This window comes from Leucoraja erinacea, chromosome 27, assembly GCF_028641065.1.
Source record: "Leucoraja erinacea ecotype New England chromosome 27, Leri_hhj_1, whole genome shotgun sequence".
Classification (NCBI taxonomy): Eukaryota; Metazoa; Chordata; class Chondrichthyes; order Rajiformes; family Rajidae; genus Leucoraja; species Leucoraja erinaceus.
The window spans coordinates 10,427,207-10,488,154 of NC_073403.1; the positions used below are offsets into that span (position 1 = coordinate 10,427,207).

At 42.8% G+C, this 60,948-nt stretch overlaps 1 protein-coding gene across 1 annotated transcript; it reads right to left on the reverse strand.

Annotated features, from left to right (window-relative positions):
• Nucleotides 1-33,105: 33,105 nt before the first annotated feature.
• dhx58 (DEXH (Asp-Glu-X-His) box polypeptide 58) lies at nucleotides 33,106-59,480 on the reverse strand. Its single transcript, XM_055657007.1, has 13 exons — nucleotides 59,180-59,480; nucleotides 55,576-55,759; nucleotides 50,826-51,030; nucleotides 49,673-49,863; nucleotides 46,923-47,039; nucleotides 43,835-43,961; nucleotides 42,139-42,330; nucleotides 40,674-40,927; nucleotides 39,218-39,367; nucleotides 38,794-38,955; nucleotides 36,703-36,893; nucleotides 35,257-35,350; nucleotides 33,106-33,853 (listed from the first exon to the last, which is right to left on the reverse strand). The coding sequence occupies exons 2-13, from the start codon at nucleotides 55,750-55,752 to the stop codon at nucleotides 33,677-33,679; spliced, it is 2,037 nt and encodes a 678-aa protein (XP_055512982.1). The 5' UTR covers nucleotides 55,753-55,759; nucleotides 59,180-59,480; the 3' UTR covers nucleotides 33,106-33,676.
• Nucleotides 59,481-60,948: the final 1,468 nt, after the last annotated feature.

Genomic DNA, 60,948 nt, shown 5'->3' on the forward strand with positions numbered 1-60,948 from the left:
TTCTGATATAAACAGAAAGAAAGAGAATTGCATAACGTTGGAGAATTTAATAGCGAGTCGATAAGACTGCAGAAGGCCCAGATGTAAAATATGTTGCCCCTCAAGCTTGCATGGGGCCTCGTTGTGACAGTGCAGGAGCCCATAGGCAGATCGATCAGAGCTGAGGAAGTTATGCATGCCTGGGTGTTAAGTGCTCAGCTGTGCAGAGTAAATATTATGCAATGCGCCCCTGGAGAAGGTTTCCACCAGATCAGAAGATGACATATTGAAGTCATCGCCTGGAGCTCCAATTAAAGGTTATGCCTTTGTTTTTTGACAAATGTAGGCACTTTTGGTGAAAGCAGAATGCATCACAGTTGCCCCTAAACTGTACGACTTGCTGTGGCACGTCAGGATCAACTGTATCTTGAGCGCCAAGGATGGGCCAAGGATGAACAACAGACTTTCTCCCCTCAAGAATTTTCATAACTTGATCTGGTATCAACGGTGGCATTGCCTCATTTATTCTTTTAATTCCATGTTTATATTTTATTAAAGATGACACCATATAATGGCAAGGCTACAGCAGTCAGCAAGGAAACGATTTGGTGAACATAGAACAGCACAGCACGGTGGCACAGCAGTAGAGTTGCTGCCTTACAGCAAATGCAGCTCAGGAGACCCGGGTTTGATCCCGACTATAGGTGCTGTCTATACATAGTTTGTACGTTCTCCCAGTGACCTGTGTGGGTTTTCTCCGAGATCTTCAGTTCACTCCCACACACCAAATACGTACGGGTTTGTAGGTTCATTGGTTTGGTAAATGTAAAAATTGTCCCTAGTGGGTGTAGGATAGTGTTTATGTGCGGGGATCGCTGGTCAGCGCGGACCTGGTGGGCCGAAGGGCCTGTTTCCGTGCTGTATCTCCAAACTAAACTAAACACAGGAACGGGCTATTTGGCCCCGTGTTTGAGCCAAACATGATGCCAAGTAAACTAATCTCATCTACCTGCACATGATTCATATCCCTCCATTTCCTACACTTCCATGCGCCAATCTAAAAGCCTTTTAAGTGTCACTATTGTATCAGCCTCCATCACCAATGGACCCCTACTGCACTCCACAAAAAAAAAAAACCTACCCTGCACATCTCCATTCAACTTCTCCCTTTCAATGTTAGCTATCCCCTCTAGCGTTGGACAGTTCCACACTGGGGGAAAAAGGTTTTGACTGTCCATCTATCTCATAATTTTTTAATATACAACTATAATGATTCCCTCATTCCCCGTGTCCCCTGATATGGAAACCTGGGTGGGAGCCATGCTATGGGAACGCCATGAAACGTGGCGACAACAGTTATTATCGTGCTTCACTCAAGAAAATCAATTTCTATTACATAGCACTGTAAAAAGCATTACGTTAACGAATTTACTGGCATGTCAGTTCCAACTTCAGCGTTAAGCATTTTAATAGCCAGACACAAAATAATGCTGACTCAGGAGCTCAGCACTCCAGTCACATTTTTCAGGCTATTTGTTTATACGGGAATTGTGGTTTGACAGATGGACACTCCAGAATGCAAACAAAAAGCTCGCTCTGCACAAAGCACGGGAGTGTGGGTGGACCACGTCCCACTGGCCTTTCAATAGGAAGCAGTGCAGCATTGAGAACACAGGTCACACTCAAACTGCAGATAATTTTGTTGAAGCACTTCAGTGAATCTGCTATAAATACCCTATCTGGTGCTTTGTACATCGGGAGCGCTAACAACTCGCACCACCTTGAAATCACTCTCACCCAGAGGTTGATATCGGAAAAGGACAGGAGCTCTTAAAGATAGGAGTCAGGGGATAAGGGAGAAGGCAGGAATGGGGTACTGATTGTGGATGATCAGCCATGATCACATTGAATGGCGGTGCTGGCTCGAAGGGCCGAAAGGCCTACTCCTGCACCTATTGTCTACACTGTGATTTGTTCCGATTTTAATATTATGTTCCACACCGTCACTTCCTGCAAATCATCGAGTGAGAGAGCATAGACGATTCTCTGTCATACTGCAAAGCTTACATGCATTCAAGTGCTCCAATTGAAACGAGCGAGTGTTCTCTATGTGACCTCTCACTCACCTCCAGTTTGCTCATTCAGTCACAAGATTACTCGTCTTTTCTTACGTTATCAGGGCTGCCGTGCTCATCGTTTTTTTTTTTTTTTTTTTTTAAAAACCTGTTCATTGAGCCATCATGACCAATCTTTGTCCTTGAGAACATTGAAATCAACACTCGCTGCGTTTCTGTCCACTCAGTCTTTCCAGAATCATGAAAACAAGGGCACTGAAACTGATCTCAATGTTTTCTTCCTTTTGGACTCCTCTTGAATTTGAGATCCAATGGCAAGGTGGGTGCAGTTCAAGCTCTTCAGCTGCCCTCTAATACTTTACATCAGTCCATTATTCCGACTGCTCAGAGTTTTTTAACTCCGATTGGACTTCATACTGCTGTCTACGCAACCCCACTTGCCTCACTCCCATCAGCCGCCTTGGCTTCACAGACTCAGATTCAAATCTGACCTTAATAATAATAATAATAAATTTTATTTATGGGCGCCTTTCAAGAGTCTCAAGGAGACCTTACAAAAATTTAGCAGGTAGAGGAAAAACATGCAAGGGGAATGAAATAAATAGTAGAGACATGACTAGCACACAAAGTAAATACAGAATTCAATACAAAACACAGTACGAGGCAATTAATGCACAGATGAAAAGGGACGGCACGTGGGGCTGTCAGTGTTGAGTTTGTATGGTTTTAGTTTTGGTGTACTGAGGTGCAGTGCAAATTTTTTGTTTCGTGCTATCAAGTCACGAAACACTGTACATGATTACAATCGAACCATCCACAGTGTGCAGATGTTTTGTTGAGATGGCACAAGTTTCTTCTGGGTTCTCCAGTTTTCTCCCACGTCACAAAGATGTGGTTTGTAGGTTAATTGACCTCTGTAGAATTGTAAAAAATCACTTCTAGTGTGTAGGAAGTGCATCAGAAGGTGCGAACGGGTGAATGATGGGCAGCATGGACTTGGCAGGCCGAAGGGCCTATTTCCATGCTATCTCTCCAAACTAAACTACATATTCCGTGACATAAAACAGGGATTCAGTGGCATCAAGAGCAATGAATCTTTGGCCTTACTGAAAACAATTGACCCATGACTGAAACAGCTGGCATACTACACAGTAATCACTTTGGGACTCATTTTACAATTTATATACAATTTCTAGACCTATACACCTCAGATCTTCAAAGTATTTCTTCTGTAAAAAAAAAAAATTCAAAGAAGGAGACATGCTGCAGGATAACATGGGAAACTGAGGAGTGGCCTGGGCTTGAGGGAGTTTATATCTGAAAAAAGACACAAGGTGCTGGAGTGTTTCAGCTGGTTACTTTGACCCACCGAGTTACTCCAGCACTTAGTGCCCTTTTTCATAAACCAACACCTGCAGTTCCTCGTTTCTAGAGTTTATAGCGGCGACCATCAGGTGGTAAACAGCCAAACGGAGTTGGTTACACCTGTTCACCTCATTGCGAGTTTAACAGATGGTGAATCTTTTACAGGTCTAGGTATGGGCAAAGGAGTTGGAGATATAATTGCTCCAATTATTTAGGTTACTGGTGAGATCCCATCTGAATAGTTCCAGAAAGTCAGTTGTACAGGTCCTTCAGTTTCCCATCCACACCAACCATACTATCATTTATACGATTTGAATCCTCCTCGCACTCCCATCGACTCTCCCCAGAATATACAACCCACTTAAAACAATTTACAGCGGCCCATTAACCTACCAAATCGCACACATCTGTGATGTGGGAGGAAACTGGTGATCCAAGGAGAACATACAAACTCCAAAGGCAGCAGAGATCAGGATTGAACCTGGGTCACTGGAGTGGAGGCAGCAGCTCTGCTGCCCATTCTGTAGAGGTTTGGTCCATCAACTTAAATCTTCTTCCTCTTCCGAGTCCATCTTGTTACAAATATTGTCCTTGTTACAAAAACGACGCAAGTTTCCGGCAACAATCAGTGGGAGCCATCATTTGTCACAATAGATGATGGTGGTAGCAGAATTAGTTCAGGATACTTCCAGTTTCCAGCCCCACGAAGTGGGCGCTTCTGCTATGGGGCCATCAAATTTGCAAATGTAGCAAATGATCACCAGATTGATTCCTAGAACGGTGCATTTTTTCATTTGAGGAGGGTTTAGTGTAGTTATACTGCACCAGAACGGGCCCTTCAGCCCACAGCAACCAGCACACCCCATACACGAGCACTAGCCTACACACCAAGGACTATTTACAATTTTACCAAAACCAATTAACCGATAAAACCTGTACATCATTAGCGTGGGAGGAAACCAGAGCACTCGGAGAAACCCCATGGTCATAGGGAGAACATACAAACTCCATACCGACAGCACCCGCATTGACCAAGATTAATCCGGAGAAAAGCCTCCCAATGTTCCAGCAGCCACAGCACAAGGATTTCAGTGTCCAAAAGTGTAAAACTGGGAATATAGTGTTCTGTTCATGCCACTTTTACAGAAAGTAAGCCACTGATCAGCAAGTGTGGTGAAATATTCCACAATACCTTTGGACCAAGTTTGAAATCTTCATGATTTGCTGCCATTGATAATTCTTGCAGTCTACAACCAATCCCAATTTCAAAAAGTGGGTGTCCAAAATTTAGGGCTCTGTGGTATCAGTCATGACACCAGATCAGCAGCGGAAATGCTAGCACACACACACTGCAAGCTGAACTCACCTGATGGCCTTTATTTCCAAAGACAAACAAGACCATCTAGAATCACTCCTGCCTCTCCCCCCTTCTGGCTGGGCACCTGGGTTTAGAAGGACGTGGATCAAATTAAGTGGCCCAATGACCATTAATTGGATCCAGGTGTGGCTTATTTTCCTGTGGCCAGGATCAAAGGAAGACCCTAAAAGGAAGGGAGGGAGGGAGGAAGGAAGGGAGGAAGGAAGGAAGATAGATAGATAGATAGATAGATAGATAGATAGATAGATAGATAGATAGATGCTGGAGAAAGTCAGCGGGTGAGACAGCACCTATGGAGTGAAAGAAATAGGCAATGTTTCGGGTCGAAACCCTTCTTCAGACCCTAACAGGGATGTGCCATCACAGCTCCTCAGAAATCCCTGGGGCAATGTTGCATTGCAGCCATGGTAGATTTATTCAGAATTGGTGAAAGTTTGCAAACATTTAACTTCCTAACCCAGCCATTTGGCAGTCGACTTTCAGTAGTACAGCAAAGCGTACTAAGAATCATAGTGAGTCATGGAGAGATATGGTACAGAGACAGGCCTTTTGGCCCATTGAATCTGTGCTATCTGTCCTGCACCCACATTTACACCAATCCCAGTCTTATCTCCCCCATCAACTGCACCACCCCTTGCAGATTCTACAATTCACCTCCGTAGTGGTGATTTACAGTGGCCAATTAACCTACCACATTTTGAGACATATCAGGACAATGCAGCACCCAGAAATCAACGCTGTCATGGGAAAAACATACAAACTCTGCACAGACAGCACTGCAAGTCAGGATTGAACATGGGGCACAGCAACAGCTAGCCAGTTGCTCTACTAATTGCACCGTGCCACCCCATTGAATTGAAATGAATTGAAGAATCAGTTTATGACTGACAACAGTCCATACACTTTGTGATGAACCTGAATTTTGGCAGGGAATAATAATCTTCCTGAACAATTTCTTGAAGACAGCCATGGAAAAGGTTGGGATAAATTTGCCCTTTTTCAGGTTCAAGCAGTTTTCAAAAGCAGCAGTCCATATTTCTTTCAATTGACGGCTTATCTGGAATCATTAATTTTGACAATGGAATCCCCAAATTCTCACTTCCATTGAGTGATCTTGTAAGATTCTTGCAAGCAGCAATAGCACAAAACACGAAAAGCACTCAGCCCCATGAAAAGGTGGTCCGGTGAGTTTATACCAGTTTAATTTACATGGTGGGGAGGTCTGGATTTGAGTATATGTCCACCATCTTGGGGTCTGAATCTGAACCTTGTGTCAACTCAATTGGAAGTCTGGATTTAATTCTGTATTTCTTCTTCTGTAAATCAACTACCTTTATTCATAGAAAACTACCACAGGAAATCTTGCAAAAAACAGGCCCTCCACACAAATTGGTTACATATGTGCAGTTGAGTCACTGCAATCAAACATAGAGTCTGTTATTTTTTGAACACACCATAGGTTGTGCCTTTCTGCCTTATGCATAGTATTCAAAGAAGATTTGTCCAGAAAGTTGTACCATAACTATCCTCCAGAGCTCTTTTGCATGGATTGTATGCCCATTCGGCCCCTCGGGCCAACACCGCCATTCAATATGATCATGGCTGATCATCCAGAATCAGTACCCCGTTCCTGCTTTCTCCCCATACCCCTTGACTCCGTTAGCCCTAAGAGCTACATCCAACTCTCTCTTAAATATATCCAGTTATTTGGCTTCCATTGCCTTCTGTGGCAGAGAATTCGACAGATTCACAACTCTTTGGGTGAAAAAGTATTTCCTCATTTCAGTCCTAAATGGCCTACCCCTTATTCTTAAACTATGAGCCCTGGTCCTGGACTTCCCCCAAAATCGGTAACATTTTTCCTGCATCTAGTCTGTCCAATCCCTTAATAATTTTATATGTTTCTATAAGATCCCCTCAAGCCAATTAACCGACAAACCCGCACGTCTTGGGAGTGTGGGAGGAAACCGGAGCACCCGGGGGAAACCCACGCGGTCACGAGGAGAACGTACAAACTCCGTACAGACAGCACCCATAGTCAGGATCCAACATGGGTCACAATATTTAATATGTAAAAAAGAATATGTGATTCTGTTCCATTCTGTTTGTTTGGTTGTTTGTTTGTTTGTCTTTTTGCACAAAGTCCGCGAGCATTGCCACTTTTCATTTCACTGCACATCTCGTATGTGTATGTGACGAATAAACTTGACTTGACTTGACTTGGTGCTGTGAGGCAGCAACTCTAACGCTGAGCCGCAGTGCCGCCACTAGTTCTATGTTCTCCCACTGTCTCGTCCATGCCCTGCACACCTGGGGCAACTTGCAGAGGCTAATTAACCTTTCAAACCCGCAGTTCTTCATCATGTGGGAGGAATCCGGAGCACCTGGAGGAAATTTTGACGCCTATTATTTGACTCACTTTGTTTATTGGCCACTAAAATGTTACCACTAATCGATTGCTGCACTCTGGCATTACTTCCTGAAGAGATCTTTGTCTTTACGACCAGTCTGAGTAAACAAAATCCCATCATTGTGCAAATTTACTTTTTTAGTGCATCAGTTCATCCATCAGGATAAACACTGAAGCGATATTGAGAATTCAGATTGGTTGGGAGCAATTACTGTAGCTCCAGAGCAAGGGATAAAAAGAGTCAAATTCAAGGTCCTAAGCTCTCCTAGCAATTGAAGTCTCATCAGAAAGTGTAAGCTGTATGTGGAAGTTAATTGAAGCTGAAAATCTGGTTACTAGCCTATAAACCTCTGCTGGATCAGCTGCTGAGTTTATGTTTTTTAGTTTAGAGATACAGCACAGAAACGGGCCCTTCGTCCAGAGTCCACGCCAACCAGCGATCCCCGTATGCTAACACTATCCTACACATGCTAGGGACAACTTACAATTTTACCAAGCCAATTAGCCTACAAACCAGTACGTCTTTGGAGTGCGGGAGGAAAGCAGAGCTCCCGGAGAAAACCCACGGAGGTCACAGTGAGAACGTACAAACCCCGTACAGACAGCATTCGTAATCAGGATCGAACCTGGGTCTCTGGCACTGTAAGGCAGCAGGTCTACCGCTGCACCATCGTGCCGCCCTCTCAGATCGCTGGATTCAGAGTCCAGAGTGCAAACCATCACATATAATAAATTACATTAGATAATCATTTGTTTTTAAACTTGCAGGGAGATATTCTTGAATTGATTAAAAGAAGCAGCCTGGAAACAGGCCCTTCAGACTACCGAGTCCATGCCAACCATTAATCATTCATTCCAACTCGTTCTATGTTATCCCAAAGATAGACACAACGTGCTGGGACAACTCAGAAAACCAGGCAGCATCTCTGGAGAAAAGGGACAGGTGATGTTTCTGGTCAGAACCCTTCTATAAGACTTTGGTGAGACCGCATTCAGAATATTATGTTCAGTTCTGGGCACCATGTTATAGGAAAGATATTTGTCAAGCTTGACAGGGTTCAGAAAAGATTTACGAGGATGTTGCCAGGACTAGAGGGTGTGAGCTATAGGTAGAGGTTGAGTATGCTGGGTCTCTATTCCATGGAGCGTAGGAGGATGCGGGGAGATCTTATAGAAGTATACAAAATCATGAGAGGAATAGATCGGGTAGATGCACAGACTCTTTTACCCAGAACAGGGGAATTGAAGACCAGAGGTCATAGGTTCAAGGTGAAGGGGAAAAAACGTAATAGGAATTCGAGGGGTAACTTTTTCACACAGAGGTGGTGGGTGTATGGAACAAGCTGCCAGCTAAGATAGTTGAGGCTGGGACTAACCTATCATTTAAGAAACAGTTGGACAGGTAAATGGATAGGACAGGTTTGGAGAGTTATGGACCAAGCACAGGCAAGTGGGACTTGGGTAGCTGGGACATGTTGGCCGGTGTGGGCAAGTTGGGCCGAAGGGCCTGTTTCCACACTGTATCACTCTATGACTCTAATAATATCTGGACTCGAAGGGTTATGAAAGCCAGGATTACATGTGTTCCTTAGAATTTATCTAGGGTGTGATTTGATTGAAGTTGACAAGATATTAGGGTGAAGTATAAAGGTAGAAGGGAGAGAACTGGGACGAGGCTGGAGAGACCACAAATTAGAGTCATTCATTTCAGTAGTGAACTTAAAGCTAGACATCTGAAGCATTCTTCTGCAAACGATAATTCATGTTAAGTCAATAGTTAATTTTAAATCTGAAAGATCATTGTTAATCAATGCAAGGATATGGCAACATACGGATAATTTATGAGACATATTCTCAGGGACTAGAATTATTATTCTGCTGACCTGACTTTGAATCCCACTAGGACAAATGGGGAATTTAAATTCAAGTAATTACATTGATCATGGAAATATAATGGCACAAAACAGGAAGTGTTGGAAATACTCAGCAATTCAAGCAGCATCTGTGGAGAAGGAGCAGAGTTAATAATAAAGGGCGATCACCTTTCACCAGGACGAGGAAATGTTAGTAAACAAGGATATTTAATACCACATAGAAGAGAAGGCCCTGTCCCACTTACGTGTCCTTGGCGCTCAAGTTATGCAACCTAGTCGTCGCGTTGAGGTGCACGGGCATTGTGTGGCCACGCGGGGCCTGTCCCACTGAGAAGCACGGAGGGGTATGGAGTTGTGCGCGGTATCGAGCGGCGCTCCGAAATTTTGTAGCGAACAAAATCTTTGGACGATACCGGCCTGTCGCGTAACTGACGGCCAAAGTGGGACAGGCTTAAGATCCTGGCACGGCGCAACGTCTCACCTCCAACAGCAGCAGAAGCAGGGAAATGATAGTTGAACTCAGCCTGGGGCTCACGGCCATCGTGGTCCGGATCCGCCCCCACTTCTACTCCCAGAGCGGGGCCAAGAAAATTGAACATAGTCACAAAATGCTGGAGTAACTCAGCGGGACCGGCAGCATCTCTGGAGAGAAGGAATAGATGACGTTCCGGGTCAAGACCATTCTTTTCAGACTGAAGAAGGGTCTCGACCCAAAACATCACCCATTGCTTCTCACCAGAGATGCTGCCTGTCCTGCTGAGTTACTCAGCATTTTGTGTCCATCTTCAAATGATGTCACGCGCTCCAAACCAAAGATACTAGACGGCTGTGTGGACGCATGAAGTCGCTCGCGACCTTCGCGGGACCGTCGAGTAATTAGCGTGCCAAGGACACGTTAGTGGGACAGGGGCTAGAGGAATAGTTGGGAGAACAAAGGGAATGTGTGATACAGTGGTGAACAAGAGAGACTAAACGACACAAGTGGTGGTGGAACCGTCTGAGAGAGGGCAGTGAAACTTTGGTACCTGTTGCGTTCGAGTCAACAAAAAGCCACTTGCATCAAGGTGCGCCTGTTATCTCTGCCCATGTTAGTACAACTGATGGGCATGAGGACAAGCAAATGATATCACTCACAGACCCTTGGTGCAGTGACCCTGAGATCCAGCAAGAGAATAGCAGCATTACAGTGCGGCGACCATGAAAATACAGGCGTTCAGTGGGATACAGAACACCTGAGATGTATTGCATTTGGATCTTTCATATAGACGACCAGACCTTAGACTTTACTTTAGAGATACAGCGCGGAAACAGGCCCTTCGGCCCACCGAGTTCACGCCGACCTACACTAGCTCTATCCTACCCACCAGGGACAATTTACAATTTTACTGAAGCCAATTAACCTGCAAAAACCTGTACATCTCTGTAGTGTGGGAGGAAGCCAGAGCAGCCAGAGAAAACCCACGTGGTCACAGGGAGAACATTGAACAGGGAGAACTTTGGGAGAACAGGGAGAACTTTGTACAGACTGCACCCGCAATCAGGATGGAACCTGGGCCTCAGGCACTCTAAGATGCCGACCTACCCCAATGTAATATTGCCAAAACTTAAAGATGAAACTGATACCTATGTGACATGCTTTGCCAAAGGCATCTGAACGGGTTTGATTTAATACCATCTCTAACATACAACCCCAGTGAATAACTAGGCCTACTGACACAAGCCCTCCAATATTAATCTTTCTACAGTTGGATTGTAGTTCATCTGTGCATGGCCCACACAGTGGAAATTGATTACCCAAATGATCAAAATCAGATCAGACAATTGAAAGAATTGTAAATACCTCTTAAACAGTGCACAGAGCAGGACAGCGACTGTGCATGTGTAAAAAAGTTACAAACCTGCACTCTGCAGCTGTTCGCACTCCTCCTTACAATGATCTTTAAACCTTTTGACTATGGACAACTTTCTGAATATTTTACCCCCAACTGCCCATTCCAAAAGGCCCTACACTTCCTTAGACAACTTCCATAAAGGACAACAAAAAACAGATACAAAACTCTGTGGCCTGCCAGGATCACAGGCCCCTGGACAATTCTTCACGACAACAGAGAGAGAAATCATGAAACATGCTCAAATGGGGTCAACCTTTGGGCCACACATTGCAGGAGATAATCAGCAACAACGATGTTCTAGGCTTAGAAACATAGAAACATAGAAATTAGGTGCAGGAGTAGGCCATTCGGCCCTTCGAGCCTGCACCGCCATTTAATATGATCATGGCTGATCATCCAACTCAGTATCCCGTACCTGCCTTCTCTCCATACCCTCTGATCCCCTTGGCCACAAGGGCCACATCTAACTCCCTCTTAAATATAGCCAATGAACGGGCCTCAACTACCCTCTGTGGCAGAGAGTTCCAGAGATTCACCACTCTCTGTGTGAAAAAGTTCTCCTCATCTCGGTTTTAAAGGATTTCCCCCTTATCCTTAAGCTGTGACCCCTTGTCCTGGACTTCCCCAACATCGGGAACAATCTTCCTGCATTTAGCCTGTCCAACCCCTTAAGAATTTTGTAAGTTTCTATAAGATCCCCTCTCAATCTCCTAAATTCTAGAGAGTATAAACCAAGTCTATCCAGTCTTTCTTCATAAGACAGTCCTGACATCCCAGGAATCAGTCTGGTGAACCTTCTCTGCACTCCCTCTATGGCAATAATGTCCTTCCTCAGATTTGGAGACCAAAACTGCACGCAATACTCCAGGTGTGGTCTCACCAAAACCCTATACAACTGCAGTAGAACCTCCCTGCTCCTATACTCAAATCCTCTTGCTATGAAAGCCAACATGCCATTTGCTTTCTTTACTTGGTGATGATTTCCTGCAGATGTATCATTGAATAAACCGGACCAAAATGAATAACACCAACCCATTAAAGGACATCTTGGCCTCTTGTAGACTTTGGATTTGGTTGCTATCTTTGAATCTGAAGGAGGATCCTGACCAGGAACATCACGTATCCATTTCCTCCAGAGATGCTGCCTGACCATTGAGTTATTTGAGATAAGTGTAGTTTATTGTCACGTGTACCGAGGTACAGTGTATGCTAACCAGTCAGTGGAAAGACAATACGTGATTACAATCGAGCCATCCACAGCGTACAGATACATGATTAAGGGAATAACATTTAATGCAAGATAAAGTCCAATAAACTCGGATTAAAGATATGAGGTAGAAAGTAGCTCAGGACTACACTCTTGTAGTTGGTCGGATGGTTCGGTTGCCTGGTAACAACTACACCAATTACTCCAGCACTTTGTGTTTTTGCATTTTGGATTTTATTGCTTGACTATTGGTAACAATTGTAAAACACAATTGTTAAACCTCTCTAGGCTTTTATTCTAGAATTCCTTTCCGAAACTAAACTCTATATCCTGCTTTGTGTAGGAAGGAACTGCAGATGCTGGTTTAAACCGAAGATAGACACAAATAGCTGGAGTAACTCAGCGGGACAGGCAGCATCTCTGGAGAGACGGAATGGGTGACAATTTGTCCGAAGAAGGGTCTCGACCCAAAACGTCACCCATTCCTTCTCTCCTTCTCTGCCTGTCCCGCTGAGTTACTCCAGCATTTTGAGTCTACCTATATCCTGCTTTCCCCTCTCAAGATGCTTCTTATATTTTACTCCTTCACTCGCAGTTTGGACATTTGCCTCAAGCAGCCGAGGTCAAGCTGTGATTGATGCTGCTCCTGTGAAGTGCCTTGAGATATTTTGCCATGTTAAAGGCACTGTGTCAGGGCAAGTTGCTGATGTGGTCCTAACAGTCACTGGTGGAACTCCTTGGCCCAGAGCCCAGATCTGAACTGGTGAACTCAGCTAAAATGTGGGCACCTCAGAGCAATAAAAGCCGCCAGTTGCAAATGGGCTTAGAATGATTTAAAATGACTGTGTGACAGAAACTGCTTCCAGCGAGCAGTCATTTACTCCTCCCATTCAGGGGTACAGATAGCCAAGTACATTTTATGTAATTCAGCAGTATATTACAATTTATGTAATTATTTGCATAATTTATTCAGCTGCGCGAGCTGCGACTAATTTCCTGCATTCGAAATGGTCCAGTTAATGCTCAAAAAATGTTTATATTTTAATAAATTGCATTTGTTGAAAATCTAAATTGCTACCTCCTTAAATCACTGCTACTGTATTTTAACCTGGGCAGCAATCTCCCGCCGGTAATTAATAGGAAAGACAGAATCCCCACAGGCAACAGACTGGGCACCTTCACTGACACCAGGACCCCATTCCTCCATTAACTCCCCAATGCTGATATTGCGTATCTTTCATAACATGATCCTAACTAGGCATTTCTCATGGGATAAAGAGTCTTTGTATGTACTCTTGAGTCAAAGAATCATACAGTAGAGAAATAGGCCCTTCGGCCCACCATGTCAGGGACTTTCATATGAAGAAAGACTGGATAGACTCAGTTTGTACTCGCTAGAATTTAGAAGATTGAGGGGGGATCTTATAGAAACTTTCAAAATTCTTAAGGGGTTGGACAGGCTAGATGCAGGAAGATTGTTCCTGACGTTGGGGAAGTCCAGAACAAGGGGTCACAGTTTAAGGATAAGGGGGAAATCTTTTAGGACCGAGATGAGAAAAACATTTTTCACACAGAGAGTGGTGAATCTCTGGAATTCTCTGCCACAGAAGGTAGTTGAGGCCAGTTCATTGGCTATATTTAAGAGGGAGTTAGATGTGGCCCTTGTGGCTAAAGGGATCAGGGGGTATGGAGAGAAGGCAGGTCCAGGATACTGAGTTGGATGATCAGCCATGATCATATTGAATGGCGGTGCAGGCTCGAAGGGCCGAATGGCCTACTCCTGCACCTAATTTCTATGTTTCTATGTTTCTATGTCCATGCAAGCCTTCGTACCTATCTGTACTCAGCCCATTTACCAGCACTTACTCTGTGATCTTCTACATTGTGGCAATTCAAATGCTCATTTAGATACTTCTTAAATGTTCAGACAATACCTGGTTCCACCATCCATATATAGAGTTCATTTTCAATTCCAACCACACACTGGGCAAAAGAAAATCTTCAACAAATCACCTCTGAACCTCCCGCCCCTTGCTCTAAGCCTTTGCTCTCTGCTATTAAGCCACACTATACTGGGGAAGGGTTTCCTATCATCTGCCCTGTCCCTTATAAATGATTGTATACCTCCATCAGATACCCCTCAGCCTCCTTTGCCCCAAGGAAAACAAACACAGCCTAACCAGTCTTTCCTTAACACTGAAATGCTCCATCCCAGGCAACATGGCTGTGAATCTCCTCTGCACCCTCTCCATTGGAATCACATCCTTCCAATAGAAGGCAACCAGGATTACAGGTGTGGCCTCACCATTGTCAACTAGCTGGGGCTTCACCCTAGAGTACAGTGTGCGGAGGCCCACCACATCTTCCCATGGTCTATCTGTCATCCAATCACTCCAATACCGGTTGATAATCTTTCTTCCACGGTCGCCTATGATGACAAAATCGGCGCCAGTTTCTTTCCAGATTAGCTCAGCATAGGATGATAGGGCGGCACAGTGGCACAGTGGTAGAGTTGCTGCCTTACAGCGCCAGATACCTGGGCTCGATCCTGACTACAGGTGCTGTCTGTATGGAGTGGGTATGTTCTCCCTGTGTCGCATGGGTTTTGGCTGGGTGCTCTGGTTCCCTCCCATACTCCAAGACTCCACATTTGTAAGGTAATTGACTTGGTAAAATTGTAAATTGTTTTCCAGTGTGCATAGTGTTAGTGTGCGGGGATTGGTGGTCGGCGCGGACTTGGTGGGCCTAAGGGCCTGTTTCCACACTGTATCTCTAACCTAAACAAACTGGGGTAGGAGCTTGCAACCTTCACGTGGTCCGCCCTGTTTCAACCTGGCGTGCACAATCAAATAAGATCAAATAGAACACGTTATCCTACAACTTTAGGCTGTGCATGCCATATACAAGAAGAAGTCCTAAAAAACTATAACACCAGACTCCGATACCTTGAGCACAAACTGGCGTTCAAACCTCCAGCATTTGACAACGTCCAATCCATCCAATCGCCAACTGCTTAAGTATTTGTGAAGCTGGACGATGTTTTTAAAGTTTACATCCTCCACTCGCCCATGACCTCCAAAGTTCATCCCTCTCACTGCTTAGCTTTGAGCTGTGGAGCAAGTTATCTGCTCAGAAGTAAAACCAATTCTCCATAAAGATGTAGGATCTGATGAAATGCTTTCTGTAAGTATTATTGTCTTTGTATTGATATAGCAATAAAATAGGTTTTATCAGCTAATATTGTTTGTGTAATGTAGAATAAGGGATATTCAATGGTAGATATTTAGCTCAAAGTTTGTCAGAGTGTGTGATTTATTTCCTCCTTGTGAGTTCTCCTGACTATGCTAACCTATGATTATAAATACGCCAGTGGTACAGACTAGTATATATATATATATATTAGATTTTAATTTCAATAGCTTTTTATTTTATTCCACCATGGGAACTGGAACTAATTTTCCGGGCTCCACCAAAGCCCCTGGGCAATCCCAGAATAGTAATGTCAAATTGCTCATTGAATTTTCTATTTTACACCTTGTTCACACCCCAGAATTAAGTAGGTTTTGAAACTGGTTGCATGGGAAGGCAGAGAGACAGGGAGTGCCCTGTTGCCTCAGCTGGTGTCCTTCTAATGTCGACAATATCATCAGTGCATGTCGTCCAATGTTAAGCTCCAGTTCCTGAGAGTTATATTAATGTTAATTTGAAAGGAGAGTAAGGCAGGTTACAGGGCAATATTGATCAGCTGGAAGGTTGAAAGGAAAAAATGGCACATTTAACAACCCTGATAAGTGCATGGTGAGGTCCAATCATGGTAGGACATACACCATGAATGATAGAACACTGGCGAGTACCTAGGAACAGATAGAGTCATAGAGTGATACAGTGTGGAAACAGGCCCAACTTGCCCATACCGACCAACATGTCCCATCTTCACTAGTCCCACCTGCCTGCGTTTGACCCATATCCCTCGAAGTCTGTCCTATCCATGTACCTGTCTAATTGCTGGATCTTGGTGTACAAGACCATGGATCTCCAAATGCGGCAGAGAGGTAGAGAAGGTGTTGAAGAATGCATATGGGCCCTGGCCTTCATGAACAACTGTTGTAAAACTTCCATTGGGTTATACCTGAAATTTTCTGAGCGGTTTTGGAAGCTACACTACTTTAAAAATATTACTGCACTGGGAAAGCTGCAGAGATTTAGCAAGATATTGCCTGGGGCAGAACATTTCAGTAATGAGCAGGGAATGGACAGGCTGGGCTTGTGTTCCTTGGAGCCGAGGAGGCTGACAAGGGCACCTGATAGAGCTACATACAATTAAGAGGAGTATAGATAGGTGGGTAGTGAGAGACCTTTGATCGTTTCCTCATAATGGAGATATCTAAAACCAGGGAGTATAGGTTTAAGGTGAAGGATAAGAGAGTTGATGGGAACCAGAGTTGCAAACTGAAACACTCTGAGCTGGTGGTAGACCAGGTGTGAGACTGAGGCACAATGATAAGGACAGTTGCAAGTTCATTCATGGAGAAATGCATTAGTCCTTGAATATACTGAACAAAGACCATCTGTGACCTTGGGATAGATCATTTGAAAAATGTGTGCCTCAGAGTAACAAGCAAGAACAGTCTACAACTTAAATGAAATAGAACTGAGAAGGCTGTGCACCCCTCACATCAATGAGAAGATATGTATCTGGGGGGGATAGGATAAATTATTTTGAAAGGGGTTATAAATTGGGCAAAGTGTAACCTGTGTCATACTTTGCAAAATCAAATTCTTTTATTTGGATTTTTGGAGATGGTGATCGAAATCCGTTACTGATAGGAAAACCTACTGGTAGTTTGCTTGAAACATCAGGAAAGATCACCTGTGTCCACCCAAATTATTCAGTTGCCTGATAGCAGCGGGGGGAGATTCTGGAGCTGTGCGTTTTCACACTTGCCCGATGGGAGAGGGGAGAATAGGGAGTGCAACTTGTCCTCGATTATGCTGGCTTGCTGAAGGGATTGCCAGGACCTTCTACACAGTCAACCGACGATGATAAAGAACGCTTGCTTCCAAAGCTGAAGACTGCAATTGCTGATATTAAGAGAGGTGCGCAGAGTACATTAAGTAGGCTAAAGTCTCATTAAGATAGCTTACTGGGAGATGTAATCAGGCCTTGTTAAACATTCATCAATATCACCAAGGGTAATTTATAGACTCGGGTAATTTGCTTCTAAAATTTGAGCACTAAGCAATGAATTGGAGCTGCCTGTACAGTGAAGTTCACCACTCAATGTACAAAATAGAAATTGATGCCCTCAATTTCATTCCACATAAGCTCTCCCAATCTGCTGTCGTTCTGTGCGGTTCACATGTAACCTGTTCTTTTTGGGTTAAATTCAGATTATATAGACGTTTAAGCAGATTGAACAACGCTGTCTAGTGCCCAGAGGAAATGTCCATGAAATGAAAGGCCAAGAGTAGTGGATAATCCTGGTAATCCAGCAATGGAAAAGTGGATCACTGTATTGTATTCGGGGAAACTCACTCAATGCCACCAATGTGTAGGAAGATTTAATCCGAAGATAGACACAAAAAGCTGGAGTAACTCAGCGGGCCAGGCAGCATTTCTGGAGAAAAGGAATGGGTGACGTTTTGGGTCGCGATCCTTCTTCAGACTGGGGAGTGACCCAGGTGCTGCCAATGTGGGTATCGACCTGCTTCACCAACAACCCCTTGCTTCCTACCTCACATGGACGGCTTTGTTGATGCAAGAATGAGTGTTCGCTAAATTCTTGAAATTGAACGATTGAAATATACAGCATGGAATATACCCTCTGGCCCACTGAGTTCTACGTTATCCAACTTTTGCATCCACTCCCTACATACTAGGCGCAATTTACATAGGCCAATTAACCTACAAACCCCCAAGTCTTAGGGATGAACCACGCGGTCACAGAGAGATCATGCAAACTCCAAACGGACAGCATTCGAGGTCAGGGTCGAACCCAGGTCTCTGGCTCTGGGAGGCAGCAGCTCTACCGGCTGCCGCCCTAATTAATGACACTGAGTTCAGCGCCCATGCATTTGGTGATTAACACAAAAAGCAGAGGATAAACTTTGCTCTGCGGAAGCTCCTTTGCTCTCTGCTGAAGAAGCAAAGGAGGCCTTGGCTTCATCGTTCACATGAGAGATGACATCTTCAGCTTTCCTTTGCGTTGTCAACACTGATCAAAAGTCAGAGCCATGTGGAATCAGAGCAAGGCCAACCAGCTACGCCAGTACAACAATAGTTGGGGAATTAAATCTCCCACTTGGAAGAAACAAATTGATTTACTCAATTGAATTAACTCAATGCAGAGTCATGCAACTCCTTTGATATTAAAAATGTAGGAGACAGCTGAAAACATTAATTCTTGTCAATCAAAGGGAAAAAAATAAATAAATAATATGTTATGACTTGCATTCCCTTTCAAAAATCAATCCCCCTCTCTCTCTCTCTCTCTCTCTGAGGAACTATTGCACTGAAAATATTGTCATAATCTCCACAAGGAAAATATACAATGAAACATGAATAATCCAAACAGATGATTTTTCATTAAGCCTATCAATTAATTGACTTTTGAAATGTGCTGTGCTCATTGAATCTGACAGATTGACATCATTCATCTTAATGGGCTCTGACCCATTGAACATTGGCAAATGGTGCCATCTTTCTGTGATAGCCATTACGGGCAGGGTGCAGCTCATTACCTCACGATTGAAATGCCATCTGAATGCCCTGTTGCTCTATGAAGCAAAGTTAGACCCTTGGAAATGTTGGTTTGGTTGTGACTGTGACTGAAGGTGATTAGGATGAGACTGGATAGAATAACCACAGGCCGCGGGAAGCCGTTTTATTTTAACCTGTTCTCCACAGCAGAGACTTTGCAAGTTATGAGGACGGTATGAAAATTCATGACAGAAGTCAAGTGTGTGGACACGGAACATTAATGATTCGCCTCGCTTTCTATAAAAAGCCATCCAAGCTCCCAGAGGAAGGAAGTTTGCAGCTGTTGCTTTCTTGTCACAGTCGGAGGAAAATTGTGACATCTGTAGGGAAAGAAGAAGCAGATTCCGAGGCATCCCACTGGCCTGGCAATTGATGTCTGTTGCCTGTGAAAGAAAGCTCGCCATACCTGCATTACATCAGCAGATCAATGCTGAGGGATCAAGTCTGACCTATTTAAAAAACTAGCATGGGAGAAAGCAGGCAGTGCCTTGATGCAACAGAGTCATCTATCACAATCCTGCAACGCAGGGGGTTTTGCCTCTAATGTACATCCTTAGCTCCCCTCCCCCCCCCTCCCCCTCCCTGCCCACATAGGCTACGCAGAGTCCACTTGACATTTTTCACTGTTCTGCCTTTTTAAAATGTCCTACTTTGCTGTTTCTGTCCTCTCCACAACCCAGAAGGTGGGGCACGGTGGCGCAGTGGTAGAGTTGCTGCCTTTCAGCGCCAGAGACCTGCGATTGATCCTGACTATGGGTGCTGTCAGTACAGAGTTTGTACGTTCACCCGGTGGGTTTTCTCTGGGATCTCCGGTTTTCCCCCACACTTCAGACATACAGGTTTATAGGTTAATTGGCTTGGTATATTTGTAAACGTGTGAAGGATAGTGCAAAGGTGCAGGGGTCACTTGTCGGCGCAAACTCGGTGGGCCGAAGTACATGTTTCCGCGCTGAATCTCGCAATTGTCCGTGAAGATATATTCGTCCGAGGATTAAAGAGACCGCCAGGAAAACTGCTCTGGGCTTCTGTCACCTGCCGGATATTTGGCATCAAAATCTTTCTCTTTCTAACTCTGCCACAGTTCTCCTCAGCTAGGCGAGAGACTGCTGCACTGATATGCCTCCTGGATCACTCCATTGTTGCTTAGGCTGTGTTACTCAAAACACACCTGTTTAGATTAGCATACCCGACATAACTTCCACCATGTTCACCCTGATTTTAATGACTTAAAATGTTTTGTGTATTTTTTTGTTTTTTTGTTTTTTGTTTTACATCAACTTGATTTTAATATTGATAAATGTATTGTGATTTTATGTCCTGTAAGGTGTCCTTGGGTGTCCAGGAAGGCGCCAGCAAATAAAATGCATTATTATTATTATTATTATTATTATTACGGGGCAGCCTTGAATGACAAGATCACAAGATGGCACCCAAGCCAGGCGGTTCACTGCGTGCTGGTCCCAGAAGTGGATCTACAATCACTCATTAAAATCGCTCCACTCTTGTAAACCTCTTCTCCAACAGCAGATTCTATTTATCCTGCATCTGTACACTATGGAAGGCTTGATTGTAATCACGTGTAGTCTTTTCACTGACTGGTTAGCTTGCAAAAAAAAAAGCTTTTCACTGTACCTTGCTACACGTGGCACTAAACTAAACTAAACTAAACTAAACTAAACTGGTTGGTTCAGATTCAGAGACACAGAGGGACTTCCTCATTCATCCGAAATAACAGCTCGGCAGTTTGGCTGTTGCACAACACAACTGTTTCTCTGCTAACCCTCGGAGTTCAAACACCATTTCCAGTGACCCAGTCCAGTTATTGGTCACTTCCCAGGTAAATAATCCATCCTCCTCAAATTAAAACCTTTAAAATGCCCGAAAGGACACAAAGTGCTGAAGTAACTCAACAGGTCAGGCAGCATCTTCTGGAGAACATGCATAGGTGTAGTTTCAGGTCGGGACTCTTCTTCAGACTGATTCGAGAGCTCCCTTCAGAGAGAGAAGGAGAACCTCTTCAAAATCGGCATACCTTCGGGAGATTTCATGGTGGAGCAGTCAAAATGTAGAAACGAGGTGATGGTTTGCAGATGATGGTTTACACAAAAGGGCACCAAATGCTGGGGTAATTCAGCTGGTCAGGCAGCACCTCTGGGGAACACGGGTAGGTGAAGTTTCGGGTCGGGACCCTTCTTCAGACTGATTGGAATGCCGAACCCGTTTTCTTTACCATTGTCCCACATTCCACACAACACATAGGTTCACATCCAGGGTCTCACTGCAGTCATGAAAATATGTGCAACTCATCATTGTTTCAGTTACAAACAGAGACTTTAAACAACATTGGATGTACGGAATTAACCTCCAGCTCCACCTCCGTCTCTAATCAAGATTGAAAAAGGCTCCTGACCAGAAACATCGCCGTTCTAATCCCCTTCCCAGATGCTATTAACCGTTGTGTTCCTCCAGCATTTTGTGTCTTGTTCAAGATTTTTCGCCAGATTTACCTCAGGAACCGCATACTTTTCTTTCTTTTCCCCACCGGAGGCAGTAGTGCTTCGTGTGCTGACATCAATGGGAGGTCGACCAATGCCCCCCACGGCCCATTCAAACCCGTTACATGGTGTTGTGGCACTTATTCATGGGAAGTAACAAAGGGCAAAGAAGAACATAACTGGCAGAAAGTGGATCATCAAGCAAGGATCCATTTAACCCCAGTCGTGGCAAAATTCAGTGTGCGAGGCCTGAACCTGTTTGAATACATTTGCTCAAGTGAAGTTAAAGCCTGGCTTTCATCATTGAGCATATAATGATGCCTCCACTCAGGTGAAGGTCTTGTGTTTGTTGAAACCTGAACAAATTTCTAGAGGTATTCCATGGGAGCATCAAAATCAGTCATATTTTTGATTTAAAAAAGTCTATTGAACTGCACACAAAGGCAATGCAGTACACAACATTTCTCCACTATGATATTTATATGTCTTCCCTTTATACCCCTTCCTTAAAACAATAGTCATATATACTGAACAGTGCTCCCAAGTGGCGAGTTATTTTATTTCAACAACTCTTCTGCCGTCTGAAGAAGGGTCTCGACCCAAAGCGTCACCCATTCCTTCTCTCCTGTCCTGCTGAGTTACTAATTTTGTGGTTTTCTTTGGTTTAAACCAGCATCTGCAGTTCCTTCCTACACTCTTCTGCCCATGTGTGCAACAAAGCCAAATTCCTCAGGTAATCTTTTGCTGCAATTTATCTCTCGACTGCTCTCTCTATCTCTGTGTTGTTGGCAGATTTGATATTGAAATGCTTTCGTGAAAAGTAGCTGGAAGAGCCATTCATGTACTGACCCCTGCAGGTCGAATGTAAAACCTCACTTCATTGCTACATCCCTCCTTGGCGTTTAGTTTTTACCCAGGTCTATTTTTGTACCTTCCTTTGCCAGGAAATAATCCACTACTCAGCTGTCCAGAAGTCCCGATAGTCTTGTATCTGTTTCAGGAGTGCTGCCTCCCCACAGTCCTGTGAAACTCATGTGGCACTGCCAGCTGCTCTCCCCTCAAACTATTCAGGTCTCTGGTACCCTGGAGATTCAACAGGGTTCAGGATGTTACACTGTCCTGACATTCCATTCCCCAGGGCCCCATTTCACATATTGACACTCACTAGGGCCCTGTTTCCTACACTCCGCCGAAACTCACCAGGGCCCCAGTATCCTTGCACCTCGGCAGGACCCCTGCTCCTGCAGTCTGAAGAAGGGTCTCGACCCGAAACGACACGCATTCCTTCTGTCCAGAGATGCTGCCTGTCCCACTGAGTTACTCCTGCTTTTTGTGTCAATCTTCGCCTGAAACTCATCAGGTTCACTGGAAAATTTATTATGATACTGTGTAAAACACTTGTACCTTCCATTGCCAGGGAAAAAATCCATAATCCACTACTCAACTATCCAGAAATCCTGATAGTTTGCATCTTCTAAAAAAAAGTAACTTAAGGCGTGCCAGGATATTATAAGAATAACAAGCAGCAGTTAGGAAAATATGCCAATCAGGCATCGCCATAGTCCTGCACAGACTGGATTATTGGAGATTTACTGTGCTAGGCTTAATTATTTTATAAAGATCGAATATAAAGCTTCAAAATATTCAAATTAGCTAAATCAAGGATACTGCACTATCGATTATATGTGTAACATTGAAGATCTAGATTTGTTCAGAATGATTTATCTTCTAAATATATATTGACTGTTTCATTCTATTCCCACATAAGTCTTCCAAGCTGCCATTTGGAAGTTTTCTTTAGTCTACATGCCAACGGTTCTAGACAAATGGACCTACAGTTGTCCAAGATAAATTTATTAGGTAATTTAAATTGATTCTAGATCAGATGCTAATGGAATAGCTGCAAAGTCAGCCCCAGAGTGAAACCACCAGGTGGCGCCAGCACTGGCTGCCTCGCCAACAGTCTGTCTCGTCCATTCCTTCTTTGTTGTTTATAATATGTGTTAAATGTATGTTTTAGTGTCCTTTAGCTTGTTTAATGTGGGGGGTGGGGCCAGGTTCGGGGGAAACTATTTAAAATCACTTACCTCGACGGAGATGCGACCCGTATCGTATCTCCCACCGCACTGCGGCCTAACATCGAGGAGCTGGTGGTCTCTGCTGGAGGTCGACTTCAGGAGCTCCAAACCCTGGGAGCCTGCGGACTTTAACATCGTAGAGCTCGCAGTCTCTGGTTGGAGACTGACTTCGGGAGCTCCAACCGCAGGAACTTCGACCGCCCCGACGCGGGTGCTTCGACCGCCGGCCACGGGAGTTTCGACTGCCCCTAATGCGGGAGAATAAAGAGGGAAGAAGTTTGGACTTCATCACAGTGATGAATGTGGGGAATCCACTGTGATGGATGTTTATGTTAACTTTTATGTAGTTGTGTGTCGTGTTGCTTTTTTTTGTACGGCTGTATAGTAAATCCAATATCACTGTACCTTAATTGGTACACGTGACAATAAAAGACCTTGGACCTATTGATTATTCTTCCTCAAGTCCTGGCAACATTCTTATAAATCTTCTCTACACTCTTTTCAGTTTAACAACATCTTTCATTCAACAGGGTGACCAGAACTGAATATAATACCCCAACTGTGGCCTCATCAGCAACTTGTACAGTTGTAACATAACATTCCAACTTCTATACTCAATGTGACGTTTCCATAACTAATCAACTATTCTACTCACAAGCCACCGACATTTATGTCAATTATTAATAAAAAAACACCACAGTATTCTGAGAATAACTTATTTACAAAGTCAGGAACAAGATGAATATCTCCCCAACCCTTCTCATGAAAGTCACTGGGCCTCCATTTTATATCTGGTGTTTACCATTCACAAACAGAAATTTAGGTCATAGGTCAGGGGCTAATATGATACGCGAATGATTCAAAAACCCGTCAAATCCTATGTTAATACTCTGAACCAATGAACCAAGCACCCAGGTCAAAGTTCAAGGTCTAATGTCATACATTAGTGAACCAAAAAATCTAAGTCAAAGGTCAGAGGCTAATACTATCTGCCAGTCAACCAGAAACCTAAGTCAAAGACCACAGGCTATTTCTATATGTTAGTGAACCATGAATCCAAGTCAAAGACCACTCAGAGTTGAAATCAATGCTAATCGGGCCTATTACTCCAAATGTAGTCTAATCACCATCATCATCCTCCCCAACAATAATCTTTTAAACTTTAGCCATGCCATACACTGTAGCCATCTTGTCTCCAATTCAGCAGATGGTATCTTATGTTACAGGCCAAGCTTCTTCACTAACTGGAGGAGGAAAAGCTTGGAGAAGAGAATAGTTTCGAGTTTAGTTTATTGTCACGTGCACCGAGGGGACAGTGAAAAGCTTTTGGTAAATGCTAACCCGTCAGCAGAAGAAAATACAATCGTGCCATCCACAGTGTACACATGCATGATAAAGAGAATAACATGAATAACGTTTAGTGCAAGATAAAGCCAGTAAAGTCCGATCAAAGATAGTCCGAGGGTCTCCAATGAGATAGATAGTAGTTCAGCTCTACCATTGTTGGTGGGATGGTTCAGTTGCCTGATAACAGCTGGGAAGAAACTGTCCCCTAATGGTTTTGCCAAGCATCAACAGATCATTCTTCTAAACCTCTACCAGGAACTCCTGCAGCACCATCTCTTCTTCCACTGGATTCCAAACTTTCCATCCAACCCAAAAAACTATCAGACAATGTGATGAACACTCAATAATTTCCAGCCCGAGTCAACAGTAAGCAATCCAGATCAAAGTGTTAGGTGGTCTTCTTTATTAGTCTTTCAAAATTGTTTTTTTCTTCTTGTCAAGCCTCAGAAATGGATCTTGACTAATTGGGCCAAACTTAAAAAAAAGATTTAAAGATTTAAAGGAGATACTAGGCAAAATGTTTTCACACAAAGATTAGATAGTTTCTGGAACAAGCTGCCAGAGGAGGCGGTGATGTTGTTTTAAAAGGCACTTGAATGAGTAGGATCAGAGTGAGATAAATATTGAAACCGGAATAAATGATCATTCTGGCTGGTAGACAAAAATGCTGGAGGAACTCAGTGGGTGAGGCAGCATCTATCGAGAGAAGGAATAGGCGACGTTTTGGGTCGAGACCCTACTCAGACTGATGTCGGGAGGTGGGGGGGGTGCAGGTAAAAGAAAGGAAGTGGCAGAGACAGTAGGCTTGTGGGAGAACTGGGAAGGGGGACGGGAAGGGGGGAGAAAGCAAGGACTATCTGAAATTAGAGAAGTCAATGTTATTACCACTGGGGTGTAAACTACCTAAGTGAAAGATGAGGTGCTGTTCCTCCAATTTGCGTTGGATATTAATGAAAAACAGTGAGTAACCAAATAAAGGTACACAAAAAAGCTGGAGAAACTCAGCGGGTGCAGCAGCATCTATGGAGCGAAGGAAATAGGCAACGTTTTGGGCCGATAACCAAGCAAACTCTGTTCACTGTTCATATTAAAATGCCTGCATTGGTTAAATGGAATTGTACAAGAATTCTATGGACAACCACTGGTCAGAATTTTAAGATGAAGCTTACTTTCACAAAGGCTCCATCAGCAGAACAAGTTTCACCCCCCTTGTGAAAGGGGTCAGTCTCGAACGAAACGTCACCTATCCATGTTCTCCAGGGATACTGCCTGACTTACTGGGTGTCAAGGGATATGGGGAGAAGGCAGGAGAATAGGATTAGGAGGGAGAGATAGATCAGCCTTAATTGAATGGTGGAGTAGGCTTGATGGGCCGAATGGCCTAATTCTGCTCCTATCACTTATGACCTCATGACTCCAACACTTGGTGTCCACATCTGAGTTTTGTTGCTTTTTCTGTTCAATGTCTCCCTCTGCTGGTCAGCATCCAAAGTTTCCTAACATGTCCCGGGTCACTTGCGGGAGTTATTGTTGGAGAGAGCAGTGCTTACCACTACAGGGTGAAGTTCACAATTACTAATAATTTGTGATTTTTAATACAAATTATTAATAATTTGTGATTTTTAAACATAATGGTAAAGAAAAACTTTAAAAACTAAAGAACTGGTTAGAGACCGACTTCGAGAGCTCCAAGCCGCAGCAGCTTGGACCGCCACGAAGCGGGAACGTCTATGGTTGTCCAAGCTGCTGGGCTTCGATTGCCGGCTGCGGGAGCTTCGATCGCCCCGACTGCAGTGACCGTGGGAAAATAAAGAGGGAAGAAGATTGGACTTTATTGCCTTCCATCACAGTGAAAAAATATGGGGAATCCGCTGTGGTGGATGTTTATGTCATCTTTTATGTAGTTGTGTGTCTTGTTGTTTTTTTTTAGCATGGCGGGGGGGGGTCAAGAAAAGAGCACTCATGTCGCGGCCCTGTTTCCACCACCACGCCCAAGAAGCACAAGAAGCGCAAGACAGACACCATTGTATGCAGATGCTGAGAAGTGTGTTCAGCTCTCGCTGAACAACTTCCAATCTTGTGTGTAGACTCGATAAGAAGAAGTATGGTTGTATGGTAAACCGAATATCACTGTACCTTAATTGGTACACGTGACAATAAAAGACCTTAGAGCTGCTGGAAAGCTGAAACACAAACAGAAAATGTTGGAAATACACTGCAAGTCAGACAGCCTCTGTGGAGAAAGAAACAGAGTTAACATTTCAGGTTAATGTCACGTCAAAGAATAAAGGGGGTATCAAACTGAAATCCTAATTCTGTTTTCACGTCAAGAATAAAGGGGGAATCAAACTGCAGATGCTGGAAGAGATCGAAGGTACACAAAAAATGCTGGAGAAACTCAGCGGGTGCAGCAGCATCTATGGAGCGAAGGAAATAGGCGACGTTTCGGGCCGAAACCCTTCTTCAGACTGATGGGGGGGTTTCGGCCCGAAACGTCGCCTATTTCCTTCGCTCCATAGATGCTGCTGCACCCGCTGAGTTTCTCCAGCAATTTTGTATACCTTCCTAATTCTGTTTTTCTCTTTTGTTTTATTTCAAAATAAAGCTCCCTAATATTGAAACTGTGGAGCAAGTCAATCAGGACACCGACAAATGTAAGCCAATGTTTCAGAATTCTTATAGTGATTCCCCATCTTGTTTCCCAGTACCCCTGCAATTTCATCTCGTCAAGTCAACCTTTAATTCATTTTGCCATTAACCTACACATAGGTGTAATTTACTATTGCCATTTAATCTCCTTCCTAGGAATTTGCGATGAAGGTTCACAAGCTCACAAGTTGCAGGAGTAGAAAAAGGCCATTCGGCCCATCGAGACTACTTCGCCATTCAATCATGGCTGATCTCTGCCTACTAATCCCATTAGGTCAGGATTGAACATGTGTCACTGGAGCAGTGAGGATATGGTATTAACTGCTGCACCAGTGTACCAGTGTTGGGTTCCCATCATCTTCTTCTTCCAGAACTAGGGGTCACAGTTTAAGGATAAGAGGGAAGTCTTTTAGGACTGAGATGAGAAAATATTTTTTTACACAGAGAGTGGTGAATCTGTGGAATTCTCTGCCACAGAAGGTAGTTGAGGCCAGTTCATTGGCTATATTTAAAAGGGAGTTAGATGTGGCCCTTGTGGCTATAGGGATCAGGGGGTATGGAGAGAAGGCAGGGATGGGATACTGAGTTGGATGATCAGCCATGGTCATATCGAATGGCGGTGCAGGCTCGAAGGGCCGAATGGCCTACTCCTGCACCTATTTTCTATGTTTCTATGTTTCTTCTTCTTCTTCTTTCGTGTGGCATGCACAACCGTGCACAAGATCTATTTGATCTTCTGTTTGTGCATGTCGAGTTGATTGCATTAGTCGAAACAGGGCGGACCACGTGAAGGTTGCAATCTTCCACCCCGGTCCCATCATCGTACCACTCTTCAATAATTTGCTCCAATAATTTATGGATTGAACGATGCAGCATGGAAACAGGTCCTTTGGCCCAACGGGTCCACACCGACCATTAATCACACATTCACACTAGTTCTATGTTATCCCATTTTCACTTCCTACACACTGGGAGAAAGTTACTGAGGCCGATTAACCTACAAACCCACACATCTTTGGGATGTGGGAGGAAACTGGAGCACATCAAGGAAACCCGTGCGGTATCTGGCGGCACATAATCCATGGCCCTCCATTCCCTGCATATCCATAAGTCTCTTAAACGCCACTATCATAACTGTACCCACCACCACCCCCGGCAGTGCGTTCCAGGTCCCCACCAACTTCTGTGTAAAAAAATGTTGCCCTGCACATCTCCTTTAAACTTTGCCCATCTCACCTTAAAGGGACCTTATAGTGCACTAAACATATTCATGTTATTCCCTTTATCATGTATCTGTACACTGCAGGTGGCTCGATTGTAACCATGTATTATCCTTCACTGACTGGTTAGCATGCAACATGTTAGTTTTGGGGTTAGTGGTTAGGAGGGAGAGGTAGATCAGCCATGATTGAATGGTAGAGTAGACTTAATGGGCCGAATGGCCTAATTCTGCTCCCATCACTTGTGACTATGAACAAAAGCTTTTCACTGTATCTCAGTACATGTGACAATAATAAACATGAACCTAAATTTGATATGATTATATCTATTCACCTATTCACCTAATCACAAAGCCATTGTAGATGGTGATGATTGATCGACCTATCATAATTCACCAACCCAGAGAACCCCTCACATATATCAGCATCCAACTATTAGCTATAGCTATCACCTCCAACCCTTTAGCTGGGTCTCTTGTCCATACATTGATTGGTCTCCATTTGCTATGGGTCCGTGGTCAGTACTCTCACACCCGAGTCAAGATTCCCCACTTCAAGACTCAACGCAAGGAATTGAGCACAAAATCCCAGGCTGACAATATGGTGCATTGCAGATGCAAGGAACTGCAGGGAATAGTTTATTAAGAAAACACACAAAGTGCTGCGATAACTCAGCTTGTCTGGCAGCATCACTGGAGGACGCGGATAGGTGACATTTAGGGTCAGGAGCCTTCTTCAGTGCAATACCCGGAGGACTGCTTGACTGTCAGACATGCGGGACTTTTTGGACAAGTAATGAAACTGAGGAGCTGCTTGGTCCTTCAGGTGAATTTAAATGATCATGTGGGCACTACTTCAAACAAGTTATTTCCAGTATCCAGGTCAATATCTATTCTTCACCAACATGACAAACCTATTCACCAAGGCGACAAATGAGTAATTCTCCTTTTGCTGCCAATGACAGCTTACCATATGCAAATTAACTGTTGCCGTTCCTATACTATGACAGTGAATACACTACATAAAATAAAACGTAATCAGCTATAGCGCCATTTAAAAGGATATGGAACGTCCCCCCAAATTATATGTTCTTTAATCTTTCCCAGTGTGAACCCAATTAATTAAATCTCAGGGCGTGCACAGCCTAAAGTTGTAGGACAACTTGTTCTATTTGATCTTACTTGATTGTGCATGCCAGGTTGATTGCATTCGTCGAAACAGGGCGGACCACGTGAAGGTTGCAATCTCCCACCCCACAACCTCTGCTACTCTGCATGCTCTCTGTGGGTTACACAGTTCAAGAGAAATCAAGATACCACTACAGAGGTAAAGCTGTTGACCAACTTCCAAACATTAACCACTATTTTTTGATTCATTGTTTTACTTCATTTTATCTCCTCTTATTTCTTAATCCTAGCTGTGACCATTCTGAGCCTCGGGCCCCAAGAACAAATCTGAAAGCCATCAATTTGACGGTCGACAGATAAAGAAGAAAGAAATGCATGCAATTCCCTTGGGTCTATTCAGCTTCCTCTTGCATGAAAACTCATTGTTGTCCTAAAAGTCCCTTCCAGCAAAGCTGTAATTCATACAGTGGCTCGTATGGGCCTCTGCTTTTGATGTCAATAATTATGTACATGTTGGTGTTATGTAGATGTTAATGTTTTAATATCTATTATTTATATGTACACAATGTACATAATGTATATCAACGTGCATGAGAGTGAGTGATGGTGTGTGCATGTGTGCCATGTATGTGCATGCATGTGTGTTGTCAGAATGCATGCTCATGCAACATCAGTGTGTGTGTTTGGTGACAAAATGGACACATGCATATGATGCTTGAGGGAGTGAATGTATGTGTGTTTATCAGAGAGCATGCATATGCATGGTAGCAGTGGGTGGTGTCAGAAATAGCCCATGTAACCATAATGCCAGCTTGCATACACACATGTACATTCATGTGTGTGAGAATGGATGGTTGTGCACTCATGTGTGAACCTGCACACATGTACCTCATCTGCGGAATGTACTACATCAACACGTGTACTACATCTACTACATCTCCGGAAGTGGCGGCGCTGTTGAACGGCTGCGGCTCGCCTGCAGTCCGTCTGTTTTTACTTTTTTGTGTTGTTTTTTTTTGTCCTGTTTAGTTAAATTTTTGGTTATTAGGTTGTGTTATGTGGGGTGGGGTGGGGGGGGGGGGGGGGGGGGGGGGGGGGGGGGGGGGGGGGGGGGGGGGGGGGGGGGGGGGGGGGGTGCTGAAACATGGTTTTCTGTCTCTCCCTTCGGGGGAATGCGACTGTTTCTTGACGTATCCCCCTTCTCTGCCTCCGTCTGCCCTGAGGCCTAATGGCAGAGCTGGCGACCTTCCAACCTGCGACCGACCTCGAGGCTCCATCGTGAGGCTGGCTGTCTTCGAGCTGTGGCGGCGTTCGGGCAGCAGCATGACTCGGCGCTCCGGTGAGGGTGGCCCGGCGCGGGGCTGGGACGGTGCTGGCTGAGACGTTCTGGTGGCAGTGGCAAGACTCGGCGCTCTGGTGAGGGCGGCCCGGCGCGGGGCTGGGACGGTGCTGGCTGAGACGTTCCGGTGGCAGTGGCACGACTCGGCGCTCTGGTGAGGGCGGCCCGGCGCGGGGCTGAGACGCTCTGGTGGTAGCGGCACGACTCGAGGCTGGGAAGGTGCTCCCGTGAAGGCGGCCCAGCGCGGTGGCTGTGGCGGCCCGGCTCGGGGCTGGAACGGCGCTCCGGTGGCTGAGGCGGCGTTCTGGCGGCGGCGACCTGAATCCGGGGCTCGGCCGTGGGCCAGTGGACGACATCGTCGGGAGCTCGCAAGTCACAGGCTGGTGCCTGTTTTACGGAGCTCCCGCGGCAACAGCTGCGTCCGCTGGACTGGAGGGCGGCAGCTTCGACCACCCCGGGCCGCGGAGTTTGAACCGGCCCGTTCGCGGAGCTCGGTGAGCCGCGGGACTGACTTACCATCGCCCGGTGGGGTATCGCCTCAGCGCAGAGGGAGAAGAGGAGGGAAGAGACAGTAACCCTAAGATTTTTGCCTCCATCAGTGAGGAGGTGCCTGGTGAACTCACTGTGGTGGATGTTAATATGTGTTTATTGTGTGTTTTGTTGTTTATTATTACATGTATGGCTGCAGGCAACGACATTTCATTCAGACCGAAAGGTCTGAATGACAAATAAAGGATCTAAGTCTAAGACTAAGTCTAAGTGCAGCAGCATGCACATGTGCCTGCATGCACGTGTGAGCACATGCGCAAATTTGCTAAGTCTGCAGCAGAACTTGGTCTCCAATGGCCTTAGACATGCTTGATATTGATAATTGGATAAATTAAAATGTTAAGAAAGGGAAAAAAACAAACTAAAAATGACCAAAAAAAGTGTTAGAAAATAAAATGTGTATAAATAGTTCATTGTTCGGGAAATATATTTTGACTTTCAGAACTCTCTAACATGCATTACTGATGTGTGTAAACCATTATCACTGAGGATGCAAATGCTAGTGATTTGGAACACATGGAGTAATCATCATCAAATTCAACTGAGAATGAACTGATGGAAGTGTAACATAATTACTGCTCGCCCAAGCAATTTGAAAATTCATCTCTTGGTGTAACCAGCGACACTGTGATGAAGGCTGTGAGCACAACTCCAACCGTCTGTGTTAATGGTCTACGGCATGAGGCTGCTTATTAACAAGTGGCTGGTCCCCATGAATAGTGGGTGGAGGTGTGCTCGCAACCTGAAACATGCCATCAGACCACATTCATTTCTAAACATCACAGGCAATTTTGGAGAGCCTTAGCTATGAATTTAATGAGTGTGTCCTCGTCAGCTTTGTGAACCCTCTATAGTTTTAAAATATATCTTTTTTATTATTCCGAGTATTGTTAGGGCATGGAGTGTCCAACAAGTGCATAAATATTTCCATTAGTCTATTCTGCATTAAGGGAAAACAGCAAAAGAGATTTGAGCCCATGGTTCCTCCATGAGAGATGTGTCTTCTGAACGAGGTAGCCTCCTTCAACGCTGCATCTTACAGTCAGTCCATTATTGTTGAACAGGTAACTGTAGGACAAAACCCCCCGAGGACAAATACTTCCTCATGGACAGGCAAAGATTTATCAGTTATATCGTCTTCAGCATCCCCAAAACATCACTTAGCAGCCTTTAGGGGAACAGCATATGCAGTAGCCTGGCATTTGATCACCTTCATGTTGTCAAACAACTTGGCATATGCCTTCAAGGGGTAGGATTGGTATTAGGTGAGGCTCAATGGACATCAGGTAAAGAGTGCTGACAGTAACATGGTAACTTTGATGTTGCTACTTACTAAGGCAAATAACATTGGCACAGATCTCAGCCATGCATCTTTTATTGAAGACAGTCAACTAACATGCTACAATATGTTACAATACAACAAAGGCCATGCCACATGGCTCGTACCACGCTTAAACGCCCACATCATGATAAGAGAAGTAGTTTTAAAGTTTGCTTTGAATTAAAAAACAATAAATTAGTTACCGATAAAGACATTCCCACAAAGCAGCCATTACAGTAATAGGTTAATGCAAGTTTCACTTCCCCAACTCGTATTGGGAAAGAGGAAATATGCAGGAAGGAAGTGCAGATGCTGGTTTAAAACGAAGATAGACACAAAAGGCTGGAGTAACTGGAGGATCCGTTCCTACTCTCCAGGGATGCTGCCTGTCCCGCTGAGTTACTCCAGCTATTTGTGTCCATCTTGGGAAGGAAGAACCTGAAGAATCATATTATCATCTAAAATCATTATATATATTGTAATTTATAGAATGTTTCTCATGATCGCAAACTCGAGAATGTAAGTTAATTTCAATCCCCAGACTATAAGATCAATGGATGACAGCTTCATTGAGGATTACATTTCATAGTTTAAGATTTTTTTGCGCTCATTCAGAGACCTCGAATATTGTCTTGACAATATTCAATGTAGTTGAACTCCTTTATCACACAAGGGACACTTTTCCATTGCTTGAAGGGTCTTCTTTCATTTCCCAAATCAACTACAAAATGTTTGATGTTCAAACCGGGAATGGGCACACTCTTGAAGATGATCTGCATTCCCCAGACCTGTGTAGGGAAGTGCATGAGAAGATGAATTAAACACCATTCAAAACAAATTCCTGCCGATGGCATTAGATAACACTGTCAGTGCTCATACGTTGAAACATAGAAACATAGAAAATAGGTGCAGGAACAGAAGGATCTAGGAATAACTGTGCATAGTTCCCTGAAGGTGGAATCTCATGTAGATAGGGTGCTAAAGAAAGCTTTTGGTGTGCTGGCCTTTATAAATCAGAGCATTGAGTATAGAAGTTGGGATAAAATGTTAAAATTGCACAAGGCCTTGGTGAGGCCAATTCTGGAATATGGTGTACAATTCTGGTCGCCAAATTATAGGAAAGATGTCAACAAAATAGAGTTGACATACAGAGGAGACTTACTAGAATGTTGCCTGGGTTTCAGCACCTAAGTTACAGAGAAAGGTTAAACAAGATAGGTCTTAATCTTTGGAGCGCAGAAGGTTAAGGGGGGGACGATAGAGGTCTTTAAAATTATGAGAGGGATAGACAGAGTTGACGTAGATAAGCTTTTTCCATTGAGAGTAGGGAAGATTCAAACAAGAGGATATGATTTGAGAATTAAGGGACAAAGGTTTAGGGGCAACATGAGGGGGAACTTCTTTACTCAGAGAGTGGTAGCTGTGTGGAATGAGCTTCCAGTGGAAGTGGTGAAGGCAGGTTCGTTTTTATCATTTAAAAATAAATTGGATAGGTATATGGACGGGAAAGGAATGGAGGGTTATGGTCTGAGTGCAGGTAGATGGGACTAGGTGAGAGTAAGTGTTGGCACGGACTAGAAGGGCCGAGATGGCCTGTTTCCGTGCTGTAATTGTTATATGGTTATATGGTTAATTAGTAAATCAAACCTGGATTCCCTTTAAATTTCAAGGAAGATGTTAGCTCACAATGTTAACACAGTCTACCTCCCATTTGATTTGGAGATGGAACCACTCACTTAGAGTGAATTAAACCTGGTATTATGTAATGCCATCCTGTTCACTTATCAGATGGCCATTGCTTCTGATGGGCATCTCATCAAGATACAAAGTGGGATTTAGAACAGAGGGAAGTTGTATAATTGCAATGGTAGGCGTGCCATAACACTCAGTCGTAATAATCAACGCAGAATCACATGGCCCCATTTTCTAATTCCAGGTTATCCAGGTTGATTTACGTTGCACAACACAAATATTACTTAATATATTGTAGTTCTATTCTATTTCTGCAAACTAAATACTTGTGATAAAGTTACGCAGAATCTTCAGTTACAGATTGCATGTCCCACTCATTCTATTTGCAAACACATTTTTGGACATTGCTGATATCCAAGATGAATTTGGGCAAAGTGCTTGTGTGCTTGTTTCCCACGTTATAAGTGGTTTCTGGCTGGGCTACATGGATTTAACATACCTGACCGCACTTGCGACAGGCCACTGTGCCACCAGGTTCCCAGTCTTCAAATTTTCTTGGCAGGTTTATCTTACCGGATACTTTGTAGTAAAGTCTGGAGAAATAAAAATGGGAGCCAAAAGTGAGTAAAGCATTTGTTTTTTAAATTAATGTCACAAAGTATGGCCCATCCTAATGTTAATGTTATGTATTTCAGCCTTTGTTCATTTTTAAAGCTATTTCCAAAATCTTGAAGCCCCAAACCAAAAACTAGATGCTATAAATGTGCAATGAAAAATTCTGGATCAATCATAAGCCTGGCAACATTTATGGGGCAAGAAACAGAGTTAATGATGTTTCATCAGAACTGCATTAACTCTCTCTCTATCTTAACATAGAAACATAGAAAATAGATGCAGGAGTAGGCCATTCGGCCCTTCGAGCCTGCACCGACCGCCATTCAATATGATCATGGCTGATCATCCAACTCAGTATCCCGTACCTGCCTTCTCTCCATACCCCCTGATCCCCTTAGCCACAAGGGCCACATCTAACTCCCTCTTAAATATAGCCAATGAACTGGCCTCAACTACCCTCTGTGGCAGGGAGTTCCAGAGATTCACCACTCTCTGTGTGAAATCTTCTTGGAAGTTGGGTGATGAGTATTGCCAGCATTCACTATCTTTTTTATATATAAAGAAATCTCGGACTTCAAGCACAGGGTTTAGCACACAGCATGTGGAGTTAGCAGACAAATAGCAGAATAGATAACAAGTTGACCACAAAACAGAAGTAAGAGAGTAAGAATTAATATTAGTTATTCGGACTGGAGAAAACATGGAAAACATTGTTCCATTAGTATTATTGCCCCCACACATGTGCTGCTCACCATTTATAATTTGGATTTGGTAGCTGATCGTTTAATTTCGAATTTCAAAATAAGCACTGCATGGAGAATACTGTGCAGGGTTATTGGGATTATGGGTTTGCCATATGAAGAGCTGGCCTGGTCAGTTGGGAAAGCCTCTATTTTAGTTCAGTTTAGAGATACAGCGTGGAAACAGGCCATTCGGTTCACTGAGTCTGTGCCGACCAGCGATCCCCGCACACCAACAGTATCCTACACACACTAGGGCCAATTTACAATTATACCAAGCGAATTAACTCATAAGGAAGACAAAAATGCTGGAGAAACTCAGCGGGTGAGGCAGCATCTATGGAGCGAAGGAAATAGGCAACGGGTCGAAACAATTAACTTAACTTCAGACAATTAACTTACAAACTGTACGTTTTTGGAGTGTGGAAGGAAACCAGAGGACCCCGGGAAAACACACAGGACACAGGGATAATGTACAATGTACAAACTCAGTATAGCCGAGCACCCATAGTCAGGATCGAACCTGGGTCTCTGGCACTGTAAGGCAGCAACTATACCACTGCGCCATGACCATCATTCTTAGCACTTACTTGAAGTCTGGATTCACATTAACATGGTGCATGCCCTCGATGATCCGGAGGTCACTGGCGTGGAACACAGGCTCATTGCAGTTCCGACAGTGAAACCTCAGACCTTCTGGACGGTTTGCCCTCTTCTTGGTCATTTGCATCTGATCCTTCACCTTCCGCGCGATTATGTCTTCTAATTGCAGCTCTCGAATCTAAAGCAGAGAAATCCTTTGGGTCAACGCGGCTTCTTGTCTTCGACTAAAACGGCTTGACAACCCTTTCACCAGAGTTTGCAAAGACCAGCATCAGCGAGCATGGCGATGCAGAATTGTGGCATATTTGGTATGTGTTTAAAAATGGCTTTTAGTTTAACATTACTGTTACCTCAAGGAGACTATGTCAGGTGGTTAACCATTTTCACATTGTCTATCCTAAAAGCAGTCCCCCATGGGATCAAGGATAACTTCATTCCTCTGTTGTGGGATACAAGGTCACGGATGAAAATATTCCAAGCAACATTCAGGTATGTTACTACTGAGAATGTGAATGATGGTCCTGGGATTACAGGTCTTGATCTTCAAACTGTGGAATGCTAGCTGCCTGTGCTTGGTTTCTTTTAGCCTGGGTTACCGTTGTACAACAGTTCCCCCAGAGCTGGTGTTGACCCAGAGGCAAGGGAGACCAAGGGTCTGGAGACCAGGCTCTGCTGCATGGCATTAACGCTCACAATGGTTGGCACACAAAAAGGTAGATAACAACTGGCAAACAGAGTCACACTTCCAGTCCCACTGGCTAAACTCCTTTCATGTACATATACTGTACACACACGCATTTACACTGCCAGTTACACATTTCCAAATACACATACACACTTGTACTGCTTAATACACACTCTGAAACACATACCCACATTCACACAGACAGGAGTTGAGGTACATGAGCCCTCACTCACTGCCTCCCTCCTTCTTGCTCTGCTCACCCACCCTCTCAGTTCCCCATTGATTTCCATTCCCTAATTCTGACCTTATACCATGTCGGGTTCCTGGCCCCTGGTCCACATTCCAACCCCCAACTAGAGCCACATATACAGCCCGTGTTCCTGATCCCAGCTCCTGCCGCACACATTCCCGACTCCAGTTTCATATGGAGCCCATGTTCCCAAAAATATCTGAGCCATTAACATGTTTTAATTGCTTTCCATTTCCATTGCAGTCTTCAAAGACTCTGGAAAATCAATGACCTCAGTCCACCACTCACCAGATTCATTCAATCTCTGGTTGCGGTGGGGGGATTGCAACCTTCACGCGGCCCACCCTGTTTCGACTAATGCAATCAACCTGACGTACACAAACAAGATCAAATAGAACAAGTTGACCAACAACTTTAGGCCTTGCACACCATACGCAAGAAGAAGAAGAAGAAGAATCACTGGTTAGTGGTTATTAACCACTCTGCGATACTATAAACTCATAGAAATATGACTGGATTTTTTTTTTTTTTCTCTTTTTTTTTAATATGTTTTATTTTATTAGAAGTAAGTACAGTCATATGGCACCAAAGTGCCTAATATATATTTTCATAATACATTTTATGTACAACTTCTTTTTTTTTTTTGTTACATTGAAAAAAGATGAGAATAAGAAAAAGAAGTTAGATAGTAAAGGATAGAAAGATGTGAAATATATAGTGTGTGAAGAAAGAGAACGAGTAAATGAAGAAAGTTGAGAGAGAAAATAGTGAAAAGAAAATAAAATAAAAAAGAAAAGGAGATCATTATTTATAGTCTTGACCAACCCTCGTCCAGTCCTGAAACAGTTATTTTTTACAATTGTGTTGCACCATATGATTCCAAAAAAACGACGAATGGAGACCAACTCGTTATGAATTGATCTGATTTATCCATTAGGAGGAATCGCATTTCCTGAAGATGAGCGGTGTCCAACATACTTGCAATCCACATTTTAAGCGTTGGTATTGATGTACCCTGGATGACTGGATTTTGAGGTAGTGTAGAGAATAGATTTACCCACAAGAGTCTAAAGCTGCTTTATGAAAACCCCCCAATTGATGTTGCATATCCGGAAGAACACAAAGCTTATGTGGAATAATTACCTTAATTCGATAGTCACGTGGAGACATTTTTTGTACTTCCTCTATTGCACGTTCCATAAGACCCTCGCGGTATTCGTTTACAAATTCCCGTCGCATCTCTCTCCCTCCTTGTTCAGCGACAACTGAATAAACGCTGTTTTCTGCTCTGGCTCGCCCTCTGGCCTTGGGGATGGAGATAAAAACCAGACACTCATACAGCAGGAAGGCACAGAGACTTGTTAAAAGAATATCACAGAATGGACATAAAATCTCAATGTATTATCGGTGTACGTGTAGGAAGGAACTGCAGACGCTGGTTTAAACTGAAGATAGACACAAAAAGCTGGAGTAACTCAGCAGAACAGGCAGCATCTCTGGAGAGAAGGAATGGGTGACGTTTCGGGTTTATAATAAGTTGTATTGTGAATATAGGTAATCAATTTACCTGCATCATTGCAATCTCATTGGTGATGAGTCCATAGCGGATGACCACGTTGCATTTTTTAATGTCGAGCCCTTCTTCAGCTACACTGGTAGCAATGAGGAGGTTGATATCACCACTTCGGAAATCTGCAATTACATTCTGTTGCTCATTCTGTTGAGAAACATCATAATCACACAAGCAATTAATGTTCTGTGCACTGTTTAACATGAAAGGGATCTTAACAGCCTGCTCCTGTTTCTTAAATGCCATCATATTAAGGTCATAACCAAGTCACAGGTGATGGGAATAATATGGAAGAGTGCCCATATTATGGGTGAGTTGGGCCAAATGCTGTACAATTCTATAATTCAATATCAATATATTAGAAATCAAATACATTTCACTATGCTGCTGAAACCTGTTGGCTCGGCACACATCCCAGCAATAAGACATAGAACATAGAACAGTGCAACACAGGAACAGGCCCTTCGGCCCTCAACGTCTATGCAAACATGATGCCAAATTAAACTACTATCTTCTCCCTGTACGTGGTCCGTTTCCTGCATCAATAAAACAAAACATTCTACGGTTAGACATCAGTCGTCATTTCCTGTGACACTCTTTTATTGTAATGTGTAGGAAGGAACTGCAGATGCTGGTTTACACCGAAGATAGACACAAAATGCTGGAGTCTCTCAGCAGGACAGGCAACATCTATGGAGAGAAGGAACGGATGACGTTTCGGGTTGAGACCCATCCTCAGACTGAAGGGTCTCGACCCGAAACATTCCTTTCTCTCCAGAAATGCTGCCTGTCCTGCTGAGTGACTCCAACAGTTTGTGTCTCTCTTCCACTGTAAGTTTCTCTTTAACATTTATAAGGGAAATTGAAAATAGGTAAATAGCATGATCAGTTATGTGACTTTTCTAGTCAAACATCCAAACCAAACTAAACTAAAAAAGAGACAACATCAAATATTTATCTTTCTCCATGACACTCTGAAGAGTTGGCCCTGCAGATGAGCTTGTTGTACAACTTATTAGTTGCTTTGTGGGGTTAATTTTTTTGCTTCATAGATTGTTGCAGATTTAAAAATGACTTTGATCTGCTCTTTGTACAGACAACAGGAAGTTGCTCTCATTACAACAGCTGCACTTCATGATTATTAAAAAAAACCAGCATCCTGTTTACACGTTATATTATTTTTCTTCTAATGTATTCAGGAACCATTACTTTCTCGTGACCACCAATGGTGTTGACCAGGGAGATCTAGGGGGATAATACTTGCCTGTTCTACAAAGGTCTGGGCGGGGGACAGAATACTTCTTGTATTCTGCCATGTTAGTATATCACCAGTAATCATTGAATCATTAATATTATGGATTACCACTCTCTGCACACCCCATTGCTTGTCCAGACTTAGCATGAGGAGCAGATTGAATCAGCTGCATTGACTAAATGGGATTTTCCAGCTCACCTGAGTCATGTGTTTGGTCAGGCTACTGACTCCAGCCCCGGTTAAACATTTTGCTCTGATGTCAGGTCCCTTCAACTGCTCGCAGTTCTTAATCCAGCCGTACAAGGCATGTGCGCTCTGCCGCGTTTTTGTGAAGATAATTCCTTGGGAGTTTGGGACCACAAACCGATCATGGAGTATGTTCGCCAATGTGTCCAGCTTTGGGTTCTCATACTCTTTTTTGAGTGCAATTAAGAGTAACTCGTCTTGATTTTCTGGTGGGTGGAATAGACAGTTTGTGGATGAAATAAACATTAGGGCCAACTAAATGGATCGCACAAAGTTATCAATATGCTGGAAATGTTATGTTAACAATGATGCTCTGTAGTAAAGTGTTTTTCCCATTTCTTCTCTAAACATATGAGCATTCCTAAGTTATTCCACCAACGCAGTAATTATTCTTCAATTTGCAAGCTTGACAATAGGTGTAGTGAAGTTTTTTTGACAGTCCGAAGATTATAGCTGAATATGACTCTAGTCACCAGATGAACATATGGTTCCAGCAGAATGCTTGGATAGCAACAATGAGCAGAAGCTTGGCTTCTTCTTCCTCCACCCTTTGCCGGTTATGTGAGAATTCCCGAATCACAACGTTCATTTATCCAGGACAATGGCCCCCACTATCCCTTGGATATCTAAGCCCTAATGTTTCTCATGGGCACTGCTGTGAGTTCAAAATTCTGGTCTATCAAATTATTACAGAACTTTTAGTTTCTAGAGATACAGCGCAGAAACAGGCCCTTCGTCCCACCGAATCTGCATGGACCAGCGATCCCCGCACATTAACACTACCCTACACACACTAGGGCCAGTTTACACTTATACCAAGCTAATTAACTAACAAACCTGTACGTCTTTGAAGTGTGGGAGAAAACCGAAGATCTCGGTGAAAACCCACTCGGTCACGTGGAGATCATACAAACCCCGTACAGACAGCGCCCGTAGTCTGGATCGAACCTGGATCCCTGGTGCTGCAAGCTTTGTAAGGCAGCAACTCTATCGCTGCGCCACCATACCGCCCAGCATTTCATGCCCCAGACTAGTCCTTTATTCTGACAAATACTTCTCACTCCTCAAACACAGGCATCACCTCAGCTCTCAAACTTCAACTTATTCAGTCAATTGCCAAATCCCAAGCCCACATATTCATCTCTTCTCAAGCACCCCTGCGGAGATGTGTGGGCAGCCTCCCTGCATTAATCCTTTCTCCAAGTCTCAACCCACTCAAAAAGCCCCAGCACACATCTATCTTAGGGTTAATTTTCAGAAAAGGACACAAAGTGTCGGGGTAACTCAACGGGTCTGGTCAGAGGACATGGATAGGTGACATTTTGGGTCGAGACCCTGCTTCAGTTTTACTTTGGTGGGTTGTGGAGTTTATCTGAAAATAGGTCGGATTCACTCAGCAAATCTTAAGCATACCCACCACTAAACAGCCTGGACAGGAATCGATCTGTTTGATCCAGGACAGTCTTTGTAAGTTTTTCACTGTCGTGGAATTCCTCCAGGTATTGAAATGCGTCGATCATTTGCACCGTGTCATTGATCAGTAGAGAATCATTGTACTTCCGGAGGTGAAGTGCGCAGACACGCTTTAATCTGCTGGATTCTATGGCACCTGTCAGCGTACAAAAAAATATTAGGCACTCAGATTATCTGTGCAAGACTGGAAATGTAATCAGTTCCAAGAGCAAACAGACAGTTTCCATGCCAAATGCTACTGACAGTGTAGGAGGATGTGTGGGCTATCACATCCATATCAACCCCAAAAGAGCCATTTAATCCAATGCCACTTCATAGCTTTCTGTTTAGCATGGTGGAAGATTTAGTTTGCAGCAAAGTGGCAGAGTACTCCAAATCCCCAGTACTCTACTAACTTTAAAAGAATCATCTTTTCCCCTTTAATCAATCCACCTTGAATCTGCGGATACGCAAGGGAATGTGGACGCTGTTTTACAAAACCAATCCACCTTGGATATATGTATTTTTGTTACTGAAGATAGACACAAAATGCTGAAGTAACTCAGCGGGCCAGGCAGCATCCCTGGAGAACTTGGAGAGGTGACGTTTCTGGTTGGGTGAACACAGGCGAGGAGGTTATTGGATAGGCAGATTATTGGACAAAGGCCAGAGATGCAAGTGTGAGCCCGAGAGAAGCGTGGGATAGAGAAGGGGGCAGGACAGAGCAACTGGCCATTGAATGTACATAAAATGAAAACACAGCGAGGAGGTATTATGGAGCGGCAAATATTAATGGGCCAAAGGCTTCAGAGATGCAAGAAGGGAAGTGTGGAGGAGGAGGAGCCCGAGGGCGGGCAGATAGGAGGGTGGGAGGAGACAGCTAGAGGGTTAAGGAAGGGGAGGAGACAGTAAGGGCTAGCAAAATTGGGAGAATTCAATGTTAATGCCATCCGGACGCAAGGTCCCCAGGCGGAATATGAGGTGCCTATGACCACATCCTTACCCAGACTCGATAAACGACCACATCCTTACCCAGACTCGATAATTGTCTACTCCGCCATTGAATCATGGCTGATTTATTTTAACCCCATTCTCCTGCCCTCTCCCCATAACCCCTGATATCCATACTTATCAAGTATCTCTTCCTTCAAAATATCACTTGACCTAGCCTCCTGTGGCAATGAATTCCACATATTCACCATAAAGAGTTGTCAATTGTTAAACTCAGGGATAGAAAAGTTTCTAAATGTATATCAATTATTTACTGGTTACTCTTTAGTTACTGGTCACTTTGCTGATGAAAAGAGATCATTCCTGCTCAATCTGCATAAGATTCTCATAATATGCCACACTTTATTTAAATTTCTCCTTGGTCTCCTTCCTTCCAAAGAAGATGACCCCTGTCCATCACATTTCTCCTCAATAAATAATGTGCGAGCAATTCTGGCCATTGAATTTGGATTGATCCAAAATAAAGGAACCTTTAGGAGCTCATCAACAGCAACACACATTGCCTCCTCCTTGGCCCAATGGGAAATGTTCAAATGTCCTGATTAAAACTAAACAATCAAGATGCAGGGCATATTTTATCTTGCTTACCTTTAAAGCTGATGCAAATTACATATTTTATGCAATAAGAAACTAACCGGTTCTGTCCCCACCTGTTTTCTCCAGCTCTACCACAGCTTGTTCGTAAATCTGTGACCCAAACTTCCTCGTGATTGAAGAATCATCTAGTTGGGAATGGATTTTTGCCATCATCATTTTAATTTGGTCTCCAAAAGGGTCCTGTGAATAAGTGAAGAGAGAAAGTAAAAATACCATTTGAAAAAGTTGCAATTTAAAAAAATTAATCTGTTTTTAATACGAGAAAATCTCCATTTTAAATCAACTTTTCTGCATTCCATTTTTACTTCCATATCTTCATATTGAATACCTTCTTTGAGTTATATGTCATGAAATGGATAGTATGGAATCCTTTCAAATTCCACGCTTTGGTCTGAATGATATAAATGTTAAATGGTACTCTGAATCAGTACAATGCACTTTTTATTTATTATACTTAAATGGTCATTTAGCTATTGATATTCAATGCAATTTAAGTATATCGGAGAGGATTCCTGCCATTACAATTTCTGTGCAATGTGAATGAGAGGAAATGGTTCAATCCATTAACTTTCTGTACAAGTGGATTGTGGTACTCAGAACTAAATGCACATCTCATCAAGTTGTTCCAATACAGATACAACACGAGCATTGTCCTGCGCACAAAAGCAGGATGAATCAAATCTGGTCTCATTCAGTCTACTATCAATCATCAAAATGGTGAAAGGTGTTATTGACTGGCTTATCTATGCCAAGTCAGAGTTTTGCCACACTTTAACAAAGTCTTAAACTCAAGCAAAATTCAACTAACAAGCTGAATTCCAGAGATGAGGTGAATGCGACTGTACTCGCCAACAAGGCAGTGTTTGAGTGAGTGCGGCATCAAGCAGCCCTGGTTAAACTGAAGTCAATGGGCATCAAAACTTCAATAGTTGGAGCCTCACCGCGAACAAAGGAAGATGGTCTCACTTGTTGGAGTTGATCATCTCTGCAGGATCGATGCAAGTATCTAAAACTATGGTGCATTGTTTTAAGATTAGGGGCTAACCATTCATAATGGAATTAAGGTAACATTTCTCCTTTCAGAGGGTTGTGACCCCTTTGGAATTCTCCATCTCAGGGAACTGGGGACATAGTGAATGTAATCACGGTAGAAAATTGATGGGCAGTTGAAGTATAAGAAGTCAATGTTTCTGGGGAGACAGTTGGAAAGTGGACCTAGTGGTTTGAGATGTTCCTCGTGAATATTCCAACAGATTGTCTAAGATCCAAAACATAGAAACATAGAAACATAGAAATTAGGTGCAGGAGTAGGCCATTCGATATGATCATGGCTGATCATCCAACTCAGTATCCCGTACCTGCCTTCTCTCCATACCCCCTGATCCCCTTAGCCACAAGGGCCACATCTAACTCCCTCTTAAATATAGCCAATGAACTGGCCTCAACTACCCTCTGTGGCAGAGAGTTCCAGAGATTCACCACTCTCTGTGTGAAAAAAGTTCTCCTCATCTCAGTTTTAAAGGATTTCCCCTTTATCCTTAAGCTGTGACCCCTTGTCCTGGACTTCCCTAACATCATAAAACTATGAGGATAGAACAAAATAGAATGTCCATGGGCAGGGGTATTTCCATAGTATAATTAAAGGGTGTTCTTTTTGGAAGGAGATGAAGAGGAATTTCTTTAGTAAGAGGGTGGTGAACCTGTGGAATACGGGCCAAACATAGGCAGGTGGGACCAGTAGCTGGGTGTGGACAAGTTGGCTGGTGTGGACCAGCCACACCAGTTGGCTGGTGTGGACAAGTTGGGCCGAAGGTCCTGTTTCCACGCTGTAGGTCTCTATGCATCAGAGATACCATGAAACATTGATAGTATTTGATAGTTTGACAGCTGACTAAAGCAAGGACATGAGTGATCTGGATGAGAATGTTTTTGTTTACTCTTTTAGGTCAGGCACAACACTTGATTGGATTATTTCATGCAGGGCCTTGACTTTGGGCATCAGGCCAGTTTGGGATTGCGTTGACCATACTGGATCCATTAAAGGCAAGTTCCCACTGACTGCTTGTTTTGGCGCCAAGCTGCTGGCAGAAAATTCTGAGCCTAGTTTCCAGTCAATGTGCCAGCCTGTCCAAATGAAGAGTTCATTAGATTGTGCAGATGGCAATCCAGTAAATCAAGGGACTGCCCAGAAAAATGTTGCTGTGGTAAATGATCGCCATGAGTTCCTGAATGGCGGTGCAGACACAAGAGGACCAACGACTACACTCGCATCTATTTCTTATATTTAACACACTGTTGCAAGTGTAGATGAGATTAAATGTGTAGGAAGGAACTACAGATGCAGGTTTAAACCGAAAATAAACACAAAAAGCTGGAATAACTCAGCAGGACAGGCAGCATCTCTGAAGAGAAGGAATGGGTGACTTTTCGGGTCAAAACCCTTTTAAGACTATTTTAGGTAAGAATATATGCAAATACTAAATATATTATGCTATATTAAACAAAATATATGCAAATACTAAAAGGATTTTGGTGAGACCACACCTGGAGTATTGAGTGCAGTTTTGGTCTCCAAATCTGAGGAAAGACATTCTTGCCATAGAGGGAGTACAGAGAAGGTTCACCAGACTGATTCCTGGGATGGCAGGACTTTCATATGAAGAAAGACTGGATAGACTTGGCTTGTACACGCTAGAATTTAGAAGATTGAGGGGGGATCTTATAGAAACTTACAAAAGTCTTAAGGGGTTGGACAGGCTAGATGCAGGAAGATTATTCCCGATGTTGGGGAAGCCCAGAACAAGGGGTCACACTTTAAGGATAAGAGGGTAGTCTTTTAGGACCGAGATGAGAAAATCATTTTTTACACAAAGAGCGATGAATCTGTGGAATTCTCTGCCACAGAAGGTAGTTGAGGCCAGTTCATTGGCTATATTTAAGAGGGAGTTAGATGTGGCCCTTGTGGCTAAAGGGAGTATGGAGATAAGGCAGGTACAGGATACCGAGTTGGATGATCAGCCATGATCATATTGAATGGCGGTGCAGGCTTGAACGGCCGAATGGCCTACTCCTGCACTTATTTTCTACGTTTCTATGTATATGATGATTACGCAGATTTTATATTCTTAAAATATTTTGTACCAGTTTTCTTTCTTCAGTAACATCATAATTTTTAATAGGCTGAGGAACTATTTCTTCAAGCTGTTGCTTCCACTCTGTGGGTGATTTAATCATCTCAGCATCCATATTGGCGCAGATCTGTGATAAATAGAAAGTAAACACTCTTTAACAGTTAACAAACAGGATTAACAAAATGGCAATGATCCAAAACATTTTTTTTCTACTCCTACTATTTAAAATTGGTTTCCCTCTATTCCAGTACTTGGAAAATTAGCTCTGCTCCAGTCACTTTAGCAGAAGCCAAATGAGCTACTCAGCAATATTTGCGATCTTAAATGTCCTGAGCCCAATCACGAGAATTCGGGCTGCACGATAGCGCAGCGGTAGAGTTGCTGCCTCACATCGCCAGGGACCCAAGTTCGATCCTGACTATGGGTGCTGCCTGTATGGAGTTTGTACGTTCTCCGTATGACCTGCCTGGGTTTTCTACGGGATCTCTGACTTCCTTGCACACTCTAAAGGCTTACAGGTTTGTAGGTTAATTGGCTTGGTATAATTGTAAATTGTCCCTAGTATGTATAGGATAGTGTTAAAGTGGTTGGCACGGGCCTGGTGGGCTGAAGGGCGTGTTTCCGCGCTGTATCTCTAAATTAAACTAAACCCGGTTTACATAATTGGAATGGGCAAGTGTCAAAACCAGATAAATCTGTGTTTTATTTCTGTTGAGGATTATCTTTGATTCTGAACTTTAAAATAACTCCTGAAGGAGGCGGTTGGCATATTTTACTTATTGTGAAGTAGACCCAGCCTGGGGTATTATATAATAGTGCAGGCACACTCTACATTTAGTCTCGTTGACCTCTATGTGAACCATGTCAAAGCAGTCTTCCTTTTATACTATGCCCTAATGAGCTTCAGCTAATTGCTATAACCCAAGTGAGATAGAATTTATTATAAGGGATTATTCAGTCTATAACTATTATTTGAATTGTAAGATTAGATTGTGGCCTTTGAAATTACTCTGCGCTACTTGGTTTATGAAGAGAAATTCCTTATTAACTTGGCTGCTGTTCCTCTTTTGAGCAGTGATTTTAGTGGTGTCAGAGGGCATACATCATGCTTAATGTCAGTGAAATGGAAGGCAAAACTGGTCTTTACATTAGAATTTATTATAATTTCTGCTGAAAATATAACATTATGCATTGGAGCTTTAATTATAATTAAGGAGTCAATATTTGTAATTGTTTCAGGACTTGAGGCTGGAACTAACTCATGTACTGCCTCAAGATTTCATTGCCATATATATATATATATATATATATATATATATATATATATATATATATATATATATATATATATATATATATATATACTGCCACGTCAAATGTTTCAATGATATTCTGCAACTCTGATTGCATTTCAAGTTTCCAGCACCAATGTATTCTGATTTATGATTTATTCAATGATGCATTAGCCAAATAAGATTAAAGAAAACAAACCTGCAACAGATCATAGAAACATAGAAAATAGGTGCAGAAGGAGGCCATTCGGCCCTTCGAGCCAGCACCGCCATTCATTGTGATCATGGCTGATCGTCCCCTATCAATAACCCGTGCCTGCCTTCTCCCCATTGAGCATGAGACAGGCAATCTTGATCAGAACTACTCTAATCCACCATTCACATTCAAATAAATGATGGATATCCGTGTGTGCATGGAGGTGGTAAACCTGTTGATGGATTTGGAAATATCCACCTGTTCAAACCACTATTGAATTCACCATGGAGTCCAGTGGCAGAGCCCAGTCCTGTTGGCACCCGCCAGCATCAGCGCTGGGGAACGCCCCTTAGGACCCAGTTCAGCTAGAGCTGGTGGAGCTGCTGCCTCACAGCACCATAGACCTGGTTTTGATCCTGACTTTGGATTCTGCTTGCGTGGAGTTTGCATGTTTTCCCTGTGACCGTATGAGTTTCCTCCCACATCCCAAAGAAGTGCAAATTTGTAGGTTAATTAGCATCTGTAAATGTCCTCTGGTGAGTCGAGGGTGGAACACATGTGAACGGGTGATCGATGGTCGGTGTGGACAGGGTGGGCCAAATGGCCTAATTCCATGCTGTGTCTCTAAACAAAATCAGCATCCTCGATGCCAGCAATTTTAATAGGATTCACAGGGCACAGATTTTGAATACAAATGGAAAAGTAAGTTGCATTTTTCAAAATTACTTCCCTTTATTTTCTTTTAATGAATTTTGCTTCAAGTTAATGTCTGCTAGATTCAATTCATTTTTTTTAAACTTTTAATAAAACACATTTTGTACTATTTATTTAAAGTAACTATTTTTAATCTTGGTGATACTTAAACAATAGTAACGTGCGTGTGGATTCACTTTTGATAACTTTCCAACACCACCTTTCAAGCCATTTCAAGATAAGCCCTCTGCGCTAAGTCACCTGGGCCCGGGTTTGCTGATGGGCTCCAAGGAATGGCAAAAGGCCAGGAAAAGTATGGAGATCTGCATCTCGTGGGCAGTGATTCCTGGTCAGCAGTGGTAGTCCAGCACAAGCTGACCCTAAATAAGCAGGACTAGAGCTCAGTCCCTCAGCACACAATGGCTTATTTGCCTCGGGTTGGTGGCAATGGTTAGCCCCTCTTGTAGAGTGGATGGTGATAACTCCAAGGACAGAAATTTTCCCTAAAACATAAAAAAAAACTGAAGGTACACATGAAGCAGTTGGTGTTGACTTAATTGGTCTTAAAGCTGTATTAACCTGCATGATATGGTCCACTGCCTTGTTAGATGTATTGGCTCCATCGGTTCCAGGTGATGCCGTGAGTCCAAGGATTTGTGGTAAATTCTTTCTGTTCTGATGCTTGACCTCAATGTACTGGTTCATGATTTTATTATATACTCCATCCTTCTGAGTGTGGTGGCACTCATCAATAATCACCAGAGAAAACTCTGTATTTAGAAACAGAAACAAGTTATCTCTTAAAGAAAAAATTGTAAAGCCGAAAGTCACAGTTCCAAATTTCCCCTCTGAGCCAGAGTCTCGTCAAACTCAGTGAAATTTTAATTCTCATTAACTCTAACATCACTCAAAATAAACTCTGAGCAGAGAAACACCGGATCTGTTTTTAACAGAGAAGTTTACCACATCATAGGAGTTCAGAGGAATGGCAGGGATTTCTGCATGGAAACCATGTTCTAGAATCTAGGTGGGATACACAGGAGATCCCTCAAGTATATTGGTGAACTCTAATGTTTCTTAGGAGTTTTATGGTTATAGTACATGGACAGTCTTTAGTCAGAGGGTGGTGAATCAGTGGAATTATTTGCCACAGAAGGCTGTGGAGGCCAAGTCAATGGATATTTTTAAGGCAGAGATAGATACATTCTTAATTAGTACGGGTGTCAGGGGTTATGGGGAGAAGGCAGGAGAATGGGGTTCGGAGGCTTAGATAGATCAACCATCATTAAATGGCAGAGTAGATGGGCCGAAAGGCCTAATTCTGCCTCTAGCACTTATGACCTTTTGACATGACTGGAAAATAGCAACCATGACTAACGGGATGTAACGTACAGAGATTTTTGAGGTAGTTAAACTAAGATGAATATACTAAGGGAAAATACTGTGACGTACAATGCTTTCACCATCTATTGTAAAAAACAATCGTCAAAATCATTGCTTTCAGCATAATGCTCAGTGTTTATCCCTTGCCAGATACAAATAAATACATAATTGTAGCTACCATTGCATATTTTAGTTATCAACTAATCCAAACAAGTTATCCCATTTGCCTAATCTGGATATTTCTTAAAGATATAACAATGTAGTCTACTTGCTCTTCATTAAAACACATTTATACAGTCAGTGACATCCATTTTGAAGGACACATAGCTGGAGTAAGAAGCTGTACTACCTGTCAGCTGAATGTACTTCTCTTCCTCTGTGCTATTCAGTGCATTTTGCAGGATCTGTGCCGTGCAGATGATAACATCATTCTTCCGCACAACGTTTGCAAAATGCTCTTTAAGCTCCGAATCACCGCTGATGGGTACCACATTATACTTGGGCGTTAGGAATGGCATAAACTCATTATCATAGTGTTGATTCACCAGAGGCACCTATAAAATGAATGCCCATCATTGTGTTTACCATACAGATGTTTAGATTTTAATACCATTAATGTTGTAAGAATTCCAGACCCTTATCATCATTTGTGTACAATTACTTATTCAAACTTAATTAATGTTAATGTTGCTCAATGTAATGTTACTCAATTTTGGGCCCCATATCTGAGGAGGGATGTCCTGGCTCTGGAGAGGGTACAGAGGAGGCTTGCACGAGTGATCAGTGGAATGAGTGGGTTAATATATGATGAGCGTTTGCCGGCACTGGGCCTGTACTCGCTGGTGTTTAACAGGAGGGGGGACCTCATTGAAACTTACTGAATGAGAGTGGATGAGAGTCTAGGACCCGACTAGCCTCAGAATTAAAGGACGTGCCTTCAGGAGGGAGATGAGGAGGAATTTATTTAGGCAGATGGTGGTGAATCTGTGGAATTCTCTGCCACAGAAAGCTGTGGAGGCCGTCAATGGATATTTTTAAGGCAGTGATAGATATATTCTAGATTAGTATGGGTGTCAGGGGTTATCGGGAGAAGGCAGAAGAAAGGGGTTAGGAGGGAAATATAGATCAGCCATGATTGAATGATGGAGTAAACTTGATGGGCTGAATGGCCTAATTCTGCCCCTATCACTTATGACCTATCTTTTCCTAGATGATTTCACCAATTTTACTTAACTCTATGGATTTTTTTAGGACCAACAGGAGGAAGAAGGAAATAGGAATAGGAGGGTGACAATGTTTATCATATCATCTTTGCCAATCAATTTGACCATGCCGAAGAATTTTATATCAACTTTCTTTTCTTTTCTAAATGTTCCCTTCGTACCCAAAGATCTACTTGATTTAATCTTGAATACACGTATCAACTGCTTGGACAAAGAATTTCAAAATTTATAGTATTTTAATGGTTGTTTCTCCCAATTTGTCATTAATGCATGACCTTTAACCTAAGATTATGAACCATATTCAACTAATCAGGAAAAACTAACACTCATCACCCAATTTGACATACTCTCCAAGCATCAAATAAATTTAGTAGAACCAATTTATAAATCTAATTAATTAATTGGCAATAATCAGTGATATTAAATAATGAGGATAGATGAATAAATGGATAGATGGCCAATTAAATGGATAACTAGTTAAATAAATAAAAATATTATTGATTGATGATTTATTACATTTACTTAATTTTATAAATTTAATAAATCCAATTAATTTCCAATAAACAACAACCCAATAAACTGCAGTTAATATCATATTTTTCTGAACATAAATTGTAATGAAAATCCATAAACAATGGCTGGAAGCCAACAATATAATTGAGTGCTGGAAATACTTAAGATTGCAGGCAACATCAGTGGAGAGAAAACATAGTTAACATTTCAGTTCAAAGAAAAATCATTGATCCAAAAATAGAACTCTTCTTTCTCTCTCCATTGATACTGTCTGGCTTTACTTAGTACTTCCAGCATTTTGTAATACATTATTTAAAAAAAAGCAGAACTATTTAACTCAACTCTCATCCTAAGAATTAATCTAATGGATTCACCAAGATCATTTTGCTGCTGGGCTCAAGATTACATTTCAGAACTAACATTTCATCTGGAATTGTTAGCTGCAAGCAATGAAGAGACGATGGAATAATAATCTTCACCACTACAGGGGATTTATTGCATTCAACCAAAACAATGGAGTGATGCAACACAAAGACAAAGTCATCCCTATGGGAGAGTTTCAGGCCAGGATAAATGTAATTATTTTAACCCACAATTATTCACTTCACAGCAGCCTTAATGGATATTGCATAGCATTAGAAGCTTCAATCAGAAATTTCAATGGTAAGTATTCCTTTTCACTATGATGGAATACTTTAAAGCTACGGGCAATTTAGAAATGCATGAAAAATCCAACCCCACCAATCATATAAAACATACAAACATCACCCAGTAGCTGTATATTTTTAAACTGTGTCGAAAATATGGAACTTTTTAGTATATTAGAACATTTTCTCCCAAACATTATTCTTCATTCGAAAACTTGGTATGAACATACTGAGAATGTCTTGTGTCATCATTCACTGAGCTAGATCTAAATAAACTCTTAAAGGCTTAACATTAATTTCTCCCTGTGCAAGGAGCTGCTCTCTCAGTATCACAACATTTAAGAAATTGACACCAAAACAGACACACTAACACCCGTAATCAAATGGCAAGAGTACATAGTTGAGAACAATGGGTGTCCCCAAATAACATTGAAATACACCTTTAAAAATGCTGTTCCAAATAAGCATTAGAAAATCTATCACACATTAGTTTTTTGTTTATATTTGTTCATGAAATCTATGCCTCATTGGCAAGGCTGGTCAATGTCCATGCTCTCTTAAAGTTACTCTGTGACATGCAAGGTCATCTAAGAAAAGCAACCATGTTAATGGGCTTGCCAGACCAGGTGAGTGGCATATTTCCTGTCCTGAAGCTATCAGTGAACAAAACTGTTTTACAACACCTGTAATAAACTCATAATCACTCCCACTAGCTTTCACCCGGTTTATTTAATTCCCTGAATTCAAGTACCCCAACCGCCATGGTGGGGTTTGAACCCATGTCACCAGCACAAAATGCTTTTCTTTATTAGACTGTTGCTTCTAATATTTCTGAAGCAAAATATTAAAATTATCATAGATACTCCAGGTTCTCCTGTCTATGCATGTAATCTTAATCTCTATTCCCTGGAGGCCTTCCAGTAAATCCTCTCTGTGCCATTGCTCCTTTCTCTCCTAATGTAAGCAGCCGGAATCGCTGTCATCAGCATGCCACCTGCACTCGTCACTAACAAACATGCCAATAGCAGTCCAAGGCAAAAATGAGCTGCAGGTATCGGAAATCAGAAATGAAAACAGAAACCGGTGAAAATAGCAAGTAAGGCAGCATCTTTGGAGTCAACATTTCATGCTGATCACCTTTCATTAGGACACCAGATATCTTAACTTAATGCACCACCAAGAAAAAAGAGTGCTCTGGCAGAGGGGGCGCCAAGAATGAAGAGGGAACCGGTGGGCTGCCTGCGACCATGCTTAATAGATAGTCCAGTTCTTCGCTGCGAGGAGATAAGATTGTACAAAGAACTTTTAAAACTTTGTTGGCACCACAAACGTGGCAACTCTTTGTGTACTACCTCGGTGAAGTCTGCTGTGTGAATTTACTGGACTGTGTGCAAAAACAAATAATTTCACTGTACCTAGGTACATGTGGCAAAGTTACATTGAACATTGAATTCATTGTATCTGACGATGTCAATTGATGGGAGGTCCCATCTCAAAATCATGTGATCTTGAATGGTGACAGGGCCATGTATGATGCCATGCCATCACGCGAAGTGTTTTGAAAGAACAATACCACTCGGTGAAAAGTATTGAGCAGCACCTGACACACAGTCAGACAACTCCAAAATTTGATTAGGCGTTTAAAGATTTCAAACTTTACTCAAAAATGTATGTATGTATATTTAAAAAACACATTTGTTGATTAGAAGTATTGAATCAAATTTAGTTTGAAAACAGCATACTAACTTATTCTCACACATCTCCTACTCAACAGGTCCACTTTATTCAAAGGAGTGAGCTCACTGCTCCTGTGCCAAGTCTAATGACTTCTGTTCAACTGTTTGGGAATTGGAACTGGTCTACGCTCTGTCACTGAGTGGAGCCAACTCTACAGCACCCATGAGAAATTGCTGGTGAAGTTAATCCAGCAAATCTGGGAACTCCATTCTCTAAACTTGGTGACACACCGAGGGTCACTGGTTATAGAGTCAGAGTTGTGCAGCATCGGAACAGGCCCTTCAGCCCACTGCATTTATGTCGAACATTGTGCCTAATATACTAATCCTTCTTGCCTGCATTAATTTTATATCCCTCTATGCCTTAATAAAAAAAGGAACTGCGGATATTGATTTATACCAAAGATAGACACAAAATGCTGGAGTAACTCAGCGGGTCAGGCAGCATCTCTGGTGAAAATGGATGGGTGACATTTCAGGGTGCCGAACGAGATGTCACCAACCCATTTTCTCCAGCGATGCTGCCTGACCCGCTGAGTTACTCCAGCATTTTGTCTCTATCCTTCTATGCCTTGCTTTTCTAGTAACTGTCCAGATGCCTCTTAGCTGTTGTTACTGATTTTGCCTCCACACCTCCTCAGGTGGTTCATTCTAGGTATCAACCACTCTGTGTGAAATAAATTAGCCCTTAGATTTCCTTTAAACCTCCTCCCTCTCATCTTAAACCTATGCCTTCTGGTTTTAGACATCCCTACCATGGTAAACAGACTCTGGCTAATCACCCTTAGGATGCTTACCATCATTTCATATACCTCAACCATGCCACCTCACCACCTCCTTTGTTGCACAGATAATGTCCACCATCTCCCCACAAGTTCTAACCCAGGAAGTTGCTTGGCCAGACAATACCACTGCTTTCAATAACACCGACTTACCAACACATGGTTTAAAGCATTAACATGGGGACTGCAGTATCTTACCTTGTTTACAAGAACAACCACTTTGCCTTGACCTTTCTTTTGGTCCAGATGGTGCCTGGCAACAAACACAGCTGCCCGTGTCTTGCCTGCACCTGTCGGGAGCCAAATGATGATATTTTTCCCCTCGAGGGCAGGTTGCACCACCTCCCACTGATAGTCACGCAAATCAATTTGCATTTTGTATCTGCAAAACCAAAAACAATTAACCCTGCTATCATCTTGTATCCAAAATAACCTATTGATTTAGCTTAATCAATTTATCAACAGTTTGCCAAGAAAAATATCTGATGTTTTTTCCTATCACTTTCATTTGCTGCTGAAGAGGTGAGGTTTGGATCATTAGCTTAGAATCTAGAAGCAGCGAGGATGTGAAAGTTGATGGGAACATCAGCAAGAACTCAAACTTAATGGGATTGAAGTGTGAGGAGAATATGAAAGAGCTAGTACCTTAAAGCTTGGCTGTGAGTTCATGATAGAGATACTGAGGAGATGGGAAATCAATTATGGAGAGTCAGTGCAATGATAGAAATTATGGATCATAAACAATGGCACAAGCTGCATCTGCGAAGGTTATGTAAAGACTCAAAGTCTAATTCTGAATCTTCATTGGCATTGTTCATATTCATTCAGAGAGGGGAAAGACATCTACTTTTTAAGCTCTGTTTGTATAACTAACATGGCTTTATTCTTAAAACATTGTATCAGATTTTCATTAGCTAAAATAAATGAAAATGAAAACAGAGCAGTTAATGTAACAGCTGACAGACATTGGCAGCTCTACATCTAAATGGCAAATCTGTGCAATTTGACCTTCTTCATATTTCCCTACGGTATTCAGCAAAATGAAACATAACAATTTTGAAACAAATGATTCAGTCAAAGAATCTTCCCTATTCTCTTAGTTTACCATGACACAGATCTATCATAGAAAAGGGTCAAATTTAACTATCAAGATAAAAACCTTGCTCAGTGCAATGGTTGTAAAACAAACATTGAGAAGTTCCAGGCTGATAAATTATTCCAATACTAAATGTAAACCACATCTGCCACACAAGAATGATCCCAGGAATGAGTTGGTTAACATATGATGAGTGTTTGACGTCACTGGGCCTGTACTCACAGGAGTTTAGAAGGATGAGGAGGGACTTCATTGAAACTTACCAAATAGTGAAAGTCTTGGATAGAGTGGATGTGGAGAGGATGTTTCCACTAGTGGGAGAGTCTAGGACTAGAGCTCATAGCCTCAAAATTAAAGGACGTTCCTTTAGGAAGGAGATGAGGAGGGATTTCTTTAGTGTGAAGGTGGTGAATCGAAAGGCTGTGGAGGCCAAGTCAGCAGATATTTTTAAGACTGAGATAGATTCCTGATTAGTACGGGTGTCAGGGGTTATAGGGAGAAGGCAGGAGAATGGGATTAGGAGGGAGAGATGGATCAACCAGGATTGAATGGTGCTGCAGACTTGATGGGCGGAATGAGCTATTTCTACTACTATAACTTATGACCTAAGTGAGTGAATTACATAGTGACTGAAGTTATTAGTTTGGAATTATGCACCAACAGCTCAAAAAAATATGCATCACAGTGTTTCCAGACGTCCTTTTAATTAGGATTAAATTCCCTCAACAAAAATGATAGTGATTTAGCAAGCTGCTTTTGCTGCTGCCATGTTGTTTATTAGTATTGTCAGTGCAAGACAAGTACTAAACCAACCAAAGGACCATTAAAGTCCTGTTTGACAAGAACAGGACATGTCCTCTGCAAGAAATCCTAATACAGATGCTTGATGAAGATACTGTAAACATAGTTCTCTTCAAACATAGCCTATCATTTTGACCGACCGAGTTAACTATTCTGCAAAATCATTACCACAGCAATATTACATAAATCGGAAAACAATGAATTTGGTCTCATTACTGTCACTACAAATTCCAAAATTGATTTTAAAACTTAGTGAAATTCACTGATGATTCATTGGAAAATATTGCATCACAGTGGTACAGCATATTTTACAGAACATGTAAGAACATGTTAGAGCACCAGTCAGTGCCAAGTTATCACATTTACAGTTTATCACAGTTTATTGTAGAGATATAGCATGGAAACGGACCCTTCGGCCCACGCCAACCATCGATCACAAGTTCACCCTAGTCCTACATACTCCCACTTTCTCTTCCAATCCCTATACACTAGGGGCAATTTACAGAGGCCAATTAACCTACAAATCCGCACGTCTTTGGGATGTTGCAGGACACTTGAGCACCTGGAGGAAACCCACGTGGTCACAAGGAGAACGCGCAAACTCCACACAGACAGCACCCGAGGTCAGTATCGAACCCAGGTCTCCAGTGCTGTGAGGCAGTGGCTCCACCAGCTGTGCCTTTGGAAAAGATTTAAACTGACACGCTGACACCACTAAGCCAGCTTTACGTTCCTGATATCCATTCGGTCATCCTGATTATTAAATACATCTTGGGGATGATTAGGTGAGTACAGATTAGGGTTGGGCTCTGACATGCATACACAACCCGATACATAGACACATAGACAATAGGTGCAGGAGTAGGCCATTCGGCCCTTCGAGCCAGCACCGCCTTTCAATGTGATCATGGTTGATCATCCACAATCAGTACCCCGTTCCCTTGGCTCTGTCTGAAGAAGGGTCTCGACACGAAACGCCACCCATTCCTCTCCAGAGATGCTACCTGTCCCACTGAGTTACTCCTGCATTTTGTGTCTACCTTTTCTCCAGAGATGCTGCCTGACCCGCTGAGTTACTCTAGCATTTTGTGTCTATCTAAAGTAGAAACCAAACTTGGGCATTAGTGTTTTGTCTCATCCCAAAATAGATTTATATAGTGTGTTTGTCTGTCTCTTTTGTGGAATCCATATCTGCAATTAGCTTCTTAAAATTATTTTTTGTACTATTATTAATTATTTTCTCTTCCAGGGGAAAGGGCAACAATAGATATAGAAGGTACTTAGGACAAATGAATGGAAAATATAGTATGCAGAAAGCAATGATAATCAAGGAAATGTGGAGCTCACAATGGTCCATTGTTGGCTGTGGGATAGGTGATAACGAGTTAATAAAGACAGTGGAACTCAACAGGACGACAGTAAAACTAGTATGATGACTTGGGTGGGGGAGGGACAGAGAGTGAGGGATGCAAGGGCTACTTGAAGTTAGAGAAATCAAGTTTCATACCGCTGGGTTGTCAGCTGCCCATGCAAAATATAGATTCCTACATCATAGTTGGAAATAATTGCACATAGCAAGCTCCTGCAGTCAACAGTGTGTTAATCACATAACCCGCCCTTTGGTTACATTTAGTGATCGTTAAATGTTAAGTCAACATACTCGAGAAAACTTTCCTGATCCTCTTCACAATAATTCTCTAGGATGTTTTAGATGCATCAGACAGGAGCAGAGTCAAATACAGCACCTCCGATGGTGCAGAGCCCCCTCAGACACTGGCACCACCAGCCTAGACTTTTGTGCTCAAACCTCACAAGTGAACTTGAAATAAGTGAATTTAAAAAATGTATCAGCAGAATCCCCATCTAATATGCTAGCACGGTTAATGAATTAAATACCCAACTCACCAAGAAGCCTTCTTGCTCTTCTCTGAGCAGTGGATGAGGAAGTAGCATCATCTGATTCTGTTTTGGCTTTTAAATGAAATGCATAGGTTTTGTTCTGTTCTCTCCGGAATAGAAACTGAAACTGCATCAAGGGCCCTGAAAAGGGGTATAATGACTGCCAACAGAAACTAAATGTTCAACATTTGTCAACAAGTAACAAAAGATTTGTTCCGTAGCAGTGACTTTAAATGCTGACTAAAACATTTGCTAATTTCAGCATGAAGTGCTATGTTACAATAGACAATAGGTGTAGGAGTAGGCCATTCGGCCCTTTGAGCCAGCACTGTGATCATGGCTGATCATCCACAATCAGTACCCTGTTCCTGCCTTTTCCCCATATCCCTTGACTCTGCTATCTTTAAGAACGCTATCTACAGGGCCCTCCATAATGCAGGGCTGCCAACAAGGGAGAGAGTGAGAGGGGAAGAGAGTGAGAGGGGAGAGAGAGAGGGTGAGAGGAGAGAGAGCGGATGAGAGGGGGAAGAGAGAGAAAGTCTCTGTCGAATTCGCCCAGGTGACCGGCATGGATCAGGCTGTGGCTCGGTGCATCCTGGAGGACAACCAGTGGCTGCTGGAAGTAAGTACCGAGCACTGGGTAGAAACGTTGGAAGGTAGTGGACTTCAAATGGGGGTGGTTGGTGAAAGCATCCTGCTTGCCTGCTAGATTTTCACTTACTGTAACTGCAGGAAAATTGTTTCCGATGTTGGGGGCATTCAGAGTTTAAGAATAAAGGGGGGGGGGGGCAGTTAAGACTGAGATGAGGACAAACTTTCTTCACATAGAGAGTTGTGAATCTGTGGAATTCTCTGCCACAGAAGGCAGTGCAGGCCAATTCACTGGATGTTTTCAAGAGAGTTACATTTAGTTCTTGGGGCTAACGACATCAAGGGATATGGGGAAAAAACAGGAAAGAGGTACTGATTTTAGATGAATAGCCATGATCATATTGAATGGCAGTGCTGGCTCGAAGGGCCGAATGGCCTATTCCTGCACCTATTTTCTATGTATCTATGCTTGAGTATATGACAATAAAGCTCGATCACTTGATTTTGAAGCATTCATGCATGGTGGAGGTATAATGTAGTCATAGAGTGATACAGTGTGAAAACAGGCCCTTCGATGCAACTTGCCCACACCCGCCAACATGTCCCAGCTACGCCACCTGCTTTTGGTCCATATCTCCAAACCTGTCCTATCCATGTATCAGTCTAACTTTTTCTTAAATGTTGGGATGGTCCCTGCCTCAACTACCTCCTCTGGCAGCTTGTTCCATACACCCATCACCCTTTGTGTGGATAAAGTTACCCCTTAAAAAGTTACCTCTTAAAAATACTTCATACAAAAAACATTAAAATCATACTTCTACAGTGCACTAAAATATGATTTTAATACATCAAATTTCAAAAGGTTCCTACCCTTCTTCCACACCCTCTCCCCACTCGGTTGCTCCACTCCCTCACCGGGTACCCCCCAAGGCCAGTGATCACACAGCCTCCCCCCTTTCAAAAACGCTCCAATCCAATTTAAAGCATATATATTGCATTCAAGTGTAAGTTATAAGACTCGCTACAGTATGCACCATATTGCACAATTTCAAGCTGAAAAATGCAAATGTTCCGTACCAAATGGAGGGGGCACCCCCCCGGGTCGCGATGCTCCCTCAGGCTTGGTCTCTCGCAAATTTTTCACTCCCAACTCTCACCCAATGTTGGCAGCCCTGATAATGTTT

Excerpts from the sequence above, each read along its gene's own strand:
- dhx58 (XM_055657007.1), bottom strand. The coding sequence starts at position 55,752 with ATGCAAATTGATTTGCGTGACTATCAGTGGGAGGTGGTGCAACCTGCC. Across the intron at positions 42,331-43,834 it reads GGTAGAGCTGGAGAAAACAG|GTGCCATAGAATCCAGCAGA; the intron begins GTGGGGACAGAA and ends GTACGCTGACAG. Across the intron at positions 33,854-35,256 it reads CCTGTCGCAAGTGCGGTCAG|GTCTGGGGAATGCAGATCAT; the intron begins GTATGTTAAATC and ends TTCCCTACACAG.